The sequence below is a fragment of the Polypterus senegalus genome, chromosome 12 (assembly GCF_016835505.1).
Source record: "Polypterus senegalus isolate Bchr_013 chromosome 12, ASM1683550v1, whole genome shotgun sequence".
NCBI lineage: Eukaryota > Metazoa > Chordata > Cladistia > Polypteriformes > Polypteridae > Polypterus > Polypterus senegalus.
This window is the reverse complement of record NC_053165.1, coordinates 100,723,959-100,796,047: the sequence shown is the minus strand read 5'-3', so window position 1 is coordinate 100,796,047 and position 72,089 is coordinate 100,723,959.

Here is a 72,089-nt window from a genome sequence, read left to right as displayed (position 1 = left end):
GCGTCATTCCCTCCAACAATTAACATCTCTGTTTTATCTGTATTTAAAGACAAGTAGTTCTCATTCATCCATTCCTTTAATTCACTAACACAACTAATTAAAGACAACATCGGAGAAACTTCATTTGATTTAAATGAAAGGTATAACTGGGTGTCATCTGCATACGAGTGAAAATTAACATTATGTTTCCTAATGAGAGATCCCAGTGGAAGCATGTAAAGTGAAAACAGTAAAGGTCCCAGTACTGAGCCCTGCGGAACACCATATTGAACTTCTGTGTATAATGATGGAGTACTGTCAGCACATTTCTGTACATACTGGAATCGATTTGATAAATAAGAACTGAACCAAGCGAGCACGGGCCTGTAAGCCCAACATCGTTTTCTAGCCTGTGCAGTAAAATAGAATGGTCAATGGTGTCAAATGCTGCACTTAAGTCCAACAACATAATTACAGTGGAATTTCCTTCATCAGAGGATATCAGAATGTCATTTACAACCCGTGTTAGTGCCGTTTCTGTACTATGACCAGTGCGAAAGCCAGACTGGAATTTCTCAAATAAATTGTAATGCGTAAGGTGTGACTGAAGCTGACTGGCGACTACTTTTCTAGTATTTTAGAGAGAAATGGTAAATTTGAAATAGGCCTATAGTTATTTAGTATGTGTGGGTCTAGGTCTGACTTTTTAAGTAAAGGTTTAATGACTGACACTTTTAGTGCATCAGGTACTGTGCCATGCAATAATGAACTATTGATAATGTTTAGAATGGTGCTACAAGAACATCCATTGCACTTTTACTAGTTTTGTTGGCACTGGATCTAGGGAACAAGTAGTGGGCTTCATTTTAAATTAAAGTTAAGACTTCCTGCTCAGTTACAGGATTAAAATTATTAAAGTGCTGAATGCAATGTGGCAGGGTCTGCTAAGCTAGTATTTGGTTTGTACTGTGATGCTGAGATCTGGGATCTTATATTTTTAATTTTCTCATTGAAGAAGTTCATAAAGTCTGTACTGCTAATATCTGTTGGTATTTTGCACTGTTGATCTGAATTCCCATTTGTTAATTTAGCCACTGCTCTAAAAAGTACCCTAGGATTTTTATTATTGCTATCTATTAATGTAGAATAGTATTCTGAGCGAGCTTTAAAGAGGGCCTTTTATATTTATTAACACTCTCTGTCCATGCAATTTGAAAGACATGTAGCTTTGTTGTTCTCCATCTGCTCCAGTTTTCGACACTCTAATTTAAGAGCTCGAGTGTTTTCATTAAACCAGGGAGAGTTTCTATGTGCTTTGATCACTTTTGTTTGAGGGGAGCCACTGTGTCCAGAGCATCTCTCAAGGTCACATTATAATGTGATATTAGCTGATCTAAATTGTTTTCCACGTTTACATTTGATGTTAACTGATCTAAATGGTTTTCCACAATTACACTCGACTTACTCAAGGTATCTATAAATTTTGAAGCAGAATTACAATCTAGATGTCGCACTGTCTTTGTTTTAATCTGAGTGCTGGCATGGGCAGAACTAAATCAAACGTAATTAAGAAGTGATCGGAAATAACTACATTTAATGGAGTAATATTTAAATTTTGAATTTCAACTTTGTAAGTTATAATTAAATCTAATGTATGGTTATGATTATGAGTTGGACCTTTGACAATCTGACAAAATCCTACTGAATTTAACAAATAAGTAAAACATTTGCTAAAAGTGTCAGTTTCCACATCAATGTGTACATTAAAATCCCCCATCAGAACTACGTGATCATAATTTATAGCCAAATCAGACAGAAGGTTGCTAAATTCAGTCATGAACAATGAATATGGCCCTGGTGGTCTGTAGACTAGCACTATAATTGTGTTGGAATCTGTTTTAATATTTAAAATGAATGCCTCAAAGGATGTAAAGTTGCCTAAATTTTTAGGAGTGATTTGCATTTTGTTACAATGAATTATTCCAAGGCCTCCTCCTCGACCAGAATCTCTAGACTTATGAAGGAACGAGTATCCATCTGGTGACGCCTCAGCTAGGGAACAGTGTCACATTTACTAAGCCAGGTTTCAGTAAGAAGACACAGATCAGATTTTGTACTTAATATTATATCATTTACCAAAACAGCTTTAGTGCCAAGAGAGCGAATGTTCAATAAACAGCATTTAAAACTGCATGGGTCTTTCTGTACTGCTGATATATTTTTTTGTTTTAATTTGAATTAAATTTCTATTACAGATGCCCCTGGTGGAGTGTCTGGTTTTATCCCTTGGTCTAATTATACACCTTATTTTTTGGTTATCAATTAATTTATGGTTTGTTTCAAGACTAAATTTACTGGATGCCCCACAACAGGGATTATGGGTAACAGCTTCAGGAAAATAACAGGTGGGATAAACAACAGCCTGTGATTTAAGATCACATGACTGCGGCCTGGATGGTGCTCTAATCAGTCAACCAGGCAGTTTTGCTGCCATATTTTGGGATAATACATAAGATCCCCTCCAGTTAGGATGAAGACCATCTCTTCTGAAAAATCCAGGCCTTTCCCAAAAATCATCCCAATTCTACTATACTAATATACTATATGATAGATAGATAGATAGATAGATAGATAGATAGATAGATAGATAGATAGATAGATAGATAGATAGATAGAATATACTATATGATAGATAGATAGATAGATAGATAGATAGATAGATAGATAGATAGATAGATAGATAGATAGATAGATAGATAGATAGATAGATACTTTATTAATCCCAAGGGGAAATTCCCATGATGTGAAATGCAGGATTAAAGTGGCTTAAAAAGATTTCAATGCAGCAGAAATGATCAAATCATTGAAGACATAAATAACAATTAAAAAAATTTGATTTTTAAAAACAAGTTTAAGTAAATGTAATGTTTTCTAATAACATTGTTATTACAATCTTACATATAAATGTCTACGCATAGAAGTTTGTGCGTCTGTTTGTCCGGCCTGGAAGTGCAAGGCTACAGTGTGAAGTGCAAAGAAAGCGACTCTGTCGCCTAAGTAAAACTTCCACTGCTGATACATAAGCGAGGCAAGCACATTGGCAAGATGAAACCTCTGAGTAGGGAAAATCTCGCTTAGCCGCTGATAGACAATGGAGGCGAGCATGTCTGCAAAACAAAACCGACGAGGAGCTGCAAATACACAACCGATGTGATCGATTGATTGAAGTGCCAGAATTCATGGTTTCTAGGAGTCCGGACTTTTTACAGCACGGGCTTATACAGCTAGTGTTAAATAAAGATGGGAGTCGGCAATTTCTTCATTCTGTACATAAATCACTCTCTGATTCGACATCTTAGGCATCTTCCAATCAAGAAATCTTATAAATCTATTGCACTCTCTGCAGAGCACACCTTGAAGAAGTGTTTTACAAAGTAAACAACTGTGATCCAACAACAATACACAATTTTATACTGTATAGTAAGTGTGCCAAATTCAGTTCCAAGTGGTATCATGTTTTATGTTCTTCATTCCTTTCACATTCAGAATCTGTCTGTTCAGGCTATTAAAGCATGTCATACTCTCCTTTAAAATGGCTTCACTTTTTCATTTTATGTAATCAAATGTCGACTCAGGTGCCGCCGCGAGTGGCAGCCTTTCCAGCAGCTCCGTGTACGGCTTTATTTTTCTACCTTTTTCTCTATTTTACTGATCACTCCTATCACTTTCTTTTAGGTGCACTCATTCCCTGGACACTTTTTACTACTTGTGAATTTCCCCTTGGGATTAATAAAGTATCTATCTATCTATCTATCTATCTATCTATCTATCTATCTATCTATCTATCTATCTATCTATCTATCTATCTATCTATCTATCTATCTATGTATTCAAATTTACTTTTCGTCTTCTTCAAACAAGAGACCGAAACTATTCAATTAAATATATCTATCTATTTTCAGACCTGCTTAATCCTGTCAAAGGTTACTGGGGATCACTTTCTTCTGGGGAAGTGGCAGGTACAAAGTGGTAGCCCTGATGTCTCATAGTAAGGAGTCTTGGGTTTGCATCCCGGGTGCTCCCTGCATGGAGTATACATATGGATCCACGTGGGTTTTGTTCTGCTTTCTCTTCTACAGTCGAAAAAATGGATTAGGTGAATTGTGCCTGCTGCTGCCCCAAAATAAAGTGGTGCCCAGTAATCCTGAACTGGATTAAGCAGGATTGAAAATAGATGAATGAATTTAATTAAATAATCTTAGTCCTTGTATGATGAAGATGAAGGGTATATTTGAATGCCTTGATTACAAAAAAGGAAAATTTGTAAAGTCCAAATTTAGATGCAAGTGCTCTTAAAATGTTTGCTGTAAATAAAAGTAATCTAGGAATTACGACTTTTAGAAATAACATTCAAAACTCTGGAAAGATTGCCTTCCGTTATAAGATACTGTATGTCTTATTAATCTAAGCATTTAAATTGAAAGAAAGCACACAAAATGAGGTACTCCAAAAGGCCATAAATCTATTACACTTTTTCCTCCAGCATTTCTATCTGTTATAGTTCTTCTCTCCACTCTTACCAAGCGGCCTTATCTTATCACACTTTACATTACCTTACTTTCACATTGGCAACAGTATAGTGCATGATAGTTTCTGTTTAACTAATTACAGTGTTCTGTGTGTAAATTTGTGGATGGAATTGAGCCTACATTCTGAATTGCAGATAGATAGGACTTTATTTGTCCTCATGGGAAAATTTGGCTTTTTACAAAAGCTCTTTAAGTAAATTAATAAATAAACACACAGAATTTGGTCTGAACATCCACCAGAATGACTATAAAGCAAGAAACTTAAAAAGAAAGAAAAGAAGACATCTTACTTGACAGTCACAGTCCCAGTGAGGCATTATGCAGTCATATTGCTGTTGGTGTAAAGGAACCCCAGTAGTGTTTCTTGACACACTTTTGCTCAATAATTCCTAGGCTGAAACTACTCAGTATTAGTGTGTTAGAGAGAAGATGTGCAGCATTGTTCATAATGGCACTCAGTTTGGTTTTACTTCTCTCCTTTACTCTGTAAAAGAAGTAGTCTCAATGAAAAAAGGTTTGGGGCAGCCACCAGTATATTGTCCCTGGCTGCAAAAGGGTATTAAAAACAGGAATGATCTGGATGGTTTGACTGAACTGATGAAGTTTTTGAAAATGGCAGCTTAATATGCCATGAACCGGAAGTGACGTCAGTCTGGGCGCCACGGCCGGAAATGACGTCAGTCTGGTTGCCTGAACCGGAAGTGACATCAGTCTGGGTGCTGGAAGTGGAAGTGATGTCAAATCAGGCAGGTTTTCCCGTATTTGGCCTGTAGAGATAACAGAGGTAGGTTTAGTGCACCCCACCACCCCCTGGCCTAGTGGGCAATTATCTCCACTTGGTCTACTCAACTCCTTCCTAGTTGCATGTGCATGACAGCTACTAACTCCAGGAGGTCCAGAATGCACCCTGTAACTGTGTTTGTTGATTTGGTGGGCAATCTCTTGAAGTGATGTTACCAGTCCAGCAAAACACAGCGCAGAAAATCACACTGACCATCACAGAGTTGTAGAACATGTAAAGGATGTCACTTCCCACACACTCTACTAAGGAAAAAGTCTGCTCTCCCCTTTCTTATACAGTTCCTCTGTGTTCCGAGACCAGTTCAACCTGTCATTAATGTGGACTCCCCAAGTACTTGTAGAAGTCGACCACCCCTACATCCACTACTTGAATAGTCATCAGATGTAGATGCTCTTTAGTGTGGCAAAAGTCTGTAATCGGTTGCTTGGTTTTGCTGACTTTAGGGTGCAGACAATTCCCTATGCACCAAGAAGCAAAGTTCTTCAGTTGACTCCTATACTCTGTCTCATCCCCCTTATCAAAGTACCCCATAAATGCAGAACCATCTGAGAATTTCTACAAGTGACATGATATACATTTAAAGACTGTAACAACGACAGCTTTATGTCTTCTTCTCCTGTTAACAGCGTTGCCTCATGTTCCCTTTGCTGTGGCACACTGTGCTCCTGTTACGCCAAACAGTTTCATTTAATTTTAGCTGTGTTTTGCAACATACTGTGACCTTAGTGCAGCCTCAATATCTGAGGGTTGTAGAAAAGGAAAGCGGTGAGGTTTATGATTTACCTGATGCTCTTTTGAAACTGGTGGGCTTATCACTTTTTCCTATGCTTTCCTAAGCTGTTCTATGCGGCTCCTGCCAAGAATATCATTACTTTTTCCTTTTGTGTAACTATATGTATGCATATCATATGCTACACCTGAACACAAACACAAGCAGCAGGTGAATCACCCACAGCTGTCAGATTTGTATACCTTCATCTTAATCGTGTACATCTGAAGTTCTGGCACTCCTCTCTTTTTCCACAGCTTTGTATGCTGTACCTGGATCACTGCCCTCTTTGAGCTGTACAGACTGTACTTCATTCTCTTTTAGGTTAGCACTTTACAATGAGAGGCACTTCTTTAGAAATTCCAGTTTCTCCACTATTTTATACGCTATTGTAACATATCGTTCTCATCAAACTTTTCATCTTTTCCTTTTTTTACCATTCACAAGATATGCTCCGTGCTTTCAGCATAGTTTCACTTGTGCTACACACTTGCTTTCCACTCTGCACTACTCATTTAAAATATTTTGTACCTTAGATGTTTTCTGTATTTGTCCTTCTTTTCATATTTCAAATGTCTATTACATTAATAAACTGACCACTTGCTTGCTTTATTCAAGCTATTCTGGATTTGTAGCATTCTTTTATTTGTTCCAATAGAGGCGTTCAGTTTAGGCAAGTGCTAAATTTATATATCTCCATCTTATGAAGTTCTTGCTGAAAGGATAGAGGTGTTTGAAGAATCTGTACTCTGATTTTATTTTACTCCTTTGATGACTAGATTCAAGTTTTAATGACTTTCATTAGAAGTCTCTATTTTACGGAAAGCCGAGATCAGAAACAGCCTCTTGTATCCTACCGAAATGAAAGTGGGCATTCAAGGCAAGCACTACATCTTTATCTCTACGGAGGAAGCAGAAAAAGAGCTAAGAAAACTGATCCCGACACTTTTTTGAAAATAGGATCGAGAGTCGCATCCTGCCATGGCATGGCAAAGAAGATCTTACCGGCTGTTTGATCCATTTGCAATGATACTGGTACCATAATTATACATCCTTTTCTCTTCTCTGACACTTTTTCCTTATGCTTTAATTACACTTATATGCATATATGTATAAAAAAAGAAATCTCTATTTTAGCTAATAGTGTATAGTGATTTCTTTTTACACCACATAAAAAATTAGGCTTGGGGTTAGTTAAAACTGTTTCTGCAAGTGTGATGAGGTGCTAACATTGGTAAAAAACAAATGCTGCAGTCAACTGCTTTATCTAGTTTCCCATTTCTAGAGTTAAACTTAAATGTTGAAAAATTTTTGTCACTTTCAGATTTAAATGACACAACCAATTTTCAAAGTCTTTTATTACTCAGACTTTCTCAACTGACCTTGCTTTTTATTAAGATAAATGTTTGGCTCCTAACTATATTTGCAAGAGTCTTCTGTCTGCTTGTTTCTGTTGTTTCATTTGTCAAAAAAATGGCTGAAACTTTCAAGATGATATTCTCACAACTTCAATGGAAATGATAAAATAGAAGCTTTCTTTGCATCCAGAATATATTCAATCAGCTGGCATCATCTAAGTACTTTTATATTTCGCTTATTCTTTTCAAAAACATGTGATACATAGAAGGAGGAACCATTCCCTCAGGTTTTGAACTGTTCAATCCAAGACATGGATCTGGGAGACTGAAACTAACCTTGGCTTTATCCAGGAACTAACCCTAGATGAGAGGTTGTCCATCCCCTGGGCTCTCCCATACACAGTCACTTATAACCAGACAAGTCACACTCACCAGCTCACATATTTTCGGTTGTAAGAGAAAACCAAACTAAATGGAAGAAATGCCCGTGCATACTGTGGGAAAGCTGGCATTTGAACCCTGGACTGTAAAGCTATGAGACAGTAGAACTGATGTCTGATCCGCAATGAAGAAGTGGCCTCACATGTAAAATATATTTCTTTAATTTAAAAGCTTGAAATTCATACAAGAACAATTCCCATTTGCTAGATGTAGCTATGACCTGATGCTAGAAACCTGTCCTCTCAAAATTATTAACCAAATTGAGTTGAAATAAGCTCTTTATAATGGTGGAAGGAAATTTCTCTTTCATACTTTTGTAGCTTTTGATAGATGCCAAGTCTTCTCTTTTGAAACGTATTACATTTTTATATGTTAAATTAAAAGCCTCTTTATTGTAGTACTCACATAAAGTCATCAACCTTATAGATTGTGTGTTGCAAAATTAAGCATATTTAAATTTGAAGCATATTTACATCAAATTTAAACATATTTAAAGAGATTTTCTTCTGCTCCAGTACAAGGAAGTCTCTATAAAGTGTGAAGGTTAGAGGGCACCAAAGAGCTACAAACATGAATACACAAAGACAATAAAGGTTGTTTTATTAGACAATACCTCAGTACAAAGCACAAAACAAGTTGTTGTCTCTTCTCCAATTCATCTCTCCTTTCTTCTCCAGTCGAGTGTTGCCTTCCTTCTTGTCAGATCTGATGTGCTTGGACAAGGGAGTGCAGTCCCTTTTATTGAGGACCCGTGAGTACTTGCGGTGCCAGGGTTGTTGCCCACTGGAAGCACTTCTGGGTCACGCAAAATTCCCATATAGCAGGGAGTATTTCTCTTTGCAGCTTCCTCTTGCGGCACCCACGGACCCCAGCAGGGTTGCACTGCCAGACTACTGGTTTGCGAATGGGCACTGGCATCATGTGCCAGTGCCCTCTAATGAATGGTGGAAATAATAACCCCCAGAAACAGTTCTTCCCTGTCTCTTCCCTTTTGTCCTGGCCAGGGAAGGTTCTAGAAATATGAACGGTAAGGACACCTGTGCATCTGCCTGGGGTTTCCAACCTATGTTAGAAATCCTTTTTCCTGATCAGGATATCCAGCCATCCTCCTGAGAAGACCTTTTCGGGTCTGGCACGTTTCTCTCATTTGATGTCTGTTTGTACTCTAGGAGCCTCCCATCCAGGTAAGGAACCATCCCCTCTCCTGGTCAGGATGCCCATCCATTCTGTGTGGTACTTACAAATGTTAACTTGCAAACTTACAAATTATTTACAAATTACAATGAATTAAAGATTTTAGATGTTTCAAGAATTATATTAAAAATAAAATCTGACAATTTTTCAACTGACAAATATTAACTCAATGGACGAGGAATTACATTTTCTTGAGAGATTACACCTATGTTCTGTTCAAGTCCACCTGTGTTCAAATGTATTATTGCATAATAAACATGACAGTTATTAAAAGGAATAAAAAGTTTTCTAGGAGCACCATGTCCATTGTACCAAAACAGAAAAACACACTATCCAGACATTACCAAGATCAGGCTGTCCTACCAAATTGAGCAAAGAGGTAAGAATGGAAATTTCCACAGAAGTGACCTAGAGGCCAGCTACAGCCCTAACAGAGTTGCAGAGCTCTCTGGTTAGGAAAGTAGAAACTGTCCAGACATCAACAGTCTCTTTAGCACTAACTTCACCTCTTTGGGAGTGTGACTTAAAGAACATTCAGAAAAATCTGAAGAAACAGACCATTCAGCCCAACAAAGCTTTCCAATCCTATCCATTTAATGCCTCCAAAATTACATAAAGCCCAGCTTTACAAGTCCCTAAAGGCTGTCTCCACACGTAAAAGCATATCCAAGTTTATCCCACATCTGTTCAAAATTGCCCTACCAAAGTTAAACTTGACAGTTTTAGTTTTTACATCCGAGCTCTGTCAAAATACTCAGAATTGTACAATATTATAGTCACTTGACTCTAGTGGTTCAATCACTTCTACACTCTGAATTCTATATCGGTCATTACAAAATACTAAATCTAGACAGGTTTTCTCCTGCATTGGTGCTTTAACATATTGTGTTAAAAGACATTCATTGATTACATCTAAAAACTGCTGTGCTCCTCTATTTGTAATTTCTAGTTAAATCCAGACATCCTCACTAAGATGTAGTTTATTGTCCAATTGGAGAAGACACATATTTAAAATTCTGTTTCACTCAAATGGCAACAATCTCTCTTTTTCTGTACTGTCTATACTTCCTAAAACGTGTTGTGCTCATCCCCATCTTTTCTACATACAACTCTAACTCACTAGATTTATTTTTAAAACTCCTAGCATTCAAGCATACAGTTTTTAATGTGTTACTTATTTTACTTTGGCACTTTAACTTTGTGCTAGATATAAAATGATCATACATACCTGTTATTCCACTGCTGTTCATCCCCTCATGTACAGTTCTAAACCTACTTTAGATTGTCCTAAACTCCCTAGCCCCCCAATTTCCTAGTTTAAACAAAGCTTGACTAAACTACTCATATGCCTCCCCAATACATAGCTGCCTTTTCTATTCAAATGTAACCCATCATAGTAGAACAGGTCTCATCTGTCCTAAAAGGAGTCCCAACGCCTCATAAACCCCTCTATACTACACCAAGAACTCAGCCACTTATTAAGCCTTCCAATCTCCTTAATCTTACCTGGACTGGCTTGTGGCACCGGCAGAACTTCAGAGAAGACTGCTTTGTTAGTTCTGCTTCTCGGCTTGGCACATAATGCTTTAAATTTGGATTTTATATCTGATAGCCTGTTGTTATGTATGTCATATGTTCCATTGACTACAGCATACACCCTTCCTTCAGCCAATAGCTAATCCACACTTCTTGGAAGGTCTCTTAGCTGTGCACCCTGTGTCTCTGGAACAAACCTGTGTTGCAATCACCCTAATGACTAAGTCGTCTACTATCCCAAGGGCCTTGCTCTAGGCCCCAATGGAGTAGTATCCCTTCTGGCAGTAATGGGATTTGAACTGGTAACCTTCCAGATACCTATAAACTAAACTCAGATGACTAGTGCAGAGAGAAAAGCAAAAACTCCAGTCAATGAGATGCTGAAGAATATAAACATCAGTACCATGTTATTTAAACATACATTATAAAATACAAAATCCAGATTTACAATAAATATAACAAATACTAAGTTCCAACTGAGAAATGCAAAACAATTATGTTAAGTCTTTGTTGAGTGGGAAAGCAGTAGCCAACTAATTACGAGGATAAAGAGAAAACAATATCCCAAATGTGAAAAATCAGAACATTTGTGCCATTTCCTCAAAAGCAGTGGATAAATGAAGTAACTCTGAGAAACCCATCTACTTGCTCTCTCTCTTTGTTATTAAATCAAATGTTATTATGATTTGCCAGTTTCAGAAAGCACCAAAGTGTACCTCTTCACCTCACCAATATGATCTTCCTAGGACAAAATGTCTGAGTTCTCTTTGCCATTAAAGTTCTCTTTCCCATCCTCATTTTCCACTTTCACTCTTCTTCCTTTGTTATGCCTTGGCTTTGAAAAGACATTATACAAATGTCAATAATATACTGTGTAGCTTCAAAACACTCTGCATTTACTTATGGTAATTTTTTATCGTTCCAAACACCTAACTTTTATTAACTTATATTATTATATTCCTCCCTCTGCAAATGGCAAGTCAGCAATGGAAGTGATTCATTCGGTCAGCAACACTTTAATGCTGACTCACTCCGACCCTGCAGTTATAATATGTGGTGAATTCAACCATGTGACTTTGGAAGGAACTATGACAAATTTCTATCAGTTTGTGTCTTGTTGTACTCAAGGAAATAACAAGTTGGACCTGTTGTATTCAAATGTTAAAGATGCCTTTAAATTTAAATGACTGGCTCCTTTGGGCAGATCTGACCACAACCTGATTCATCTTATTCCCAGTTATAAGCCTATTATTAGAAAGCAACCCTTTACCACAAGAATAATGAGGAAGTGGAGCCTGGAGGCTGAAATACTGTAGCTCTGAATGACTGCTTCCAAATAATAGACTGAGAAATGATGTGCAAGTCACATGGGAATGATATTGAGAAACTCAGTCACTGCATCACAAACTATATTAACTTTTGTGGTACCCTCAAAGACAGTATGTTGTTTTCCAAACAACAAGCCCTAGAATACTAAAGAGTTCAAAGGTCTCCTGAATAAGGAAAAGTAATCATTCAAATCCCGTGACAAAAATGCTCTGAAGGACGCATAGCGAGTGCTAAAGAAAAAGAAGAGTGAAGGAAAGGAAGATTACAAAGCTAAAATAGAAAGCAAACTCACTTAGAATGACATTAAAGATGTTTAGAATAGACTGGGCATAATTACTGGTTCTGAGCAATCCAGGGCTCAGGTGATAGAAGGGAATGTGGATAAAGCTAATGCCCTCAACCATCCAACCATTATCCAATCCGCTATATCCTAACTACAGGGTCACCGGGGTCTGCTGGAGCCAATCCCAGCCATCATAGGGCAGGTGGCAGGAAACAAACCCTGGGCAGGGTGCCAGCCCTCCGCAGGGCACAAACACACCCACACACTAGGGATAATGTAGAATCGCCAATGCACCTAACCTGCATGTCTTTGGGAGGAAACCCACGCAAACATGGGGAGAATATGCAAACTCCACGCAGGGAGGACCCGGGAAGCAAACCCAGGTCTCCTAACTGCGAGGCAGCAGCGCTACCATGCCACCCTGCCTTGAACCAATTTTTGAATATTGCCACATAATTCTAATGACCAGTTCCCGTACAAAATCTCTAAAACATCAACATCCACATAAACTGGAATGGCCACTGACAAGGCCAACTCTGACCGTCAGTGTGGACTATCCATAACACAGGACCAAGTGAGCTGCACACAAGAAAAGCTGTGGGAACAGATGGAGTCAGTCATTGAGTTCTTAAGGCCTCTGCTAACCAGCTTTGTGGTATCTTCTATCCTGATCAGTCTGTCCATATGGCTTCAGAAAGTGTTGCTGCTGTGGAAAACATCCTGCATTGTTCCTGTTCGCCTAATGATTACAGACCAGTGGCACTTATGTCTCACATGTCGAGACTGGTTCTGGACTATAAGAGTTCTCTCATGGTGGACCAACAAGACCCACTGTAGTTTGCCTATTGGACAAAGATTGGAATAGGAATGCAGTTGTCTATCTGCTCCACAAGGCTTATTCTCACTTTGACCAAGCTGGCATCACTGTAAGGATTGTGTTTTTTGATTTCTTCAGTGTTTTCTGTACCATCCAACCATCCCTGTACCAAAAGAAATACTCCTACATAATGTTCCACTTTGTACTTATCTTACTTTTGGAGGTATTTTTGGTTAATAAACCATCCTTTTATTTGAAACCAGGACTGCATTTGTGACTTCTTGTTTGGGGCTCGCTGATGCCCCAGTTCCATCACTATATGTATATATATATATATTTTCCAATTCTATCTACCGTACATGCTCAAGTATAAGTCAGGTCTTAAAACACAAAAAATTGATCACAGAATCATACCCCAACTTATATGCCCGTTCAAAAATGCAACACTTAATTTTCTTTTTTTACATCTTCTTGCCTCCTCCAATCTCGCATCAGTTTCTCAGACACATTGAATTTTGTTGCAGCAGCGCAGTTACTAATTTCATTCGCTACTTCAACAATGTTTAATTTAAAACCAGCTTCATATTTTCTTCTGATCTAACTCTCCATCGTAGATAAAGGATCCATCCATCCATTATCCAACCCGCTATATCCTAACTACAGGGTCACGGGGGTCTGCTGGAGTCAATCCCAGCCAACACAGGGTACAAGGCAGGAAACAAACCCCGGGCAAGGCGCCAGCCCACCGCAGTAGATAAAGGATGCTCTTACTATAAAGGTGTATGAGGGTGTGAGATACGAAAAACAGAAATCAGTGCAAACGTTGCTTCGAAATAGTACGGGTGTTACCGTGTGGTCACGTAGGCACAACAGAGAGTGAGACAGCGAGCAAGAGAGAGAGAGAGAGCAGTTAAAAGCACGCGCTGATACAGCACATTGCCGGCAGTGTGCTCTGTGGTTACTCTGTCAGGTGTCCGTTAGCATATCAAAATCCCTTCTACCAATAGTGTGAGTTTTCTGCATTCAACTTATGCGACCGACATTATAAAATACCAGAAATTATACTGCAAAATCAAGTCCAGACTTATCCGCGGGACAACTTATCCATGAGTATCTATCTATCTATCTATCTATCTATCTATCTATCTATCTATCTATCTATCTATCTATCTATCTATCTATCTATCAAGTGCCTTATCTTTTCCCTACATTGCTTCATTTAAGAAAAAACATCTAAATGTGAGTTTGTTACAGCTGTTTTTTTCTAAAATATTTTGTGCTGCTGCAACATCGATTGTTACAACCTACCATGGCCTCTTTAAGTAATTGAAGTACATTATGGGTTGGGTTTCATTTGAAAGGCAATGGTTAACGCAAGCAAAATATTTTCCAGTGATATCTTCATTTTTCTTAAACAGCTCATCTTTCTTTAGACTTTTCCTTTCCCACTTGACTAGTATGAGCAAGTGACAACATTTATCCTCTGCGCAAGGTGGGAATAATGTTTTTCTCACATTCGAAGATGATGTAGTTCAGCTATGACAGGTAGTTCCTTTGAATTTAAAATTCTGCTGTGAACTGAGGGCCCTAGTTTTTCCTAAGGATATCATCCTTGTGTGCTTTCTCTCAGTTTTGTGACGAATGTGTTATTCTCAGTCTATGTTAGCGTTTATTTCAGCTTATTATCATTCACTGACAGGCTGTCCTGTACTGTGTGGCATGGCTTAACTGAGCCTGTTGTCTTGACACAATAATTACTTGCTAGACTGTACAGGATGTCTGCTGCATAGATGTTCCTGCCCCAGAAATGGATGATCATGAAGTTCAATTCTTTTTGTACTCCTGAAAAGAAAGATCATTTTCTATCATTTAGGTGAGTACTAGAGGTTGTTTGCTTATGAATGATTCCAAGCATTGGTTCTTGATCTTCACATCAATGTTATACCAGATGAAAATGTTTTAATGTGAACAAAATAGCATTTAGATCGTTCTTAGTAAGAGGGTGCCTTTTTCAGTATTTCAGAGGCATTTGGATGTTTAGTGTCACACATGTGCGAATGGAAGACAGTTTACTGGCTCAAATAATTGTATTTGCTCGCCAGACTGGGTGTTGGCATTGTACTTTAAGGCCCACTTCTTTTTCCCAGCAAAACAACTGAAGAATCACCCCAAAAATAATCACTTCTCGCTTATGATGTCACTTCCAGTTCCACCCCTCAAAGTCCCACCTCCAGATGATGTCACTTTCTGGTTCCCAGAATGCCACCAGCTTATTACATCACTTCCTGCTGCTTCACTATATAAATGTCCACCATTCCTATTTTGAACAGTTCTGTTTTGGACTCAAGTCTGTAAAGACTAAACTACAATCACTCAACCTTTACTAAATGGGGACGGTCCCCAACACTTTGACTTTGTTCTTGTGTATTTTGTTACACTAGTCAATTGGTTTTTAATTATTGAGAAATAACTGTTATCTCAGCTGAACAGAATTAAATGTCTAGTAGATGCCACATTGACCGTAATAAGGCTATGCAGACATTGATAGGTTTTGTATTTTACTTGTGATGAGAGAAACAGGTTTTGATTTGCATACAGATGTGCAAAACTGACACTGAAATTCATTTTGCATGTGATATTATAACTGCAAAATTTGAACCTCAGTAAAAAGAATTTTGGGGGCTTTGAAGGTTTTTAGAGGTGGAATAGGGAGTCTTGCTCCCTAAAGCCACATTCACACTTGCATATTTACCTGTGTTATTTTCTTCAGCTGTGTAACGCGTGCAATCGATCGCACACCAGTAAAATCAATTCTATTTATGCCTTTCGTTCACATCACATTGAGGAGCGCAGTGCATTTTTTAAAAAAGAGAAATGCTGCACATGGGTATAGTTTGACATTTAGGTTTTGGAGGCCTGGCTAACCATAAAAGATAATTGCATTTAGTTAGTCACCACTGTGTCACCATGCCACATATTTGTTAACATTATTTACATTATTTATAACCTTACAAAATTTGAGAAAAAAAAACACCCTTTATTTGAGATTTACAGTAGTTTAGTAACCATACTGCATCCATTGGTATGGGCCGACACTCCACACCACCCAACTGTGCTCATGATGCTACATAACTTCTACAGCACCAACATTCACCATTTTGTAAATCAGTGTGTTTTCTCAGCAGCAAAACTTAACATGGAAACCAGTCTTCAAGTTACAGTAGTTGAAAATATACACACTGTATGCATTGTTGAGCTTCAAGAGTCTTTCCTGTTTCCAATGCATCTATAGGATTGTGATTGCCAAGAATATCATCATAATTGGCAAAGTGAGCATCAAAGTACTCTACATACTGCCAGAGAAACCACAACTACCGGCTAACATCTCAAAAATATGTCTTCTGGAGATAATCTGATGATTTATAAGATACATGGGGAACTAATGTATGAAAACACTTGAGGAGTTAAATGTCTTTCTTCTCACGTAAACGGCACTCGCTTTGCTGGAAGTAAAACAGCATTTGTTTCACATTTTTTTTATAAAGTAAGACACGAGTTCACTGCTTATTTAATTTAATTTTTATACACTGTTTTAACTGTTCCAGATTCTCATTTTTTTCTTGTATGTGTAATGACAAAATTGTCTCATAACTGCTAAATTAGTCATGATATGCTAAGCTCACAAATGAGAGGGCTGACTAAGGGGGTGCTTAACTGCTTTTTGGTGTGTTTAGGCTGTAAAGTCTCCTTCTTGAGTTTGGGGCCTGGCTCATCTTGTTTCTATACATCATAGAAGTCTTGAGGCCAAGTTTTAGACATTAAAACTCAGTTTTAGGATTTGTGAGCTGAGCATATCATAACTAATTCATTTCTGTCTATCTCCTGATACTGTTCACTACTCCTTCCTATCTATTCCATCTAGACATTAAAACACTGTATTATTTATTGCAACAGAAATTTCATGAAAGTTACCTGATGTCATAAGGCTTCCACTACAAAACAGAGGCTAAAAGATACTTCTAAAACAAACATTTTTAGTATAGGATTTTTCCTTTTGAATTTCGTTGCTTTTCTAGTTTGTATTTTGTGTTTTGCTTTGGTTTTTGTTTTTCTATTTTCTTATTGTGATTCAACTTAAGCCTGCTGAATGACTCCCCTTGTGAATGTTCGTTCTAAAATATCATCATTTCCTGGTCATACATTACTGACCAGGAAATTAATTCCAAATTAATTTGACACAATTAATAATGATCTGACAACATCTTTTTTATTTTGGGCACTGTGCAACTTTGTGAACTTGAACTTTCGAGTTTCTTTGACACTCTGTCACTTGATCAACTTCCTTTTGTTGTTTATACCACTGTTTAAACCAAAAAATAGTATGTTTTTCCTTGCCTCCACTTAGTGAATTCTATCTATCTATCAATCTATCTATCTATCTATCTATCTATCTATCTATCTATCTATCTATCTATCTATCTATCTATCTATCTATCTATTCCTGAAATTCTTCTATTTTCCCTTGTGCTTTTGGCATTATCTTTTCACAGAACGCTGAGCTTAAGGGCTATTTATATTGATTTGCATATTTAAAGAGGAGTAATTCAAGGAGGAGCTGGGGTAGGGCAGCAGGCACCTGCACAAGTGTTACTTTTCATGCTTACCGGGATTTATGGAGTGGAAATGTGGAAGTTGGCGTACACACAGATTTGTGCATATGGATTTTTTTGTGCGTACACACATTTCTGCTTTTGTCCGTACACCATGTGTTAGTGTGAATTCTACGCACAGTGTTTGTTATACATGAGGCTTGAGGACTATGGACTTTGCTCTTGCTTTTTAGATTTTGACTTTTATGGTGTGAACTTTTTAAAACTTTTTTTTGCTTTTTGGAAAGCTATTTTTGCCTTCTATTCTTTGATTTTCTTTATGTTATTCAGATATTTAAATATTAAAAGAATCTTGTTTTGACATTAGGGCAAGGGTTTTTTTATGGTTCCTCTTTCAGTTTTGCCTCCTTAATGTGTTGCGTCACAAACATGGTGAGAAGGGGAAGTGCGGTCCCCAAAAGACCCACAAAGTCTGGTCCAGAAGAGGCTCACCACAAGCCCGTCAGTCCCCAACTGCTTCCTGCAAAATTTGGCTTACACAGGTCTGTAACAGGAGAGCAGACTTTAAAAAAAAAAAATGTAATAAAGATGTAATATAACAAAGAGAAAAAATAAAGACCTTAATCTTGTAGCCAAAAGGGAAGTTATAATCTTTATTAAAGAAGATACAGTGGAAACTCAGTTCACGAACGTCTCGGAACACGTACAAATCGGTTTACGACCAAAAAGTTCACCAAACTTTTGAATCTGTTCATGACCACACATTCGGTATACAAACAAGCCAGTTTCCTTTTCAGTTTGTGTGCGCCAATGATTTCTGCACATGTTCAGTCTCTCCCTGTGCATTCCCTGTGCAGCGAGCGAGAGAGAGACACACACACAGACACACACATGCGAGAGAGAGATACACACACGGAGAGAGAGAGCGAGAGAGAGGGCTGGACGCATAAGGCCGAGAAGGCAGTTAAAGAAGGCACCAGGCTTGTTTTTAAAGCGACAGATCCGAGCATTGTTTTAACCTTGTTGTATTTAATGAAAACTTTTTTTCTATTGGATTTTAACTTCCACTTCACTTCTGTTTACAGTGATCGGTTCGTAGTGTCCATTGTTGCAATGTTACTTTTCTTAGTGGTTTCTTAAATTACAGATTTTTCAAATGTTCATTTTTTCCTGTGCTTAAAACTCATTAAAAAAAGTGTTTTTAGCGAGTGGTTCGTAGCACAAACTCTTGCAGTGATAGTTTTCTCTGTTGTTCAAGGTTTTCTCAGTGTTATTCAATGTTTTTACATTTAGTTTACTATTACACTGTGCATTCTGTGGTATAATTAAGTATATTTGTTCCTAAAAACTTAAAAAATATATATTTACATACAGTTTGTACGGTCTGGAACAGATTAATTGCATTTACATACAATCCTATGGGGAAATTACTTCGGTTCACTTCACCAAATCGGGTTACGACTAGAGTTTGGAATGAATTATGGTCGTGAACCGGGGTTCCACTGTATTCATTAAAAGAAGGTTAAAAAAAATAGAAAAATGTAACAAAATTTCTCAAAACAGCAGAAAGGGGTTTTCTAAAAGACAATCCAAACCTAAAAAGTCCCAATACACTTAATCAAAGGCAAAGAACCAGAGGCAGAAGCAGATTAATTCAGAAAAACAGAAATTTAAATTAAAAACAATACTTACAATTATCTTCTCTGAAACCTTCTCTTTGGCACAAAGCCAGCAGGAAGATCTAGCAGCAGGGTGGCCCTGCCTCCTGGGGCTCCACCTACAAAGTGCAAAATATCGAAGCATATTTAAAGAGCCAACAAGGGAATTTGGATTAAAACAAGAGAAAAAGAGATCTGTCAGATGAAATACATCTGGGCCTTAGTTAATACTTTCTCCAGACTTTTGAAAAAATATCCATCCACAGATGTGACCAAAAGGCCACACTTAAAAGAACTGACTTAATAAATTCAAGAAGGAAAGGTGCATGCTTTGTGGGAAACATATAAATGAATGTACTGGAAGACTATGAATTCAATTGATACCTGGGTTCCATAATGTTTTATAGATGTTAAAACACAGGAAGAACACCACCATTAACAAACAAAGAGTTAACTTTTACTGAGATTGCTTTCATATTTATATACAGGCAGGAGTGTTGCTAGTCATTGAGCAATATGTAGCATCCACATCTAGATCTTATATAAAATTTACATGTATTATGCCACCTTTTATTATTTGTTCCAGGGACAGCTTAAACATTCAGACCAACTGTTGTCAACATAAATCCACCTACCCTATAAAAGTAAAAAAATTGTCACCAGAAAATTAGATAAATGATTGTGAATACATATTACAAGAAATAACCATAAACTAAGTTAAAAGAAATACAACCAATATAAGAAAATTACATAAACAATAAACTCCATTCAAGGCAGCACTCCATGTTACAGATTGTAGAAAACCCCCATAATAACATTAAGAATTTAGCAGTCAATATATGATTAGTGAAGACTAAGCTAACAAAAAAGAAAAAAGTAAAAGTTACTGTGAAGGGAGAGAGCACTGCTCCATTATATAAGACAAATCCCTACTGGTCCACTGGATTAAATAACAACAAATAGAGATTTGAGTACCCCTAAAAAATCCCAATTTCTTTGATTAAGTCCTGGTATATTGTAACCCTCAGAGAGAGAGATAATGTCTTAAAAATGCTATTACAACATACCCCTCTGTCAGGACCATTTTGAACAACTTGGGCCTGTCTTCTCTCATTACCTGATGCTTATCCGTCCTCCTCAGACTCAAAATGGAAAGCTTTAAAGAGACCCTCAACCAAAACATGGTGTCCTCAAAAAAACAACGATGTCCAACTTACTGTGTTAATACTTTTCATTTGGATCAGTAGTGTTTCATTATATTACTTATAAATCTAGAATGTATACAAAGTGTAATCAGAGACAGATTGCAGTGATGGAATCAGAAATGTAATGCCAATTTAGGCCCTTCTTGTTTTATTGAGCACTGCAGAAACTAGAAAAGGTGTTGGTAAAGGAAAGCAGTAAAAAATGGTCCATAAACCAGCTGAAGATCAGATGCACAAGAGGTCAACATGGAAACAACAGAACTAATTCTAAGCCAGATGTTTTTGGTGAATTGATTGTTTTTCTTCATTGTGAATCGTAAACATTTTTGGTCAAACTATCTGAAAGTATTTATGAGTGGACTTCTGCCTTTTATTAAGAGCACTGTAATGACATCCTGCACATTTTATCAAAAATTCAACAGTATGATTAGAAATGGGCATAACTGCCTCCACCAACACCCATGAAACCCCACACAAAATGGTGTTAACACAGAATCAACTGCAGGCAAAATGGTGTTGCAGTGGCATCATAAAAATAATGATAACATATATACAGAAATGAAAATAGATATAAATAACGTGTAGCTGCGTTTAACCAAAATTAACAAAGTGCAGCAGCTCCAGGTTGTAAATGGGATTCCCATGCATTGAAATGATTCCACGGACAAAATATATTTTTTAAAAATACAAGGTAAAACAGTTCACACAAAAAAGAGAAAATTGAAATAGCAAAAATTGGAAAAAGTCTTGCTTAAGAGACGTTCTGTTCAACGCTTGTAAATCTTGTTTCATTTTTAATCGTTACAAAATCACTTCTAAACATTTCTGAATCATTTCAAAATAATGATATTTTGTCTGGGAAATCATTTTGATGTGCCAGGCTTTTACTGAATCCCATTTACAACCTGGAGCTGCTGACCTTTGGTAATTTTGGGTAAACACAGCTACACTTTTTCATCAGAAAACTGTATGCCTATCCCATTTCTATGCTGAAAATGGTTTTTTTAAGTCCCTGTGCAATGGGACCTATTCTAAACAACAACTGACTCAATTAACACACTGTATCTTAGCTATAGAAAGAAAGTTCTACCTCTTATTAACTTACAGTTGGTATAAGGCTTTACCATTGTCTATGGCTATGTCTAAGCAGACACTAATATAAGTTTAGCTCAAAGCTTTCACTTTCTAAGATTGGCTCTTAGAACATGCAAAAATAAAACAGTTAAAAATGTGTTCCTAACACAGATGAAATTAAGTGATTATTTTACACAATAATGCTACAAGTAGATCTTAGGAATGACAAATACATTTTAGGAATCTACAGTACCTAACCAAAGCTTATAATGGAAGGGGAGTCTCTTTGCAAAATCCACATAACAAGGCCTATGCCTGTTTTAGTAAGCAACAGCAATTTAGGACACAAGAGGGCAAAATAAAGCAAGCTTGCATCAGGAGTAATTTGCTATAATTTGCAGAAGACACAAAAAGTTCTAAGTTCTCAGATGGCGTTCCATTTTCTTATATTTTCATGGTTGGGAGAGACCAGCTTATCTAATCGATGGACTTTGATATTCACCACAATCACGTACATAACAACTGATAGAAGAATAATCCATGACTCTGTTTGTGGGTACTGTTGAGTCCTTTAATAACATTCGAGAACGCAGAATGAATGTAATATTATATAATATATTATACCAACAAGGTGTTTCAAAGAAGTATCAGGCGTGCTAATTGATAATGTTCTGGACATAGTAAATTCGTCACTAGATACTGGGGTCTTCCCAGACTGTCTTAAGACTGCTGTAGTTAAACCCCTTCTTAAGAAACATAATCTTGACCCCTCGGCTCTTGAAAATTTTAGACCCATCTCTAACCTGCCTTTCTTAAGTAAATTTCTGGAGAAGGCAGTCATTATGCAGTTAAATGACCACCTAAATAAACATGCTATTCTTGATAAATTTCAGTCGGGTTTTAGAACAAATCACAGCACAGAAACTGCACTCGTTAAAGTAGTAAATGATTTGTGGGTGAATGCAGACAGAGGCCATTTATCTGTTCTCATACTCTTAGATCTGAGTGCTGCATTTGACACCATTGATCATAATATTCTTAGAAATCACCTTAGTCAATGGGTGGGCCTCTCTGGCAGTGTCTTAAATTGGTTTGAATCCTACCTGACAGGGAGAAAATATTTTGTTAGTTGTGGTAATTACAACTGGAAGACACATGATATCCAATATGGTGTTCCACAAGGCTCTATCCTGGGTCCGCTGCTCTTCTCAATCTACATGCTTCCATTAGGTCAGATTATCTCAGGGCAAAACGTGAGCTACCACAGCTATGCTGATGACACACAGCTGTACTTATCAATAGCACCTGATGACTCCGACTCTCTTGATTCACTAACACAATGTCTGACTTGTATCTCAGAATTGATGAATAGTAACTTTCTCTAGTTAAATAAAGAGAAAACTGAAATCTTAGTGATTAGCAATAATGGATACAATGAGGCTATTAGAAATAAACTGGATACATTAGGATTAAAAGTCAAGATGGAGGTAAAAAGCTTAGGGGTAATTGTTGACTGTAATCTGAATTTTAAATTGCATATTAATCAGATCACTAGGACAGCATTTTTGCACTTAAGAAACATAGCAAAAGTTAGACCTCTTATATCATTGAAAGATGCTGAGAAATTAGTTCACGCTTTTGTTTTCAGTAGACTAGATTACTGTAACGCACTCCTCTCAGGACTACCCAAGAAAGACATAAATCGTTTGCAACGAGTGCAGAATGCAGCTGCTAGAATCCTAACTAGGAAAAGAAAATCTGAACACATTACTCCAGTTTTGATGTCACTACACTGGTTACCCATGTCATTCAGGATTGACTTTAAAATTCTGCTTATGGTTTATAAAGCCTTAAATAATCTCGGTCCATCTTGTATATCGGAATATCTGACACCTTATATTCCAAATCGTAACCTCAGATCCTCAAATGAAGGTCTCCTTAGAATTCCAAGAACAAAACTTAAAAGAAGTGGTGAGGCGGCCTTCTGCTGTTATGCACCTAAAATCTGGAATAGCCTGCCAATAGGAAGTCGCCAGGCTAATACAGTGGAGCACTTTAAAACACTGCTGAAAACACATTACTTTAACATGGCTTTTTTATAACTTCACTTTAACTTAATCCTGATACTCTGTATGTTTAATTTCCTCATAATAATTACTCATGGTGGCTCTAAAATCCGTACTGACCCCTACTCTCTTTTTCTGTTTCTTTTTCCGGTTTCTTTGTGGTGGTGGCCTGCGCCACCTCCACCTACTCAAAGCTTCATGATGCTCCAACAATGATGGACGGATTAAAAGGAAGAAGTCTACGTGACCATCATCATCATCAAGCCCTTCCGTGAGAACCCTAAATCCAAAGAGGACTGTTTCATTTATGTTAGGTAGAATGCCCAGAGGGGACTGGGCGGTCTCATGGTCTGGAATCACTACAGATTTTATTTTTTTTCTCCAGCCGTCTGGAGTTTTTTTTTGTTTTTTCTGTCCCCCCTGGCCATTGGACCTTACTCTTATTTGATGTTAATTATTGTTGATTTATTTTGTTTTTCTTATTGTGTCTTTTATTTTTCTATTCTTTATTATGTAAAGCACTTTGAGCTACTGTGTGTATGAAAATGTGCTATATAAATAAATGTTGTTGTTGTTGTTAATATTTATTACATGGTATCACTTCGATAATTCTAAGAAATCTGACCTGGACACTTATTTGCAGTATTGTACCTAATACATGAAAAGGCGAAGAAAAGACTATGTAGATTATCGATGAAATTTTTAATGATAAGAACTTAAGACAAATGTAACTGAAGAATAAACTTTTCATAAAGGAGGAAGGATATATAGTCAAAGGCCAGGAGCACACTAACACAGATACATTTGTAAATGCATCTACTTTTTGTTTTGTGACAGATAGGGGGCGCTATCGCTCCCTTGAACCCTCTGATCAAACGTCAGACACCAAATAAAAGTCCAATAATTGACTTTATTGTCACAGTACAGTGCACAAAGCACCCTCTCCTCCACTATATTCATAAACCAAACAATAATCACTACAATAACAATCCTCCTACTCCCAGATGCGTTGCCACCCTTCCACCCAGCTCAGCTCCCCGTCTGGGAGCTCCAACAGTCCTTTTATCCTCCCTGACCCGGAAATATTCCCAATCCCCAGTCCATGTGATCTTGTATCACTTCCAGGTCAGGTAAAAAGTCCTTTTCTTCACCCCGGAAGCACGTCGCTCTTCCTTTGACGTACTTCCGGGTTATAGGGCACAAATGAATCTTCAGTCCTCCCTGCAGCTCCCTCTTACGGCCCCTGTGGTATCCAACAGGGTCGTGTATAACAACTACATAGTCCATGAATCCCTGCTGGTCTTCAGGGCACCTCCATACTGCAGGGAGGGCTCCATCTGGCGGCCTGGGGGTATTGGCCGGGATGACAAGCCGGTCAAAGACCACAGTTCGTTTTGTCTTTCCAAACACACTGAAATGGTGCCTTTGACTACAAAAAACAAATGTTTTCGAAAATGGTCTCAAAAGTATATAACTGTGAAACTACAGGATCTCACGGTGCAGTGTGCATGGAGAAAATCAAGTTTTTGAAATCACTGATGTATAAATATCATGTGATCAAGTACTGACTTCAGTTTCATTGTATTATCTTTAAGATCTCATCGTTACTGTATATCAAAACACTTAAATGTTTTGGCATATTTATTTAGGCAGGATTGCTAGTCTAAATTTTCAATAACTGTTTTTTGTAACCCTGTCCATCTGTACAAAGAAGTCCAGTTTGAACCCAATAGGTTTGCACTATGAAGACATGCTGCTCAATACACACCCATCCTGAAGAGAAGTCGAGTGACTGAGTGAAGGGGTGCGGGCGGTACGCACCCAGAAGTTGCAAATGGAGGTTAAATGTTGCAATGGCTGTCCGGCACCCACCTCATCGATCTGACGCAGGGCCATTCTGGCTTGTTCGAAGCTCCATTTTTACAGAGGAGCACATTGCACATTGTTTCATTCAGATTTCTTAGTCCTAGCAAGAGTTATTAGAGAATATTTGGGGCCTCTTTCGAGTGAATCTCACTGTACAAGCATAATATGCAATATACGAGGAAATTACAGTTTTTAATCTTGATGGCCCAGTATGTTAACTCAGTGTCCCTACCTCTGAACTACCATGCTCCGGTTAGCATATCTGTGAAATCATTAAGCATTGGTAAGGATTAATGAGGGAATGTGGTAGCTTTGTTCAGGTCTCTCTGTCCAGTTCAGACATACATTGACGTTTACCTGTGCAGGTTTTCCAACACATAAAACCATAAGAAGTTTAACAAATGTAATATTTTCATCCAAATCTTCAGATCTGTAACCTATGCAATGATGCCCAACTGTTCTTAGCAGTTATTATTCAATAAGATGGGAGAGGTATTAATCTCTGCACATAAGCTTGAGCTTTCCATTAGGATGAACATGGAAATTACATGCTTGTGAAAATGTTACAAACTCTTAAAAAACAAGCAACATGTCTGTTTCTGTGATCAGCACAGCTAATACCAGCTAATGTCCACGTACTTTCCAATCTAAAAGTGAAGGTACAGGAGTATCTTCACAGTAGGAGTAAATAAATATTTACTGTCTTTGCAGCTGCATTTAATGTTCATGTGCTTTTACTGTAAAATCCTGTTGTGCAGCCTTATAACCAGAAAGTTTGATGTGTTGCAATGACACTGTTCAAACTGCAGTAATTAAGGAAATTACTTTAACTGTTAGTTTGGTTTAGAAGCTGTTACCTCTTCACACGCTGGGACTGGAGGACTGTTGTTGAAAAATAACATAACAGTGGTCTTATCTCTCCCATGCTGTGTTCCTAAATATACAGTAAAAGATCTGCAGTCTATTGAAAAGCTGTTTGTGCTGTTGGGAGGTTGTGTACTGATAGGGAATTATGAGCATTGTGTAACTAACAGGAAAAAGACTGTGGTACCTATTGTTGTGCAAGTGTGTACTCTTTACCACAGTCCCTCTCTCTCTCTTATATAACAGGTTTAACAACATGAAGGAAAAGAAGGCTTTGTATGGCAACTCCCTACACCTTTTCTATAACCCCCACCTATTCTTTATTCTCAACATCATCAACTTTTGCTGTAGCTGGTCATCATATTCAAATATGCAGTGAATTATGTGCAACTTATTATGTTTTGCACAATCAGTCTGAACCAGAAGGCTATAGTGAAAACTCAGTAATGTAAAGACGTTCCCGTTCCTAATAGACTGTGATTCACTTTTAAATATTGCATTGTCACTTTTTGAAAATGCAGTGTCCAGGTTACTCCTTCCCTTCCCTCAGTTTTTTAACAGAATGGGTTACATTTGCACCTTCATGCATCTCCTACAGTTTTATTTATTTATATGTCCCCTTTAGTTAGACCCTTACCTTGAGTCACTCGACCAGATCCCTAGAACTGACATGCTGCTTAATTATATGTTTTCAGTTTGCCTTTTTGATAGCAGCAAAACCTTCTTCTATAATTAATCAAACTTGTTAGACTTTAACTCACAGTGCATGTTTCCTGTTCTGGACTGGAATGGCACTCGTAGTGAGTAATTTTCAACTTTTCTGACCTGATTGGTTCCATTTCTTTCATTTCCAGTACTTTTTGCCTTTTCCTGGACAGCAGTAATATTTATTATGGGCTGTTTACCACAGTGGCCATATCCTCTGAGGCTTTTAGTCTGTTAGCCTTGTTTGTTGACACATGCAGCCTATTTCTTATTTCTTTTTTGACATTGACTGTTTGCATTAACTGCATGTCTCCAAAGAAGACAATAATTATACTATTCTTCTTTTTCTTTATCTATAAATATACCAGAAAACATTAATCTGCCTCAGGCTGATTGTCTTATTACATTCCCCCTGTCTTGTGAGGACTCTGGTTATATCCAGTTTGTTTTCTAAATCTCTTTCTACATAATTTTTATTTTTCAAACTTCACAAGTCTAGTGCAAATAATGAGTTTCTGGATGCCAAAATACTATAAACACAACTATTTATTGAATATTCTAAGGATGCATGCAGGTCACTAACTCTCATAACCATTGTCAGACTTTTGCCATATCAACCTATTTATTGCCTTACAGCTTCAATCAAAATTAAAATCACTTTTTTCTTGATTGTTTTACCTAGCAAATGATTTACTCTCTGTTTCTGTCTTCTGAAAAAAGTCTTTGTACTAAAATCCACTATTAACAAATCTCATTAGATAGCCAAGATAACCATTGATACCCAGATGGATCTTGTTGCTGTGTCTAACAAGCTGTTAGATAGATAGATAGATAGATAGATAGATAGATAGATAGATAGATAGATAGATAGATAGATAGATAGATAGATACTTTATTAATCCCAAATGGAAATTCACATACTCCAGCAGCCGCATACTGATAAAAACATTATTAAATTAAAGAGTGATAAAAATGCAGGTAAAAGAGACAATAGCTTTGTATAATGTTAATGTTTACCCCCTGGGTGGAATTGAAGAGTCACATAGTGTGGGGAGGAACAATCTCCTCAGTATGTCAATGGAGCAGGACGGTGACAGCAGTCTGTCGCTGAAGCTGCTCCTCTGTCTGGAGATGATCCTGTTCAGTGTATGCAGTGGATTCTCCATGATTGACAGGAGCCTGCTCAGCGCCCGTCGCTCTGCCACCGATGTCAAACTATCCAGTTCCATGCCTACATTAGAGCTTGCCTTCCTCACCAGTTTGTCCAGGCATGAGGCGTCCTTCTTCTTTATGCTGCCTTCCAGGCACACCACCGCGTAGAAGAGGGCGCTCGCCACAATCGTCTGATAGAACATCTGCAGCATCTTATCTTCTAAGGAAGTATAGTCTGCTCAGAGCATCAGTATTGGTAGTCCAGTCCAATTTATCATCCAGCTGCACTCCCAGGTATTTATAGGCCTGCACCCTCTGCACACAGTCACCTCTGATGATTACAGGGTCCAGGAGGGGCCTGAGTCTCCTAAAATCCACCACCAGTTCCTTGGTCTTGCTGGTGTTCAGGTGTAGGTGGTTTGAGTCACACCATTTAACAAAGTCCTTGATTAGGTTCCTATACTCCTCCTCCTGTCCACTCCTCATGCAGCCCACGATAACAGTGTCGTCAGCGAACTTTTGCACGTGGCAGGACTCCGAGTTGTATTGGAAGTCCGATGTATATAGATTGAACAGGACCGGAGAAAGCACAGTCCCCTGCGGCGCTCCTGTGTTGCTGACCACAATGTCAGACCTGCAGTTCCTGAGATGTACATACTGAGGTCTGTCTGTAAGATAGTCCATGATCCATGCGACCAGGTGTGAATCTACTCCCATCTCTGTTAGCTTGTCCCTAAGGAGCAGAGGTTGGATGGTGTTGAAGGTGCTAGAGAAGTCCAGAAACTTAATTCTTACAGCACCACTGCCTCTGTCCTTAGTCTGTCATTAGTCTCCTGATTAAAACCATAAAAAAAGAAAGCTTTTGTACATATTGCTTATTATCTTTATAAAATTTGATCTACTTGAAGAACACCGTGCCACTAGTATTATCAGTGTGACCAGAAGGACTGAAGAGAAAATTTTCTTCAGTAGATGCACGCCATACATCACAATGGGCCAATTCTTTCACCAGTAATGTACAGGTCAAAATAAGGCAGACCACATTTGAAACAAGTCGATGGGTATACATATACACATTATAACACGGTTGTGGTGACAGTGGCATTACTTTAAGTATGACAGAAAACAAACAGGCTAAAATAGGTTGTTTTTACTTTACTTTCTGGTGCTTTTGGAACTATACATTTTTACACTTTTTGCATCTGCCGTCCATCCTGTGATCATGCCTAAAGAGCTGTGTAATTTTTGTAAACTGAGCTGTTGTATAGATTATATACAGTACTTCACTTATTGCTAGGAGTCTATAGGCAGGTTACCTATTGACTGTGAGCTGCTTGAAATCATAACTTTCCTTACCAGGTGAGCTCAGGATATGCTTTAATATTCACTGACTATTTAATCACCATGTGATCTTTGTCACCTTTGTGCTTTAAGAATTTGATTTTTTTTCTTTTTAGTTTTTTCAATTCCCATCTCACATCTTTTAGTATTGTTGATATTAACACATAACTATCTCTGCTGTCTTGACAGTGAGTAAATTAAAGAGGCAAAAGCTACATGGCACAGAGCTGACCAACTTAATCTAATCTGCTGTGGAGAAAGCCCATTAATCTCCCGGAAAAGGCAACTAATACAAGTTGAATTGTTACGCTTTTTCCATGAGGATGGAAAGTCCTAATTGAATGTGTTATTTCTTTGAATAACACATTCAACACCTGACCACAGAATGATTTTTAAGGATTATTTTTTTTCTTCTTTTTAGGTACTCAGATATATACCCCCCTAATACTAGCTGTGTTTGGTCTTCAGGACAGAAAAACAACCCAAAGACTCCCCAGAAGTTTTACCACATTCGTGAACTTGAAGAGGCATCAGCTTACCCAGTGCTTGCTGCCCCACTGGCTTTCGTAAGAAGATGTCGGTGATACCTTATCGTATCTTTGCCATACGAGTCCTATTAATCTTTGTCTGGAAAAAAATATCTCCAGATAGACAATGTTTTAAGTGAAAACTTCAAGCCTTGACCTCTGTTGTTGAGGTGTTTCACTTGCACATCGTTGAGCTGCGGCTTTTGCTTCGTTTTGCCATTGTGACTCTTCATCTGTGTCTTTAGCACGACATTGTTGTTGCGCGGTGGCGTTTGCTGCTCGCGGGTCTTTCGTGGTGAGAAGTGAGGTGCATGCAAGCAGCCAAAAAAATGTATAAGTGCATGCATGCGCCATCTAGTGGCTGTGGTTTGACATGAGCAGAGTGGACTGCTCCACACACATGGTCTTTTGTTTAAATATATCTAATGTATGTTGCATGTATATAAATCACTTTAATAAGGGCATTTGCCAAATAATAATGATAATAATAACATGAGTTTGCTCACCTTGATATCTCCTGCCCAACAGTGTATGCTAATACGTCTATTGCAATGCTAAGTTGAATTCAACGTTTTACAGTATATTGTCACTTTCAAAAGAGACAGCAAAACTATTTCATCATGGAGTCAGATCTGAAAATATGCGGTTAGTTTCCATCTACCATTTTTATTTTAATGTTCGATGAATGATGTAGTGGTTTATTCTAAAAAAAGTGTACATGCTGATAGAGAGGTATTTTTAAGTATTCTTGGAAAAAAAACCCTCATGAATTCATTGAGGATGTGCAAATAAGGCACAGGCTGTTGTCAAGCCAGGGACTGATGCTACTTCTATGGATTTGTGTGTTAGGCACTCTAATCACTGTGTCACATGGCTGTCTTAACAAATGGGCTAATCCCATGCTAATCTCTGTATGTTGTGACTTGCTGAGTGGTTGTGTCGGTAGGAGCCCCAGTGCACTGCTTTGGCCGGGGGGCTATAATGCTGTTAAGATGGCCCTGCTGTGTCACCATACTGTCCTAAAGTTTTTGGCTTAACTAAATTAAGAAATACCATGCTCTGTCAATATTGGAAACAAACTCTCTTTACTGTGGTGGGTTGGCACCCTGCCTGGGATTGGTTCCTGCCTTGTGCCCTGTGTTGGCTGGGATTGGCTCCAGCAGACCCCTGTGACCCTGTGTTCGGATTCAGTGGGTTGGAAAATGGATGGATGAAACTCTCTTTAAGAGGATCTATGCAATTTACTGTTTTATCATTCATAAAGAACTGTTTTAGGTGGGGCTCTCTATTCAGATTGCTTTCTGCAAGAGGGCCAAACGCTGTTTTTTTTTTTTTAACTGAATTTGAAGCATTATGTTGTATTGGCTATTATAGTTTTATTTGCTGGACTGATTGTATTTTGTTGTAGTATTTTCTTTTTAATAAAGGTGAATCCAAAAAGTGGGTGCAACCTGAATCTTAATATCAAAATAGATGTAAACAGATTTTATGTAATATGGCATACTTTACTAGGTGAAAAGCAAAGTAGAGAAAATAAGCCTTCATCAATCACAAATACAATGGAACAACATGTAAGTCAACCCACGAATTCATAAACGTATGTAAAGCAAACAGTAGCATACTGTAAGTAGGTAAAATATTTTCAGGCTCCTGTTGCCGGCAAGCATGTTGGAAAGGGTTACTGTGGAGCTTTCTCCTGTCACATGATGAAGATAAGCTGCAAGCCGAGCATGGCTCTTTCAGGGCTGAATAAATTAATCATGCAGTACGGCATCCAACACATTACTAATAACACTACTGTTGACACAATGCATGCAAATAAGAGCAAACACCGAAGGAGAGGTTACCACATATTCAGAGTATCCATAAGAATTGAATCATGAAGAAAGATAAAGACTCTGTAAGAATACTAAAGATCAGAGAAAACAAATAATGATATGAATAAATAAATACATACATGTCAATCACCTGCAGTTAAACTGTAGTCTAACCGCATGACAGTAAAGCTCTAAGAATGCCTGTGGTGTTTTACTATAATTGCAACGCTGATAAATCTCTGTTTAGCAACAGCATGCCACAGTTAGTTATGCATGCCATTGTTGTTTTGCATGCTGTGTTTAAAGGTTATTAATGGGAACTGCTTGTACTCTCAGAGGTGGGAGATTTTAAAACAGCAGCAGGGAAAATGGAACCTGCCACATGCTCTTTCAAAGATACGGTGGGGGCAGACAACAGAGACAGCATTGTTCATGCCTCACAGTGAAGCGACATAGCTGCATACCAATTTCCCACGATCCCCTAAAATAAAAAAGAAATGGACTCTTCCGATTTATTCTGGGAAGAAAGGGACGTTGCCAATTACTATCAAAAATGTGGCCTCCTTCTTCTCTGATTGACCACTTACACTTGTGTGTTTCATGCACTGGTGTGTGTGTGTGTGTGTGTGTCGACATTTATGTGTGTGATGGGAGGAGAGGGAATGAGAAAAACAGGGGACAAAACCGAAAAAGAGGCATCTGTACTAGTGGAAATAAGGAAATCACACATTGGCCATTTTGCACAATGGCCATAAGGACATTTACCACAAAGAGTGTAAGGAGCTTTGCTGCTATACAAGAAGTGGCAAAGCATGCCAACTAGTCCCCATATTCACCTAACTGTGACAAACTAAAGCCATTAGATACAGTAGTATTGCCATCAGAGCCCATTACCCATCATAAAGGACAACCTTTATAGCATTTATAGTATTCTCAAAAGAAGATTGGCAACAAGAGCCAAATAAAAGAAAAAAAAACTAAAAAAAATTCATCAATTTTATAAACTAGTTATCCACTTCGGAGTCACGGGAGATGGTACCTGCCCCAGCAGCACTGAACGGTCCAGCAAAATGGCACACTCCATATTCATACTGGACCGATTTACCATAGAGTTGTCCGATAACCTAAGATACTTCTTTGTGTTGTGTTAGAGGAAAACTGGCATACCCAGAAGAAAATTCCAAACAGAACTGGGGCTCATGTGCAGACTTCACACAGACCAGAACAGAAACCAGGCCTCTAAAGCTACAAGGCTGACATGCTAATCACCGAGCCATTTCATCACCTCAAGATCAAACTCTTACAGTAAACAGCAATACAAAAAGAAAGAAATACCTTCCAACGTATAAATGATTATATTACCAGGAGAATTTCCAACAGAAATCAATGAAAAAGTGGCTGTATGAAAAGATGTAGTAATTGAAGTAAATTATTTCAAATGGGTTTAAATTCAGATTTTATAACTGCATTAACAGAAGAATGTACAGGAATCTCTTCCTTTACTCTTATCCCTATTAACTGGGTTAATTTCCATGGTCAGGAGCCTTCATATGTGACTGCCCCAGTGAGGAGAAGGGATCCTTTGTAAAAAAAAAAAAAAACATCCATCCATTTTCTAACCCGCTGAATCCAAATACAGGGTCACGGGGGTCTGCTGGAGCCAATCTCAGCCAACACAGGGCAGCAACCAATCCTGGGCAGGGTGCCAACCCACCGCAGGACACACACAAACACACCCAGGACACACTAGGGCCAATTTAGAATCGCCAATCCACCTAACCTGCATGTCTTTGGATTGTGGGAGGAAACCGGAGCGCCCGGAGGAAACCCACGCAGACACGGGAGAACATGCAAACTCCACGCAGGGAGGACCCGGGAAGCGAACCCAGGTTTCCTAACTGCGAGGCAGCAGCGCTACCACTGCACCACCGTGCAGCCCTCATTTTCATATTATGTTTTTTTTTTTTTTTTTTGTCTGAACGAAAATTGGCAAGATAAACCAGTCTTCGAATGTTGCACTTGTTCGACTGCTATTTTTTTCCAGACTAATGCATATTTTGCACAATGTACTGGAATCACAGATTTATTCAAAACAAAGCATCAACTATGGAGAAGGAACTGAAAAGCAGTGGAGCAATTTGCAAAATAGGTAAGTATTCTAAAACATTTTGCTGCAGCTTCTTTTGTTAGTACTGTAGCACTGAGCACGGCAGACTTTGCGTTTCACTGCTACCAGAGCACATTGCTGCCATCTTGGGTGAAAATATGCTTTGTTGTGAAGTAAAGTTTTCAAGTGGCATTCATTGCAAAATTAACTTGCACACTACTTTTTGAAATGTCTGAACTTAGTGTCAGACCTATAGGTTTCACTGCGGAAGTCTCTAGAGGTTAATTCACTCACAATAATTTCAAGATATCTTTCTTTTTATACTGTACATGTTACTTGACATTCATGTCTCTGGTGACTCTTCCTATGAAGTCAGTAGATGGACTGCGAGAACATGGGGGTTATGAGGTCGCTGGAAAGGAGTGTGTGGCACTCCCGATATCTCTGCAAAAGGACGAAGGTCCAAGTCTTTAGAGTCCTGGTGCTTCCTGTCTTGCTATAGGGTTGTGAGACATGGATGCTATACAGTGACCTGAGATGAAGACTGGACTCCTTTAGTACTCTGTCTCTCCAGAGAATCCTTGGGTACCGCTGGTTTAACTTTGTGTCAAATGAGCGGTTGCTCACGGAGTCCTGAATGAGGCACATTACCTGCATTGTGAGGGAGCGTCAGTTACGGCACTACGGCCATGTGGCACGTTTCCCTGAGGGTGATCCGGCTCATCAGATTTGCATTGTTGAGGACCCAAGTGGCTGGACCAGGCCAAGGGGTCACCCATGTAACACCTGGCTGCGGCAGATAGAAGGTTATTTCTGGAGGGTGGGACTGGAGCCCGTGTCTGCCTGGGGGTTGCCAACCGGGATCCCCGAGCTGTTTCATCGTGTACTTACTGCACATAAGGCAGATATGATATTTTACAATACTTGACTCTGCTGCATCTTTACAACGCTCATCATGCATAAGCCAAGATAATAGATTCCTGGCATTCATAAGTGGTGTTGAACTGAGAAAGTCCCAAACTTTCTGGACTATGAATTGCAACATATTTTCACACCTGGCTTTAAACCTGCAATTTACTGGTAAATTACTGGTAGAGTCTGAATGAGTAAAAACAACTGTTCAGAACTTGTAAATGTAAAAGTACCATTGAGAATATGCCATTTGGTCCAGCCAAGCTACTCCATTTATATTTTCTTAATTCCTAAAAGATGTCAAGACTTGAATGTCCTCAGAGTTCTGTTGTCTACTACACTGCTTGATCTACAAAATCTGTGTAAAAAATACATTTTAACACTGGCGAGAGATTTGCCCTTAACTAGCTTCCTTCTGTGGCACCTGTGCTCTCTTGTACAATGACACCTTTCAAAGTAACACCCATACTTCTATTATGTGTTAATCCTGCATTTCTCATATTAAAAAGATTGAACTCCTTTAATATTTCTTCATAGCTCATACTATGCAGTTGTGGAGTCTTGTCACTCTTTTCTGGACTTTTTAACACCACAATATCACAATTTAATCTCTATAAAGTATATATAAAATCAAACATCTGTCTGTCGGTCTGTCCACTTTTCATGAGAGATTTAGATCAGGTTTTTTTCTATTATTTGCTTGAACATTCTGGTTGATTTTGCAACTTCTGTCATCGCACTAAGTATCATAGTTCGGTTTCGGCACCAATTTATTTGCGCAAATCCAAGAGACAGACTGTGGGCCAAGGAGAGAGTGAGGTGGGACCTCAGGAATATTGAGCCAGGTGGGGCCATCCTCACGCACAGCCTCCGTTTCAGTTGCTCTACCTATCGCCACGTGTTTGAGCATACCTTGCCTCCACTTAGCTAGCGATACCTATTTGTTCAGCAGACATTATCATCTAGAGATTGTTAAAGAGTAACGTTTGACATTTTTGAGAGAGAAATCACTGCTATGTGTGTTTTAGAGGATACCTGATCATTGGCAGAGATATCACGGCCATGTGCTCTTCTCTCCACGTGGGGGACTCTCTCCTGTCAGAGCTGAACAACATCAGATACAATGGCAACATTTCACCTACCTTCCACTTGGCCAGAGATATCTTGCCAACCTTTTACATTTTTGGAAAAGAGATCACAGTTACATTCTCGCAAAACCAAAAATATTGGATATCAAGAGGCCTCCCGATTCAAACGCTATCAATTTAAATTCTTAAACACATAATTTTTAACTCTATTTGTCTCATGGACAATTTTCTAGGTAAGCAGCCCTCCTAAAGCTTAAATTCCTTGCTGAGCCCTTCTCCTGCCCTGGACCACACTCTTTCTGTCTGACATCTGTTTATTAACATTTATGCAAATGTCTCTTGAATCTCTTAATTCCAACACACCATATTCCCTGGTATTGTTTTCACATACTATTGACATCCATCCATTTTCTAACCCGCTGAATCCGAATACAGGGTCACGGGGGTCTGCTGGAGCCAATCCCAGCCAACACAGGGCACAAGGCAGGAACCAATCCCAGGCAGGGTGCCAACCCACCACAGGACACACACAAACACACACTAGGGCCAATTTAGAATCGCCAATCCACCTAACCTGCATGTCTTTGGATTGTGGGAGGAAACCAGAGCACCCGGAGGAAACCCACGCAGACACAGGGAGAACATGCAAACTCCACGCAGTTAAGGACCTGGAAGCGAACCTGGGTCTCCTGAACCCGGTCTCCTAACTTCCAGACAGCACCATACCACTGGCCATCGTTTTCACTACTATTGACATCTGAAATCCAATTTCTTACAATTCCAAAGACTTATTTTAAAATATATTATAAACATTAATTTATATTTTTGGCCTCGTTTTAGTTTGCCATTCTTTCCCTATCTACTGGACAAATTGTATTGTTCTTTCAATTCATTCATTTACTGTTACCTCATTTTTAATTTTGGACACTGTTCATGTTTTGGTCTGTGTAATTCCTCAAATACTTGCTTACCTTGTACTGTACTTTGATCATTAAATTTTACACTTGTTTGAGTTGTAACCCATCTTGTGATAATGTGCTTTGTGAAAGGTACTTTATAAAGTAAATAATGATCAATTGATTGTTTTCTCTTACAAAAACTATTAAACTACAAATCTTTGTAGTTTAATGGTCGGATTGGCTAAACATAATTAAATAAAACACATTTAACATCAGTCTTCAAAGAATCTAGCTCATCCTTATAACTGAAGCTAATTATTAAAGTTGCCTCTGTTTCAGTTGAATCAGCTATCTCTGTTCACTTCACCGCATTGTAATTTGTATGACTTTAGGGGTCTGTGATGTCTCATGCTGTCTAATCATTAATGGAGGTTGGAGAGAATTGGTGACTTGGCATTTTAATGCTGTAATCATTAAATAAATGCAAAAACATATATCACTACTGAAAAATATTCAGTTCACCATATATTCTTTTTAAAGAAGTACATAAATAATCCATTGCATTCACTCATTTTCTAAATCCACTTTTTTCCGTACATGGTTGTAGAGCACCGTACGCTATTCAGGCAGTATTATATTCCACCCAGACATCCTCCCTGAAGAAGCCACTAGTCCATCACTGATCATACTCAGTACCACTCATTGCCAGCTTAGAATACTCATATAAGTTAACACACTGCTCTTGAGAAAATCTACAGCGACACAGGAAGAATGTACAGACTTCATATAAACAGAAGCTGAATCTAGATTCGAATTTGGGCCTCTGGAGATGTACTACTTCCCCATAATGGTACCTCCCTGTAATATGTTAAACTCGATTAAATGCAGCTCTGAAGTAATGCTCATATCTCTAACATCAGAAAAATATCTTCTTCTTTTGGCTGATCCCGTTAGGGGTTGCCACAGCAGATCATCTTGTCCTCTGCATCTTGCTCTTTTACAACCATCACCTGCATGTCCTCAGTCACCAATGCAAATCTTAGCACCTTTAACTCTGCCACCTCCAGCTCTGTCTCCTGCTTTCTGGTCAGTGCCGCTGTCTCCAACCCATATAATAAAGCTGGTCTCACTAACATCCTGTAGACCTTCTCTTTTACCCTTGCTGGTACCCGTCTGTCACAAATTACTCCTTCCACTCTTCTTCACCCATTTCACCCTGTCTGCACTCTCTTTTTCACCTCTCTTCCATACTCCCCGTTACTGTGTACTGTTGATTCCAAGTATTTAAACTCATCCACCTTCGCTAACTCTACTCCCTGCATCCTCACCATTCCACTGACCTCCCTCTCATTCACACACATGTATTCTGTCTTCTCATATGCTTCCTCCAAGTCCACAAAGATGCAATGCAAGTCCTTCTGGCCTTCTCAATACTTCTTCATTGACTCCCTCAAAGCAAACATCACATCTGTGGTGCTCTTTCCTGGCATGAAACCATACTGCTGCTCACTAATTATCACCTTATTTCTTAACCTAGCTTCCAATACTCTATCCCATAATTTCATGTTGTGACTCATCAATATTATCCTCCTGTAGTTACTACAGCTTTGCACATTCCCCTTATTCTTAAAAGTAGGTACCAGTACACTACTTCTCCACTCCTCAAACATCGTCTCACTTTCTAAGATTTCCATTTAACAATCTGGTTAAAACCTCCACTGCCATCTCTCCTAAACACCTCCATGCTTCCACAGGTATGTCATCTGGACCAACAGCCTTTCCATTTTTAATCCTCTTTATAGCTGTCCTTACTTCCTCCTTGCTGATCCATTGCACTTACTGATTCACTATCTCCACATCATCCAACCTCCTCTCTCTCATTCTCTTCATTCATCAGCCTCTCAAAGTACTCTTTCCATCTGCTCAACACACTCTCCTTGCTTGTACTTTTCCATCTTTATCCTTTATCACCCTAACCTGCTTCACATCTTCCTCAGCTCAGTCCCTCTGTCTAGCCAATTGGTACAGGTCCTGTTCTCCCTCCTTAATATCCAAACTCTCATACAACTCATCATATGCCTTTTCTTTAGCCTTCACCACCTCTTTCTTCACCTTTCGCCTTATCTCCATGTACTCTTGTCTACTTTCTGCATCTCTCTAACTATCCCACTTCTTCTTCACCACCCTCTTCCTTTGTATACTCTCCTGTACTTCCCCATTCCTCCACCAGGTTTCCTATTCCTCCTTAATCTGTCCAGATGGCACACCAAGCACCCTTCTTGGTGTCTGCTGTAGTTGTCTTGCAATCTGGCAACTCTTCACTGCCACCCAGTGCCTGTCTTACCTCATCCCTGAACTCAACTTCCACTATTTGATCCTTGACTCTGCTCTCAATCTCCTCCTGTTCTTGATCTCCAACATCATCCTACAGACCACCATCCTATTCTGCTTGACTGCACTTTTCCCTGCAACCACTTTGCAGTCTTTAAACTCCTTCAGATTGACTCTTCTGAATAGGATGTAATCTACCTGTGTTCATCTTCCTCCACTCTTGTACGTCACCCTATGTTCCTTCATCTTTTTAAAATATGTATTCACAACAGCCATGTCCATCCTTTTTGCAAAATCCACTATTATCTGACCTCCTTCATTCCTCAACTTGACACCATACTTGCCCATCACCTCCTCATCTCTACTGTTCCTTTCGTCAACATGTCCATTGAAATCCACTCCTTTCACCACTAACTGTCCCTTGGGTACACTGTCCATCACTTCATCCAACTCACTCCAGAAATCTTCTTTCTCATCTATTGCACACCCATCTTGCGGAGCATATGCCCTAACAACATTCATCATCACACCTTCAACATTTTCATAATCATTACTCTGTCTGACACTCTTTTCACCTCCAAAACACTCTTGACATACTGTTCCTTCAGAATAACCCCTAACACATTTCTCCTCCCATCCACACCATGATAGAACAATTTGAATCCACCTCCGATCCACCCGGCCTTACTCCCCTTCCATTTAGTCTCTTGCACACACAATACATCAACCTTTATTCTCTCCATCACATCAGCTAACTCTCTCCCCTTACCAGTCATACTGCAAACATTCAAAGTTCCTACCCTCAGTTCTGCTCTCTTTACTTTCGGCCGACAGTAGCCCAATTTCTGCCAGCACCCTGTTGGCTAACAGTACTTGTGGCGGTCGTTGTTAACACGGTGCTCAACCAATCCGGTATGGAAATCTTTATTGTTGTCCGCATATTGATCTGGAAAACGTTTACACCAGATGTCCTTCCTGACGTAACCCTCTCCATTTAACCAGGCTTGGGACTAGCATGAAGAAACACACTAGTCTGTGCATCCCCTATGGCTGGGTTAACATAAGAAAAAATTAAAAATACTAAACTCTGCAACACATACTGTGTAAAGATACTTGGATTTTTAACCTTTACAAGGCAGAGATGCAATTGCATATAATATATATTTATATATAATACTCTTGGTATTACTTTGCTTGGCAATTAGATATCTGTTTTTAAACATAGAAAGTATCTTCAATAATTATTTAATCCAGTAATAGCCATACCTTGTAATAGGAATATGAGTGAAGATTTGATAAATGAGAAATGATCATTTCATGGTGTTACACCATTATATTACTTAAGGAGACTGTGGACAACTGGAATGAAAAACACAATTAGAAATCAAGTGACATATTAAATTAATAAGTCATTTTCATGAGATGGTTAATTAAGACACACAGTTATTTGTCACATCAAGATGTACTTTTGTTATTATTGTGAAATATTACTTAGTTGATTACTTTGAAACAAGTATAGCTAGTTAGAGAAGCATTGTGTTTGTATATGCTTTATCACATTTCATACTTAGTCAACTTATTTTCATTAACCACTTGGCATAGTCTAATTAAATTAGGTATAGAAATAGATAATGTATCTCAAAGTAATGAAAATCATGGTCACTGGATACCAGGTTCCAGCTTAATGTGACAGTGAGACCCTGTGCTTTGCTTACTAGTAAAAAAACATAAAAGCTAAGTATTGTTTCCCTTTTCATTGACACTGAGAGAACTGCATGTAAACCATAGTCTTTGAAACAGCACCACTTTCTCTCTGGTGATTCCCATATCTGACTGCATGACCCAGTTCTCTTCTTTAGCCTTGCAGTACAAGACGAATGAAGCAGGCTTCGGAAACTGTCCATCTATTACAGAAGAGAATCAGTTTAGCTTTTCACATTTCACCTTATCAGTGGAGGCATCCATCCATTATCCAACCCGCTATATCCTAACTACAGGGTCACGGGGGTCTGCTGGAGTCAATCCCAGCCAACACAGGGCGCAAGGCAGGAAACAAACCCTGGGCAGGGCGCCAGCCCACCGCAGATCAGTGGAGGCATATCAGTAACATATACTGTATATGCTACATCAACATTAAAAAATGGATTACAGAACTTTGCAAAAAAGTGTCTTTGAAATAAAAGTCCTTCTCATGGTTTATTCTTAGTGGCCCCTTTAAAATCTGCCTAGAGACCTATGAAATGGGACACACATTACACTGGCTAGCAAGATTAAGAAAAAAAAAATGTTTGAACAAAGTGTACTGGAGGAATCATGCTTATACTCGTCTTCCTGTGCTAATGGCAAAAAAGTTCAGCTTAATGCCATCCCAGTCCTCGGGCAGTTAAAATGCTGAGTACTTCACACTTTAAAATTTTAGTGCTTGAAACCCATTTGTCTTCATAATTTGTCCTGTTAAGAAGAGCATACAAATATCAAGAGGTGCAAAATGGAAAACAATAATGAACAAGATACTAGGATTTGCATAAACTCATCTATACTTGGTATGAGCTAGGCAGCACCAGTCAACCCGATTTCAGTCCTTTTAACTGTGAGAAAAAAACATGGAGATCCAGAGGAAATCCACATGAATGGGAACAAAGCATGCAAACTTTACAGTGTGGAATTCAACTACTGGAAAAGTATGGGGAGGTGACAACAATATTATGTGCTCGGTGCCAGCATACTGCTCACCCTTAAGCAGGATTAAGTATTCTCTAGTTAATTAAATAAATACTTGCTACAGGAAGCAATATGTGTCTTTTTTGCTTAAACTTGATTTCTTCAATCTTGCATTGATTCACACCATGATACAAAGATCATCTACACCTTTTTATGACTGTCCAGTTGCACTATACCTTTAATTAGCTTAGCTCGTGGCCAATTGTCTAATTGCTGGTATGCTAGCAGCCAGACTACATGCACTTCAGAGCAGGTAATCCACACTCCCAGATGGGCTTACAGTGGAGAGGGACAAATTACATTAATTATAATTGCTTTTACCACACTACTAGCACACAGACTTATCTTGCTTAACAGGAAGAATCCCAGCCCACCTTTTACAAGTCAGTGAGTAACTGCTGTTCTATACTACTTGTAATTGTAAAAAAATATATATATGGTAAGACTTAAATTAATAAAAGTTTAGAATAAGCATTCATATCAGGGTTAAAGGACATTATACATTTTCTTTTCTTTTTCTTTTGTTTTTCCTAACTATTTTTGCCCAAGCTCTTGGCTCTCGTCTCTTTCTCTTGAGAGGGGGTGAATGCTGTTTGTTAAATTTTGTCTTTTTTTTTTTTTTTTTTTGTTTCTGGTTTCATTTTTAACTTTCTGGTGTTTTTTTTTTTTTTTTATTTTTCAAGTTTGATTATAAATTCATTTGTTGTATGGTCCGAATACTTTATGGTATTTGAAACTTAATTTCAGGAAATATCATTCAAAAAAGAAAAAGAGACACTTATTTGATTTTTAACTTAAAAGGGAAAAATGAAAAACGCAAAACAATTGCTTTTTATGTTTTGTTCTTTCGCACATCAGGAAAGAAAAATGCAAGAAACGAGAATGAGAAAACGGGGTTTATTTATTTTGTCTGAACCGGATGTTTTTGTAGGTCAACAACCTGGTCAGGTAATTCACCACTTGCAGCAAACACTGGTCACTGGTGTGTAGACTGGACCATCATCATGACATTGGAACAGTACCCAGACGTGATTTTAAAGATGGCAGAACAAGGCCTGTCATCGAAAATTAGATCTGAGGGTCTGTCATATGAACACAGAGAAGTGAGAGGGCTTTCTGCAAGAAATGTTAGAAAGGTTTGTACTGAGCAAATCTCGGGCTGTCGACTCTCTGACACACATCTGGAGACAGAGGTGACAAAAGGGTCCGTGTACTTTTTTGGTATTTAAAATTTCATTTTAGATGCAAAAATGAAAAAATGAAAATGAAAGGAATTTTCAAATTTTGATTTTTGATTAAAGAATAAAATGAGGGAAAATAAGGTATTTTTTAATTCTATGGTAACACATCTGCAGTGGGTTGGCACCCTGCCCAGGATTGGTTCCTGCCTTGTGCCCTGTGTTGGCTGGGATTGGCTCCGGCAGACCCCCGTGACCCTATTCGGATTCAGCGGGTTAGAAAATGGATGGATGGATGGATGGTAACACATAGCAGTCATAAACTTAACATTACACATACTTTTCTGGATTTGTTTGTGATTCAAATAATGAAAGTGTAATCGCTCAAAAACAACAAAACAGACGCATTTTCGTTGCCTGAAACCAGAGGTACTTCTTCTGCGTTTTGACGACACGTGCGAACAGTCCTACTTGCAACACATCGATTGACGGCCTTGAAGTTACACTGGCATCAGCAGAGGGTGGACCATTACGTTGTTTTACGGAACAGTAAAAGAGTGACACTCCGGGACGAGGACATCACTGCAGAAAAACTGAGTCGCATCTGTCAGGTAAAAATACAAACTTTGCTTCGTTGATGTAGCAGTTCTTTTATGAATGTTATTGTTGTTACTTACTGTCAAACAGCTAACATTTGGTGATTTCATGTACTAACACTAAGTTTTGCCATTTTTATAGTGCTAGCGTTTTGAATGTGTGTAAATGTGTGAATGGATGCTCATTGTTGCACAAGTATAACACATGTTAAGAGAGCAATGTGATTTACAGAAAGTTAATTGTTTTCTTAACATGTGTTACACTTGTGTGCACCATTTATACTCGAAACATTTACTAATTAGCCGACAAGTAGCCGGTAAAAATCAATGAGCACTCATTCACACATTTACACACATTCAAAATGCTAGCACTATAAAAATTGCAAGACTTAGTGATTGGAAATGAAATCACCAAATGTTAGCTGTTTGACCGTAAGTAACAGCAATAACATTCATAAAAGAACAGCTACATCAATAAAACAAAGTTTGCAAAGCTTGTATTTTTACCTGACAGATGCGACTCAGTTTTTCTGCAGTGATGTCCTCGTACCAGAGTGTCACTCTTTTACTGTTCCGTAAAACAACGTAATGGTCCATCCTCTGCTGGTGCCATGCAGTGTAACTTCAAGGCCGTAGATCGATGTAAATGTGTCTGTTTTGTTGTTTTTGACCTATTACACTTTCATTATTTGAATCACAAACAAATCCAGAAAAGCATGTCTAATGTTAAGTTTATGACTGCTATTTGTTACCATAGAATTAAAAGTACCTTATTTTCCCTCATTTTATTCTTTAATCAAAAATCAAAATCTGAAAATTCCTTTCATTTTTGTTTTTGCTTCTAAAATGAAATTTCAAATACCAAAAAGTACACGGACCTTTCTTCAAATAAAATAAATATACATTTAAAAAAGAACAGGTATTCCATCTGAAACTAAGCATTTTCAGGCTCGGCCAGAGAGACCATCTAGAAAAAGTTTGGGTTGCTGTTGGAAGTGGTGCTGGGGACACCAGCAGGGAGCGATTGCCTTGTGGTTTGTGAGTGGACCCCAATGCCACATATTGATGGGGAAACTGTGCTGTAAAAATGTCTGCTATTAATCGGATAAGAAGTGAAACCATGGTCCCAACTCTCTGTGGTCATAAAAGATCCCTAGGCAACCTTCGAAAAGAATAGGCTGTATCCCAATGTCCAGGCTAAATTTCCCACCTCAGTCTAGTCATTCTGGTTCCCTAATCATCCCCTGTCCCTAATGGTCTCTTTCTCTCACACACCCTTTCACCACCTAATAGCTTTGTGGTGGCGCAAAATGGCTGCTGTCGCATCATCCAGGAGGAGGCTGCATGTTGGTGGTAGCTGAAGTGGATCCCCGCTCTCTATGTAAAGTGTTTTGAGTATTGAGAAAAGCTCTATATACATGTAAAGAATTACTATTATAATTAGAAGAAAGAATTTAATGATAATCTTTTAGTACTCCCAGTCAAAAGGGGAAAAACACTTTTTATGCAATGCTGCCCACTTTTACATCAATATGGTACATCAATATGGAAATTATGCACAGCTAAAATATTTAAAAGGAACAAAGGCCTATAAACTCTCTGTTACCTGATGACCATTTTTTTGTTCCAGTGAATTTCAGATTTGCATTACACAACTCAACATAGGTCAGTAGTATATAAAATTAATTTTTGCAGTTTAACTCAATGAATGCAAGAAGCATCACAATAAATTCAACGGGATGAGAAGATCAGTTTTGCCAATAGAGTTTCTTGGCAAGATACACTGAGGAGAGGAGAGAAACAAGCCAAGATAGCACTGCCAGTGATGTGTGTTAAAGACTTAAGGTGAGCTTTTCCTTTCCATTTTATTAATTTCTATTGTTAATTTTATTTTAATCATATACTACAGTGGTAATAAAGAAATCTGCATAAGGCAAACACAAGTGTTTTGCTAGGGTCAAAGATACAAAAAAATTGGCAAAATATAATTATATGGATTTATCATCATTTCATTTATCAAGTTTTTAGTTAGTTAGACATTTTAGTATTTAAATTTTAAAAGTACTGATTGAGCTGTAACTTAAAGGACTCATAAAAAGCTATAACATATTAAGTATTATCAGAGCTGTCTATTTAAGTCATCTGTCCTAAAAAAGTGAACATTTAATATTGATTAACCAGTAATTGATTTCACTCGTTTTTTAAGAATGAATTACTTTCAAATTATTCACCTTTGTTTCTTAAAGTGTGCAGATAAAAATATAGAAGAAAGTCGTATGGGCAATGAAGCAATTAGCCAACCGAAAAACCCCAGGAATCAACGGCATACTAGCTGAATTGCTCAAGCCCATACCATCGGCAGCATTAACAGCATTATATCAACGCATATGGAGCATGTGAGAGTGGCCAAAAGAATGGAAAAGATCAGTATTTATTCCCAGTTCTGAAGAAGGAAGATACTAAGGATTGTTTAATTACCACAGTTTAATTTAGCCCTGATACCACACGCTAAAAAACTCCTTCTGAAGATCATCCAGCAATGCTAGTGTACAACCATCAATAGGGAAATACCAGATGTGCAAGCTTGCCATCCTTCAATTTATTATGGAAAAAATCAGGGAGTATCAGAAAGACCTCTACATGTGTTTCATTGATTATTCAGAGGCATTAGATATTCATGAGAATAACAGTCTCTGGACCTGCCTGAAGGAAATTGGCACACCACCACACCTGACCAAGTTCATAAGATTGCTCTATGAAGATCAAGAAGCTATAGTCTGAACACCATATGGACACACAGATTGGTTCAAGATTGAAAAGTGCACATGCCAATGATGCATTCTGCCGCAAGCAGTTTTCAACATGTACGCAGAAGTTGTCATGTGGCAAGCAGGCTTGGATGAGTCGAAGATAGGTGTGAAAATAGACAGCAGGAACATCAACAACCTCCGATACGCTGATGATACTACCCTGCTAGCTGAAAACAAGAAGGATCTCAAACATTTGATAGTGAAAGTCAAAGAAGAAAGTGAGAAGTTTGGCCTGTGCCTGAATATCAAGAAAAGAAAGATCATAACAACAGCAGAAAATGTGAGCGTCAATATCAACATCAACATCAACAATGAAGACATTCAAGATGTTTGAAGATTTCATCTTTCTTGTCTCTAAAATTGATTGTGATGGCACCTGCACCCCTGAGATTCTGCTACTCATTCCATGGACAACTAGAATAAGGAACCAAGCAGTTTTGAAATGGATCAAACCGATATTCTCACTGGAGGCCAAGATAATTAAGGAAAAGCTCTCCTGCTTTGGTCACATCATGCAGAGCAGGTCATTTGAGGAGGATGTCTTGCTTGGAATGGTCAGTGGCAAATGAGGAAGAAGCTGCTCAAGAACTCTCTGGCTAGATAACATTAAGTAAGATACTCGACTGAACATAGCAGATTTGAAAGAAGCATTGAGAGATTGGAAGACCTGGAGAGCATTGATCCATATAGTGAGTGAGAGTCAGACTCAACTGAATGGTGTCAAACACGCAGTTTTGTGTTTTTGAAGTATTACAAGGTTAGTGCAATCTTGACACATGATGATGTGCTGTCTGACAGTGCTGTAGTATGTACAAAGACTTTCCAGGTTTTTTAGATTAAGCTGCAATCTTTGTATCATGGATCAAAAAATCCAAAACTTCAAACAGAAGAGTCTCTCTATTGTTCATGTGATCCAAGACATCTGCCTTCATTTTTTTCTCTGGACAAAGTTGTATTCATTGCATTTCTGTGTGAGCAGCCATTGGCTATCAGCTCTCACACACATAAGACCCCGCCCCTATGACAAAATCAGATGAGTCACAGACTAGGCTGACTGAGTCAAGTCACTGGGGATGTCAAGCTGCACAGCTACACTTCAAGTTGGCTCATGCTAAATGGAGTCTGGAAAAAAAGGCTAGAAATGTAATGTAGTGTGACAGGGGCTTAAAATGTTTATAGTTACTGTAGATATTCCATGTTCTACATACTCTGTTACTTTATTCAAAATAATCAACTGCTGGCTTCCGCTCTGTAATGTTGAGTGTATCTTAGAAGCATGATTTTAAGCCTTTGTTCAATGCCATGGTCACAGAATACAAAAATGTTCATACTGATCATCCATGAATTTTTTTTTATTGCAGAAATGCCAGGTGAAGAAACCAACTCATCTCTGGGCAAATAAATTCCCACATGAAGCCTGGAGACAATCAATATCAAAATAATGGATTTGACATGGTGCAGAAAACTGAGATTTTTGGAGCAAACTGAGTAGAACACATGAAACTGTGCAAACTTTAAAGAGTCAGTAACCTGGCAAGGAACTGAACTATACAGCCCCATACAGTGCTATAAGTCAGCACCAAAAATAAGAGTTTAAGATCATTTTTCAAAGTAAGTGCAAAAAAAGCACAGTCCAGACACTAAAGGCTGTTAACATAAACAAGGAAATGTTATGGCAAGTGTGTTTTATTCAAAGTGTGATGGATGATTGTAGAAATTACTATAGAACTGCTGGGCTGGAAATTGCATGATTTCATTCTTTCCATGTTCTATTCACATCTAGTTGAGTACTTAAGTTCAACATTATCACAATGTAAATGATGTGCTGTAACTTCAGTTTTAACCCTATTCTGGCAAGAACAGAAAAAAAAAAATATATATATATATATATATATATATATATATATATATATATATATATATATATATATATATATATATATATATATACACACGTTTTACCAAACACATTGACGAAGAAGAACAACAAATATTGAACCCCAGTGTTCTTTTCATTCCTGTGTGCTGCATTGAATAGAGAAACTCATTTCTGTAAATGCGGTTCCAAAATCCAAGACAACCTCTTTGCTCTTCACCTGATTGCTTGTATCTATGGCTCTGCTTTTTATATAAAATTGCTTCTACATCATCACTCCTCTCATATACAATTGTTCACCCTCATCATCATTTTTTTTATCAGTAAAATGTTCTTATGTTTGTACAAAATAAAACAGTCTAAATAATGTGAGAGCCTTTTGTCTTGGGGCCAGACTTGCTGTATTAATTAAGAGCTTCTGTCTATGAAGTGCAGGCTGGAGAAAATAACACTTGTGTTTTACTGGTTTTTTTTACTGCATACAATGAGGGACATCCACATCCTTATTGTAGTGGAGCACTCTGTGTGTCTATTGCTGAGACTACCACTTTAGTTTATTTACAAGACAAATATTTAGGGTGGCTCCATGGGCTCTTATTGTGAGAATCGTTCAGGGCTTTTTTATTAGCAGAAAAGATGTGTCCTACTAATTGCAGTCTGACTGTGCATTAGATGTTAGAGGTGATTTTGCCCACAATGAATGTGGTGGTGGAGGGGGACCATGGGGAAATGCAACATTTTCCCATTTTTACATTTTTGTCAATAATTGTGGCCTTAGGTTTTAAACACTAGCTTTGTTCATTACCCAGATGCTGTTTTCTTTAAGCTTTCACTTAATAGCATACAGATCACATTAATGAAATTCTGTATTAGGACTTTATTTATGAATTATTTTATAGCCATATAAAAAACTGAAGGAAAATAAGGAAAAAGAGGTGATTCTGCAAAATAAAGTGAACAGTGAGTCTTCTTGAAATGTATCACAGCCTCATATTCATAATTCACTAGAAAGCAGCCATTCACAAATTTTTTGTGTCAAAAATATATCAAGGTGGCAACAAGCAATGACGTGGACTGAACTAACTATCTGTTGGGCTTTGAAGGAGCAAATATGGCAACAGTTTGGTACAGCTTAAGGGTTTTGCCAGGCAATGAGAAAGCCCCCCCATAGGAGAAAGGAACTATCAGGGGTGGTAGCCTTTCTATATGTAATGTGTGCTGCAGAAATAATATGCCTAAGAACAAAAGAGCAAGAGGCATTGAAAGAGGCAGAGAGGCCATGTGACTCCCTTATGAGTGAGATATGATATGATATGATCTATCTATTATATAGTACATTTCATGTCTATCTATCTATCTATCTATCTATCTATCTATCTATCTATCTATCTATCTATCTATCTATCTATCTATCTATCTATCTATCTATCTATCTATCTATCTATCTATCTAACAGCTTGTTAGACACAGCAACAAGATCCATCTGGGTATCAATGGTTTATTTTTTTTTCTTGCCAGTTTATTTAAGTTTCAAGAGTCCCTGCTATTCATCAAGACAGATACGACCACACTGTATACTATTTTATCTTGGTAACCTATTTTTGAAAGCTGTACCCATAATTTATCAGTTTATCCCTTATGGGTTCTTTGTATATCACTAATATAACATGCCCTTATTTCTACTTTCATACTGATGTTTTTGTTGCCTCAAACAGCTCATTTGAAACTTGCTTTTAAAAACCTCTCAGATGTGATTCCCAGCACCTCCTGCTATCTTCAAGAGCTGCTGCTAGGCTTCATCTTCCTCTACATGAAAATGTTCTCCTGCACTGCCTATCTCCAATGGGGACAGTAAATATAGAAGGGCCAGTATGGTTGTTTCTTGCTCTAATATTGTGCTTCCAGATGTGTGAATTACCTTGGAGAATGCCCCCTTGATTCATAAAATGTGAGTATTTTTCGAATCCTTTTTTTTTTTTTTACATTACCCTGTTTTTTTCACAATGTCTGTTAGATCACAAACTTTAATAAAAAAAAATTCTTCCATTTGGTTCTTGCAATCCACTGTAGCTCTCCACTATAGCCAGGCTCATGAAGCTGCCCAGCATGATAGGATGTTACTTAGCTCTCCATCTTTGGTTTGTCTAACTCAGAAGCTTCCATTGGAGGGTCATGTTGAGCATATTCACTGCCTCTAAAGGTGTGGACATGTCACAAGCTGTTCCTATGCATTTGCTTCATTTTATCTCTCAGTTAGTACACTATATTTTATATTGTACTGTAATCTTATTTGAGCAGTAAAATGCCTTATGAGGTTAAAAACTGTCAATGGCATTATCTCTGAAGTCAAATTTAGATAAATGTTTGTTTATTTTGCTGATTATTATTTAATCATTTACATATCCATATTTAATTAATTGAAAAATCATGAGAAAAAATGTACAAACACATTCATGTGTAGTACGTTGGAATAATAGGGTAAAAGAGGAATTTGACTAAATTCCTCATAAGTAAAACTACAAAGCTGTGTATGGCACAGACAGTCATGTATTTAAAAAGAGAGTCTTGTGCCAATAGGCATTGTTTAAAGAACCAACAGAAATTTCTCAAATTTGCTCATGAACGGGTTTAGTTTTAAGATTACTGTAGCTTACAAGAAGAGATAGACCTCAGCCATTTTTTTTTTTTCAAAGGAGCGAGGACAACAGCAGAAAGATGTCACATGTTGTTTTCTGGGTTAAGCGAATGGTAACAGTTAGTTAGACAAAGAAGCGCTTTGGGAAAACAACAGGATCCATGTTGCAATTAACATTTTGTTGTATAAAAAGGCACTGCGGAGGCCTGGCATTGAGGGGAGTTTGGGAAAGCATTATTCTGGAAAAAGAAAAAAATGCAGCCAGCATAGGCGTAAGTTGAGAACAAAAGAAAGCAAAAAGAAAATAGAAAGATGAAACAAAAGCTCTCGAATATGTGCTGGTTTCTTGTTGGCTTCTAATTATACCCTCTCAGTTGCACGTGCTCGGCTAGTTGAGTCAGACCTACCGCCTACGCTATTCTGTTTTGCAGTTTCATGCAGAGTACTTTGGCTGCCCATTAATTGTTTTTGTGGAGTGGAAAGGCTAGAGCTAGTTTCAAACCGGTTTCCCACGAACTGTGAGACAGAAGGAGGGTGCTGATTTAGGGCAAGACTGAGGCTCTAGGTTGTAAAGGAGACACACCACAGTCTGTGCTCTGAACCACGTGGCAGGCAGAATTGTTTAATTGCGCTGTGCTGCTTTGAGACAGCCTTGTGTTCCCATGGAAATACGCATCTCCGCCACTGCTACTGAGTCCTCCCCCGCCTACGTGTTACCTGTAATGGACAGGAACAGAACCATTGTTCCCCTTCTTATTTATTTGGCTTAAGCTACAATTGCATATTCTGAATAAGGTAGCAGCATTAGATGCTACTGGCACAGATGACCAAGGGATGTTTGAGGGAACCAATAGATGTATTACAGACACACCAATAATCCCATGAAATAAAGGGTTAGAAAACAAAGAAAACTATTCTGATGAACAAGCTTCTTGTTTAACTTAAAAAAGAATTTGGAAAATATAATAAACACTGATTCTACAACAAAGCCACCATCTGGACCTGGGCTTAATCCTGCAAGCTATTCCCTCATAGGTTGAAATCTCTTTTAATTTTATAACATAAATCATCCTATCCTATCTGAAAACAAATGAAAAATATAAACCAGCACTCACCAAAAATATATTATTCAAATGATGCCATGCAATACAATTTTGAATAATAAAATAGTGGACACACCACAAGATGGTGCCACTGCTGTGTATTTTGTTGAGTTAAGCCAACTCCTGGCAGTCACAGAGAGACTGGAGGGCCGTGAGGAATTCAGTCAAATAATGAAGCAGCATTTAGCATTTTATTGGCACAAGTTTAATAGCAATGCCATTGCTGATTATCTGATTACGTATGATGTGCACCTGGACACAAAGGAACCTAACACACCATAAAATCTCATTTTACTTGTCTTTTGCATTACCTGCAGAGCTGAACGGATCATTCCTTCTGCATTGGTGTAACAAATTCAACTGCTTACAATAGAGCTACTGTGAATCTTTTACTCTTAAGCTTTTAATTTTATTCTTAAGTTTCTATAAAAGTAATAGCCTGATAAGAAATTCAAACCTGTGCCTGTATTCTTTTTGTTTTGTTGGTTGTTCATTTTTCTTTCACAAATTACTGCTGAGAGAAAAACCACTCACTTTTGTCCCTGGCAGTGTTTGACATCGGTATAGTTTATCCAAAAAGATGATGGCAAGTACAACTGGCAAATGCAGTTCAGGAACAATCACAGATTATATAGATGCGCCTCTATCCATTTTAGCATTTTTTAAATTTGACCAATTGAGTTTGTAATAACCCAGAATATGTGTGCTGTTAGGCTACATTCTGAGATAAAGTAATGCTTGCTAGACATCTGAATGATGTTCAGGTTTATGAACACCCGTCAAGCTGGCAAAATACTGTACTCCAAGCTAAAACTAAGAGATATAGGCATATTAGAAACTGATATTTAGTAGTTTATCAATAATTGAGGAAGGACATGGAAAACAAACAGTCAAAACTGGTTTTAAACTTCAAACTAATGTCGGCAACTTAAAACATTTGTGTTGAGTAGACCACAGCTCTTCTTCATGTTGGATTTCTTGAGACTTTTTCAGCTTATCAATATTTTAGGTTTACTCAGTGAACAGATGCTTTCATACATGTTACTTTAAGTATTTACTTTCACAGCAATAGTTTTAATAAAAAGTATAAATATATCAATATCCTTTTGAGAACAAGATCGCCATAAAGGGTATGGATATTTATTTGTAATAAACTCTTGGATGTAACCTACAATCCATTTCATTACCTTTGCATTTCAGTTCGTACAACAGAATGTACGCCAACAACAGAAATTGTTGGATGCCAGATTATTGCATTTTATACATAAACAACTTTACATAGTTTGTTCACTCCTCCAAAGGTCTTTAGACTGGGGAAACTTAGTTAACGGAAGTAATCTATAATTTTATAAATATGGCTCAGTATAATTGTGGCTTATTTATGGTTCAGTTGTTATCCTGACTCAAATTTCCAGCCCTGTTCCTATCTACTTTGAATTTGTATATTTTTCCTGTGTCTTTTAACTTCTAGGGATTGTGTTTTTTCTTTGCACTGTTCTGATTTGTCCCCATTTACAGTACATGAGCTTAGCTGTGTGTGTTTGGTAGAATCCAAATCTGTCTGTCACAGGACACAAAGGTCTAGTGATGCCAGAATATCCTTTAGCTTCATGCTATTATGAATTTGATTATACATATCATGGAGAGTGCCCTGTGGTGGGTTGGCACCCTGCCCGGGATTTGTTCCTGCCTTGCACCCTGTGTTGGCTGGGATTGGCTCTGGCAGACCCCAGTGACCCTGTGTTAGGATATAGCGGGTTGGATAATGACTGGCTGACATATCAAGTCAATACTTAACAAAACAAATTCAAATTGACCCCCACCCACGAAGAAAGAGAGGAAGGCCAACAGCCAGAGTAAAACAATTGAGAGTAGTAAAGAGAGAGGGGTATCTTTCCCCCCAGTATAAATTCTTATTCTAAAATATTGTTGATTAGGTCCTGCCAGGTTTTTTTCTGTGAGTGAGAATTAGATTTTTTTCCAATTTCTACTAGTATATAACATCGTTAACCTGCTGACTTAAAAGAGGTTGGTTAGGATTCTTCCAGTTGAGCAAGATAAGTACTGTATATGTGCCAATAGTGAAGTAAAGGCAATTACAGTTTGATTGTCCTTCTCCACTTTAACTTAAATAAACCATTGATGAGATGGATCATGTTGCTGATAGATAGATAGATAGATAGATAGATAGATAGATAGATAGATAGATAGATAGATAGATAGATAGATAGATAGATAGATAGATAGATAGATAGATAGATAGATAGATAGATAGATAGATAGATAGATAGATAGATAGATAGATAGATAGATAGATAGATAGATAGATAGATACTTTATTAATCCCAAGGGGAAATTCACATACTCCTGCAGCAGCATACTGATAAAAACAATATTAAATTAAAGAGTGATAAAAATGCAGGTATAACAGACAATAACTTTGTATAAAAATCCATGCCCAAGTTATAAAATGTAGTAAAAAGTGTCCAGGGAATGTGTCCACATTAAAGAAAGTGGTAGGAGTGATCAGTGAAATAGAGAAAAATAGAGAAAAGGGTAGAAAGATAAAGTGATACACGGAGCTGCTGGAAAGGCTGCCACTCACGACGGCGCCTGAGTTATTCTTTAGTGGGTTAGGAGGGATTGTGACACCAAGGCATGTAAAGATTTTTGTCCAGAAAGATGTTAATTTGCTGCAGGCCCAAAACATGTGGCCTAGTGAAGCTGGAGCTCAATTGCAACATTCGCAGGTTGAATCTTCACCTGGAAACATTTTGGACAATTTTAAGTGAGACAGAAGTGCTTGATAAAAGATTTTGAGGTGAATAATTGAATGCTTTGTGCAAATGGAGCTACAGTGAATTCTGTGCATGGCTCTCTTGCGCTTCATTTCTGACATGAGTAAGGTAAATTTTCCTGTTCTTTTATCACGTTTTTAAAAACTCTTTTTTTTTTTTATTATTTTCTTCATAGATCTTTTGTTGCAGCTCAGACTGCATTTAGGCTTTACAGAGTTTGCTCTGTATCTTCTATTTTGTTTTGGATTATTTTATCTTTGATTTTTAGTTTTCTGTCCTTTTGTTTTCCTGCTCTTGAATATTTGTGCTTCATGATTATTATGCTTAATTATAATGTAGTGTTCTGTAGTATTTTTTTCTTGTTTTCCCTTTTATTACTTTTTAAAAATTCTCTGGTATTTTTTTCTGGATTTATTTATTCATGTATTTCTCAGTTTCTTGCTCTCTTTTTCTAGTTTTTTGTATGAATCCTTATTTAGGTTCACATTCAAGTAAGATCATTTAGAGGATATAAGGTTGGTTAGAGTTTGGGTCTTCATATTTGGAAAAAGAGTACAATCTTGGTATCATAGGCCAGCCTGGTTTCATCTATAGCGAGAAATGTTTTTCATAATTTAGGGTTTGATGACCAAAGGATCTGCACATGGAGATAATGCAGACAATGACATAATCCAAATAAGATTATCAAACAGCAGAATGTTAGGACAACAAGTGTTGTGGTGTGGAATTTCCATTCCCTATGATAGGTAATTATTGTTATTTTTGCTTGTTAAGGACAGATCAGCTGCTTGGCGTTGTGTTGAGGGACCCTTAATGGCAAACTAAAACAGAAATGGCTAACACCACATGGTGACTAACTCGATATAACTTTCCTTTCTTGGTTTCCAGCAATGTCCTGGAACCAGTCTAACATTCTGGAAGCAACTAAATTCTACTCTTCACACTACTCTTCATAGACCATGGGCATCCTGTTTGGAAGTGCCAGGTTAACCTATCCAGTGACTGCGTGATCTTGTGCCATAATGCATAGCTACATGAATTACACAGTACAGTATTTTACTGTTATGGTGCAGGTCAGCTTCATTGGGTCCTCTTGAACATGCAACTGTCAGTAATGTAACCAAGGAAGGAGCCAAAAAAAAATGAGGACACAACACACAGTAAGGGGTAGGTGCAAAAAGTTCAGAAGTGCTTTTATTAAAATAATTCAGATATCAAAGAGTGTCCCAAAGTGCAGTGCTTCATAAACTCCAATAAATAAATAATCTATTAAAACAGTGAATTTCTGTGTGATTAAAATCCAGAATTTAAAACAAGAAAAAATCCATCACAGTCCTTGGGTCCTTATTCTGTCCGACGAGCCCAGCTCAACACCCTCTTTGTTGCCCCAGCTCACCCATTGCTCACTCAGCTGGAAGACACACTAGTAGCCATGGGTCCCTTCCACCTGGCCCCCATCTTGGCTGCCTCAAGTGGCACTAGCCAGACTGCCTGGGGTCAGTTGTCCTCTCGTTTTCTTTCTCACTTGCTCTGGCTTACCTCAGATCCCTAGAGAGGACTCCATCAGGATGCCACCCACTCCATGACACTAAATCAATGGGGATGATTCACCCCTAGAGTGCAGATCCTTTGCTCTGTCCCGGGGACATCCACTGCACTGCCTTTCCCCACTAGCTGGCTGGCTTGTCCTACCACTCCACCCAATGCTGTTCTCATGGCTCTTGTCTTTTTTTCTGTTCCCCCTTTTGTCCAGTGCAGACTCCTTTTATGCTACTACTTCTTTCGGGCACAGGTGTGAACACACCACACCCTTTTGAGGAATCGGTGAGGCACCTTACACATGCACTGAGCTTGAAAAAAAGTGCGCTTGCGCACCCATCCGTGCCTGATTAGAGCCAGCAATTTATTGGGTTCGATTATTTATTTAAAGATTTTTGAGCAGACAATTCCGATCAGATTTTATAGTTTTATATATTGCAATAGTAAGAAAATCAAAGGGAAATCATGAAGGGTTTGAGACAAGACATTCCCCTGTTTAAGGAAGTAATTTATAAGAAAATCTACTACTTCTTCTTCTTTTTTCTTTTTCTTCTTCCTCATCTTTTCCCAATTCTATGTGAGGCTGATGTGCTTGATAAACCTTCTCCATTCTCCATACAGCTCAGTTCTGTACCTCCTCCCCAGTCAGACCCTTTTTCTTCGAATCTCCTTTTACTTTATCCATCCACCTCTGCTTTGGCCTCCCTTGCTTTCTCTTCCCCTGTTCTTAAATTTCCATCAGTCTTTTGCCCAAGTATTCATTGTCTGTCCTCATCACATTTCCATACCACTTCAATCTACTTTGCTATACTTTCCTACATATTCCTCTCACTTTTGTGGTAAATGGGATTGTCTCATTTCTTATTCTGTCCTTTTTTGTAACTCCACACATCTATCTCAACATGTTCATTTCTGCCACATCTAACGTTTTCTCCTCTGCTCCTTTTACTGGCCATGTCTCAGCTCTATACAACGTCGCAGTTCTTTCCACTGTCTTAAAACCCTTACCTTTAACCGTTGCCTTAATTCTTTGATCATACAATACTCCTGATACCTTTTTTCCCAATTGTTTCATTCACATTGCACTCTGTGGGTTATCTCCTTGTCTAATTTTCCATTTTGGGCTACCACTGATTCTAGATATTTAAGTGTATCCACCATTTTTTAAAGCTCTCTGTGAAGGCTAAATTCTGCATCCTGATTATCCCTAAACCTCAAATATTTCTTCTTTCTGATGCTACACAACAAAATGTCATCAGCAAAAAGCACGCACCCAGGAGAAGTGGTCTTTCATCCCATGACTCAACACTAACCAGATCAAAAAGGTAAGGCCTTAAAAAAGATGCAGACCTACTCTAACCCAATAATGTATATGAAAGTAAAAAATTCAAATAATGAAAAAAGAAATTGTAGACGTTTCTCATCCATTGCTGCTTCTCTTCCTAGGCTTTTCTTTCTGGATCTCTTGGAGCTCCATACTCTTTTCAGTGAGGTTTATGAATGATCCCCAACCTCTGACACTTCTGCTCTTTAAATAGTCCTCAAAGCAGAATGGGCAGTAGTTCCTGGGTCTAAATGGAAGTGATGACAGTGGACTTCATTGTCTGGACTGTGGGTGAAAAAGAAGAGGCTGTTAGTGACCACATTTCCCGAGGCACTGATGTGTAAGTCCTTACCTCAGAATTGTCACATTGATTCTCCTGATTTACAAGCATGGGGCAATATATTGTCAGATTTCACATCCTATGTTCTCCTGTTTGGTACTATGCATTCGACCATGAAAGACTGCATTCTCTACTAAAGCTAGAAGAACAGAAATCATGGGAAGGCCCAGATTTAAGGACGTGGAAACAGTTCCCCTTTCATAAATATTAAAAACTAGCAAAATACCCGCGCTTCGCAGCAGAGAAGTAGTGTGTTAAAGAAGTAATGAAAAAGAAAAGGAAACATTTTAATAATAACATAACATGATTGACATTGTCATTGTCATGAGTGTTGCTGTCATATATATATATATATATATATATATACACCATCACATAAACATATATATATACATATACACACATATATACAGTACATATACATATACATCCACATATATATACGTATATATATATATATATATATATATATATATATATATATATATATATATATATATATATATATATATGTGCACAAAACCACGCTTTTATCAAGGCTTCCATCGGGTAGTCTTTTGAAATGAAATTTTCCTCCAATCAGTCGTAGCAGCGCGCTCTCTTCCGACTGTTACATTTTTGTAGCTCTGATGTGTGCATCAATGTAATCGGTGTAGCAGGAAATCATGCATTGACAAAAGTTACTCTTTGCTTGGAATGCAAAGTGTGATTAAATGCGTTATTTTTTAACACGTTATGGAGCACATGCAACGAAACTTCTCAGCTGTGCTTGTGCTAAGAAAAGGAAACATTTTAAAAATAATGTAACAAGATTGTCAATGTAACCTTTTGTAAGTAGTGCCTGGAGGATTCAGAGTGTGGAGAAACTCAAGAGACAGCATGTGTATTAACTTGTGGATTTTTCTGTGAGTATTTGGTGGCAGTGTGATGAAGTTGCTTCGGAAGACGGTGTTAGCCGCAGAGCTCAGCTCAGAGCGAAATGAGGTGAATGGGAGGGGAGATGATGACGTGACTCCCCCACCCGCCTTAACTGTCAATCCCCCACAAACACAGTCTCTCGGAATTTGCTTAAGCACAGCCCTTCACCATCAATTTTAACTTAGTTACAAAGTGATCAAAACTCTCGTTTATATCCTGCGTCCTCTCATTAAACTTGTATCCCGCATTAGCCGTGGGCATGACAAACGCCAGCGGCAGCCTGTCTATGAACTTAATTTAAACTTTAGGTTTACACCGTGCTTTGTTTCCGAAGTAGCTGCACTCATGAATATGGTTGTATGTGTCAGTCGCTCGCTTCTTATTGTTTCGCTGCCTTCTCAATTGTATAATGCATGTTTTCTTCAGCGCTTTTTGGAGCTCTTCCTTGTTTTCTACGTACTGCGTTGACAGTCAGTTCACGTGATTACGTGGGAGGCATGATGATGTCACACGAAACTCCGCCCCCCACGGCCATCGAGCTCAACTCCATTACAGTATATGGAGAAAAATAGCTTTCAGTTATGACCATTACGCGTAGAATTTCGAAATGAAACCTGCCCAACTTTTGTAAGTAAGCTGTAAGGAATGAGCCTGCCAAATTTCAGCCTTCTACCTACACAGGAAGTTGGAGAATTAGTGATGAGTCAGTCAGTCAGTCAGTCAGTGAGTCAGTGAGTCAGTGAGGGCTTTGACTTTTATTAGTATAGATAATGAATGAAATAATTTGAGAAGATAACCAGTGTAGAAAGGAAAAGGTGACTGAATTATATCAAAAATGTAATTACCGTATATACTCGTGTTTAAGTTCTCCCGGGGCTTGATTTTACCATATAATTTCCGGTATTTTATAATGTAATGCTCATGCTATTGGTCCAAGAGATTATGATATGCTAACGTCTACCTGAGAGAGTAACCACAGAGCAGACTACTTTTTTATTCTATGTATTGCGCCTACGTGACCACACGGCAAAACCTGAACTATTCCAAAGTGACGTTTGCAATGATTTGTGTTTTTTGTATCTCACACCCTCATACACCTTTATCATAAGATCATCCCTTTTCTACAATGGAGCGTTCGATCAGAAGAAAATATGAAGCTGGTTTTCAATTAAAAGTCATTGAAGTGCAGAAGAAAAATTGGTAACTGCACTGCTGCAACAAAATTTGATGTGTCTGAGAAACTGGTGTGAGACTGAAGGAGGCAAGAAAATGTAAAAAAAAAATTGCTGCATTTTTGAACAGGCGTATAAGTCGGGGTCTGATTTTATGATCGGTTGTTCAGGTTTCAAGACCCGACTTATACACAAGTATATAAGGTAAAAAATACAAAAGAATTGTAAACTGTCATATTTGGCAGTTTTTTTAATTTGTATTTGTTATCTGTGACCTTTTTCTGCAACGTTTATATCCATTTTGGGGTTTTCTGCAAAGGCAAATTCAGTTTTAAAATCATTTAATATTTGTCTTTCTCCACTTAAAAGTTGGTTTTGTTTCCCATTATTAAAACACCATTTTTCTTTAGTTGTGTGTGCCCCTTTCTTTCAGCTTCCTCATGTTGCATTGGTACAGCAACATTTCCCCGATCCCCCAAGAGAAAACGGCCTCTGACATCATCAGCATGGCAGTATTTAAATCATCATGTAAAGACCCAATCTATCTGAGACTGAATTAAAAGAAGCTTTCATATGATTCATTTTGTTTTGGTGTTTTTATTTATTTATTTTTGGTTATTTACGCTCACTGTCTTCTTTTCAGACTTTGATTTTTTGAATAGCATTAGGAACTCAGATTTTTGCTAACAAGCTTGACCTGAACTTTTGACGACATCTCTTTCTCTTGGTCCTTATCTTGATTTTTCATCTTTACTTCACAAAACACATGTAGACTCGAATGCTAAATTACCATGATAACCTTAAATGTTTGGACAAGGGCAAAGTTTTTATCATTTTACTATTGGCCAGAATGACATTTTCAATTATTGGGCCTAGGGAGACTGAAAAGGGTCTCCTGTACTGTTTATTATTTTCATAGACCGGATATCAAAGCATGGCCAAGTATTGTGTAGTATTTGAGCATTGCAAATGACAATGTCCTCTTGATCTCTGTCATCCACTAGAATGGCTTGCAGAGTGATGCAGTCTGGATGACAATTAGCACCTTAAAATCCGAGGATGTGGTCCTCTTCTGGAAAAGAGTGACCTGGTTCAAGCACCTCGGGGTCTTGTTTATGAGCATGTAGAAGGCACTATTGAGTCTAGCCAACTAATTGGAGCAGCAGCAGTTTTGCTGATTATGTACGGGGCCATGGTGGTGAAGCTTGATCTGAGTCCTGAGCTGAGGTTTTTGAAGTACTGGTCAGCATATTTCTCCATTCCCATTCTTGCCTATGATAATAAGCTTTAGATTTCAGCTAAAAGAATGGAATAGTGAATACAAAGTAGCATCTGCGTGATAAGGTGAGAAGCTCAGCTATATGAGAGGACCATGGAGCTCGACGGGTAGTCGTTTAGTTAGAAGGCTTCCTTGGCACTTCGCACAGGGGACATGAAGGTGTGGCCTGCTGGGAGGAGATCTGATAGGCATACTGGACAGATTGTTACGCCTAGCTTTGAATTGTATAGGAATTCCCCAGGAGAAGTTTAAAGAAGTTGCTTAGGAAATTTTGACCTAATCAGCCCAGTTTATGTCACTACCATGACCCTCATCTGGAACAACAGATGATGATGATGATGAAATGATGATAATAATGTATAGATGCAGCTGAGTAGCTGATTGTCATACTGTTGACAAATAGTATATTAATGGTACACTGGCACAAAAGAAAAAAATATAATATATTATATGGGATATCTGATGCCTACTCCATAATTACTTAAGAGATATAAAGATTTGTTTTCTGTATTTTTTTACAAGGACTTTTCTGACCATAATTCATCTCTCATACTGTAGATTAAATCTATTTTTTATTTTGTGTCTTTTTTTCTGTTAACTATGTTTCTGTTTTCGGTAATTTCATTTTAGAACAATTTTAGAATTAATTGTACTGGAAGATTACTGTGTATACCAAGACCCTTACATTATTTTACAAGAACACACTCACATGGGCAATTCAACAGAATATTAAACACATTTTGTTAGTTAAAACATCCTATCAGACAAGATCAGAACATTCAAAAATTGCAATAGAAAAATATGATGTAGCTTATAAGATGTAGCCAAAGTTATTTAAATAAAAACAAACCAAATACTGTACATATTTCATTACAAAGAATATTAAGTTGAGCCCAGATACAGTACTTATGTCAGGCATTTATGGAATTTTTCCATTAAAGCAGATGGAGTGATCCGTTGTTTTTGATGAAGCAATCAGGCTGCTGATGAAACAGTGCGTCTCCAATAGACCTGCCGTTCAGGACACATAGAGAGTCTGCCCGCACTTCACTACACTTGAAATTCTGTCTCTACTACTTCGCTTGATTATTATTTTTTTCAACCTTTTTTTTTATAGTCAACAACATATATTTGCATATGCATTTCCTAATAGAAATCGTATTACATTGAAATATGCATTGGCTGTCTCTAGATTTAACGGACAAAAAAGCCATTGAATTTATTTAATTAAACACTTTTACTGTTGTGCATTAATGAAAAGAAACTGCGCAAACCGTCATCTTGAGAAAAGTACATCTTCACAAAATGTGTGCAAAATATCTTTTCTACTACAAATTGAATACATTTTGTAGTAGCGAAATGAGGCTCTCAAGGAATACAGGCAGTTGCTCCACAGAAAGTTCAAATCACATGCACAGGAAATCAGACATGCTGATAAACAAACTAATCTCAGTTTCCAGAAACATCCCTGGGAATCTTCATTAAATTAATCTGCTAGCTTGGAGAGCCTGGGGAGCATGATCAGGCTCTTACCACTAACAGAAAGATACTGTTTCCAACCTGCTAACTGAGGCCCTTATTTGTTTCTTTTGATGCTTGCTAATAGAATAAGGGATACTTTGTAAAAACAGTCTAATAATAAAGTGCCTTGCATATTTTTAGAAAGTAAAAAAGTAGCACAAGCCAGCAAGATAACAAAACACAGCATTCTTCAGAGTTTATCTGAGAATCATCAAGGGCAATGAAGAACCATCCATGTATGACACACCAGCCCATCACAGGGTCTGCTCATAAACAATCCCACATTGGGCCAGTTTACATTCGCCATTTAATTTAAGACACGTTTGTGGGAGAAAACCAGCGTAGCTAGTGGAAATCAAAGAAAATGATTGCATAAGTAGAACATGCAGAACACAGACAGTCCAGAATGAACCATTGTGCCACTTTATTTTGTATTAAGCAAATTACTACGTTCAAATAGAAGTAAACCTTGCATCACCGCAAAAGTGCTTTATTATGAATGTTTGTGAGTTTGTGAATTTTATTTTTGAGTACATTCTTAACTTGGCCAAGACCAGAGGCCCTGCATCCAGCTAGAGGACCATAAGCTCGCTAAAAAGTCTCTTTACTCTACTTGATTCATTCTGCTTCAGTCTCCTAGCTCAAAAATCATCATGCGATTGTAAATATGGATCTGATGAGAAGTTTTAAGCAATATTACCCACAACTTTGTCAGGAAAGTTAAAATGTACCAAAAATCTTTAAAAATTGTCAAAGCCTGGTGCGTTGAAATTCAATACATTTGTCAGCAAGATTTTGGACTTGGGCGGCACGGTGGCGCAGTGGTAGGGCTGCTGCCTCGCAGTTAGGAGACCTGGGTTCGCTTCCCGGGTCCTCCCTGCGTGGAGTTTGCATGTTCTCCACCATGTCTGCGTGGGTTTCCTCCGGGCGCTCTGGTTTCCTCCCACAATCCAAAGACATGCAGGTTAAGTGGATTGGCGATTCTAACTTGGCCCTAGTGTGTGTTTGTGTGTGTCCTGCGGTGGGTTGGCACCCTTCCCAGGATTGGTTCCTGCCCTGTGTTGGCTGGGATTGGCTCCAGCAGACCCCCGTGACCCTGTATTCGGATTCAGCGGGTTAGGAAATGGATGGATGGATGGATTTTGGACTCATTAATATTTGACTACTGTTGGTACTGTTATTACTTTCTTTAATATGAGTATGTATTACTCACAAGCTTTTTATTCCACTGATTAAATGAGACCTTTTGGGTTATCTGGATAATTTTAAAATTAAGTAATAAAGTTTTTATACATATTGTACAATAAGTTAAAATAGAAGGTAGTAGTTGATGTCATTATTAGTATACATTTGGCTTACCCTTATATCCAAAGCAGCTTACATTTATAAACTACTTTCTAAGTGTTTCCAGATAACTATTGCATTTGTAACACAGAGAGGTTGGGTGACTTATTTAAGGTCACACAGTAAATTGTGGGCAGGAATTGAACCAGCAACTTTAAGGTTTACAGGGAAATATGCCTTAGCCAACACATCACATTGCTGACCAACATTAAAGCAGCTGGAAATATGCTGTTTACTGTGTTATGTGGCAGCCGACCCGGACACAGACAGGCGGACATCTTGAAGTCACCCAACACGTGTTTACTATACATACTATTATTTACAAATGTGACATACAACTCCAAAGTCCCCACAAGTCCAGGCCAACAATCCAAAATGCCTTTCCTTCTTCAGGCCGCCTCCTTGCCTCCTCCAAGACCTCGTCTCTCGACCTCCCGACTCCAGCCCACGAACCAGAGGGAGGCGGCCCCTTTAATAGTCACCCGGATGTGTTCCAGTTGCCTCCCGATAATCTTACTGCCAGCACTCGTCAGTGTGGCGGAAGTGCCGGCTCGGCAACCGGAAGCAATCCGGGTGTCCCCAATCGTCTTCCCCCCAGCACTTCCGGGTGTGGTGGAAGTGCTGAGGTCCAAGGCTCCAAAGGCATTGGGGCGGTCACCATGGGCCCCTACAGGGCTGAGCTTCAAAGCTCTGTACCTGTGGTCCCCAATGCCACCAGGGCGGTCACCCCCTTGTGATCTGGAGGAGGCGCAAGCCCTCCTCTGGTCCTCCTGGGCGTCCTGGCTGGGTAGCAGCCACAGCTATAAAAGTGCATTCACGTTTTGCTGAAATTAGTCTTAAATGTGATGTTATGGGTAAAAAGAAACATTGCAAAATTAGATTATTAAATAAACACATTACCTGGAAATTGTTTGATTTAGGTTAGAATTTTCTTGAATCTATAAAAATAGTCTAATTTAGAAATATATACTTAATGTAAGGGTTGGTAACACATAAAGATCTTTTTTATTTCCATTTTCATTTCTGTGACCCATTCATCAGTTCCATTGATAGTCGCTTAGTTGTTACCCCTGGTGAAGAAGTGTTAGAGGACACCATTATCCATTATTATAGCCTAGAACAGTCATAGTAATCTAACATCACATTTAAAAAATATTTTTCACCTACTCAATTGCCATGTAAATTGCTGTCACTTCTGTGAGGTGGCTCACATAGTTACCCAAGGTAAAGTATGGTGTAAAGTTCCTCTTTATCTTCTGTCCTTATGTCTCTCTCTGTCTCACTCTTATTCATTTTCCCGTCACAATCTTTCCACACACAGCCAGGTGAAGCTTTCCAATCAAATCTCCTTTCTAGGAAAACATCCCTTTCCACTCTATGTATATGGATATGGGATGCCTGGAAGATGGAAGGACCAGGAGAGGAACAATATCACCCCCAGGACACGAGAGGGCAGCCACCCTGGTTTGCATCGGGGCCATGGGATCGGAGCTTGGAAGCTCAGCCTTGTTGGAGCCCATGGCCACTGCCAGGGGGCACCCGGATGGTTATGGAGCCATGGACTGCAGCACTTCCGCCACACCAGGAAGTGCTGCAGGAAGGTCATCAGGGAGCACACGGAGCATGCCCGGGTGAAGTATTAAAGGGGCTGCCTCACTCTATTCAGGGAGCCAGAGTCGGGAGGCAGAGGATGGAGCTTGCGGAAGAGGAGTGGAGGCAGCAGAGAAAAGAAAGAAGAGAAAGAAAGGACTGTGAGCAATACTGTTGGTGATTCTGTGCATTGTGAGAAGAAAATAAATTGTGTGTTCTGGACTTCTGTGTGTCCTGTATCTGTCTGAACCTCCACAATATGTATGTATTTGCTGTGTTACACTGTACCACTCCCAGGTTAAACTAAAAAAGGAGGAACAATGACAGAAACATTATATTTAAACAGAAAACATAATTGACATTAATGTGACCATGTTACAACTGGTTTTCACCATCACTTCATTAGATGTTTCAGAAGGACTATGTAACTAAATACTTTTCTGTATTCAATATTTTCTTGTTTTTTTCTTTTTTTACAGGAGGGCTAGTGGTTAAGAGTTTGAACCTTGGACCTCAAACCCTGAGGTTGTGAGCTCAAATTCTGCTACTGACACAATGACCCTAAGCAAGTCACTTCACCTCTCTGTGGTCCAATATGAAAAACAAAAGAAATGCAACTAATTGTATCTTAGATATTGTAAGTCACTTTAGTGAAGGTATAAGCAAAATAAGAAATAATATTATTAAGTCACGTGGAGCTGTTTACTCTTGAACATGTTTTATACAATTGTCCATCAGTAAAATATTCCTTTCATTAAATCAGTTCCTGGTTTTCCTTTTGACTTGACTTTTGTTGGTAGTACAGGAAAATCTCTTCTTCTTCTTCTTCTTCCTCTTCATCTTTTTCCACTTCTTTGTGGGGTTGATGTGCTTGATCAACTTTCTCCAAACAACTCGGTCCTGCACCTCCTCGCCAGTCAAACGCTTTTCCTTCAAATCTTCTTTTACTTTATCCGTCCACCTCTGCTTTCACCTCCATTGCTTTATCCCCTGGATATCCCTTCCCATCACTCTTTTACTCACATGTTCATTATCTCTCCTCATCACATGTCTATACCACTTCAATTTACTTTGGTGTACTTTCCTATATGTCTCTCTGACTTTTGTTGATCCTCTGATTGTCTCGTTTCTTATTCTGTCCTTTTTTGTAACTCCATCCATCCATCTCAACATTCTCATTTCTGCCACATGTAACTTTTTCTCCTGTGTTCCCTTTACTGCCCATTACTCAGCTCCATGCAGCATTGCTGGTCTTTGTGCTCTCTCATTACCTTACCTTTAACCTTCATCTTAATTCTCCAATCACACGATACTCCTGATACCTTCTTCCAATAGTTCCATCTACACTGCACTCTATGGGTTATCTCTGCATCTAGTTTTCCATTTCAGGTTACCACTGATCCTAGATATTTAAATGTATCCACTCTTTTCAATAGCTCTCCCTGCAGGCGTTTTACTGAATCCTGATCATCACTAAACCTCATATATTCTGTCTTCTTCCTATTAATCTTTAACCCTCTTCCAATGCCATTCTTCCAACATTCTCTCCACTTAATCTTTTCTGGTGCTATACAGTACAATGTCATCAGTAAAAGCTTGCACCAGGGGATGGGTCTTTTATCCAATTACTCAACACCATACCATACCATACCATATTTATTTGTTGAGCGCTTAAAAACACAGCATTACAACTGACCAAAGCGCTGTACAGTTACAACAAGCAGGACTAAAAGCAAAATATTAAAAATAAACATTAAGAGAGAATTAAAACAGAGATACTAAAAACAGGTCAAGGGACCAAATAAAATAGAGAAAATAGCAAAAGGCAAGTGGAAAATGAAACAGGTTAAGAATTAAAAGCCAATGTGAAGAAGTGCGTTTTAGGAGATTTGAATGTGGCGACTGAAGCGGCTTGCCTAACCACTAAGGGCAGGGAGTTCCAGAGCCTGGGTGCACAGACGGAGAAAGCCCTTTCACCACGAGCTTTAAAACGTGCCTTGGGAACGGTTAGGAGCAGCTGATCTGTGGATCTAAGAACACGAGGGGGATTGTGACAATGGAGCAAGACACTCAAATAGGCGGGGGCTAGACCGTTTAATGCCTTATAGGTTAGGAGGAGAATCTTAAAATCGATTCTGAATCTAACCGCAGCCAGTGAAGGGTTTTCAAAATTGGTGAAATGTGTTGGATTCTGCTACTTCCAGTTAGAAGCCTTGCAGCCGCATTTTGAGCCAGTTGGAGTCTAGAAAGTGTGGCTTTACTGATACCAAAAAGGCAGGAATTAGAGTAGTCAAGCCGGGACGTAATGAATGCATGAATTACTGATTCCAGGAGGTGGTTAGAAAGAATAGGCTTGAGTTTGGCGATTCGCCTTAGATGGAAAAAGCAGGATTTTACTGTGCTGTTGACTTGAGCATCCATTTTCAGGAACGTATCCATTTTGATTCCAAGATTGGAGACAGACGAAGTTACTGGAATGGGAAGAGAAACGAGGCCAAGGGGTGGAGCCTGTTTGCAGTCGGGACTAAAAACAATGACCTCGGTTTTGAATCGTTCAGGTGAAGGAAGTTTACAGCCAGCCAGTCCTTAATGTCAGATAGGCAGTCGAGGAGAGGTTTGGTGGAGTCAGTTGGCTTGAGGGAGAAATAAATTTGGCAGTCGTCAGCATATAGGTGATATGAAATTGCATGCTTTCTAAAAATTGCACCTAAAGGCAGGATGTAGATTGAAAAAAGTAGTGGCCCTAAAATGGAACCCTGGGGAACCCCACATGGGAGTGGGACTGATTCAGATGAAAAATCGTCTAGCATGACTCTGAGAGTCCTGTTGCAGAAATATGACCTGAACCAGTCGAGGGCTAAGCCAGATACACCAGCCCAGGATTGAGTCGGAGATCATGATGTCGTGGTCGATTGTGTCGAAAGCAGCAGATAAGTCGAGAAGAACCATAACCACGTGGAATCCTGAGTCCAATGCCAAAAGGACGTCATTTAGGACACGTAAATGCGCGGTTTCTGTGCTGTGTTGGGGCCTAAAGCCTGACTGAAAAAGATCCATTACCTGATGGTCCTGTAGGTGATGAGTTAATTGCTCATAAACTACTTTTTCTAGTATTTTGACAAGAAAGGTAGCTTGGAGATTGGACGAAGATTGGAAAGAATGGCAGGGTCAAGATCAGGTTTTTTCACAATTGGATGTACAACTGCGTGTTTGAAAGCATGAGGAACTATAGCCGAGGATAGACTACTAGTTATGATCTTTAGGACATCATATCGAATCACAGGAAACACATCTTTCAGCAGTCTGGACGGCACCACATCGTCCGGAGAGCCCGAAGGCTTCATTGAGGCAACGATTTTTCCAGATGGGGAGCGAAATAGGTTCAAATCTGGTGAGGGAACCGTGCGCAGGAGCGGCTAAATCAACAGAGCCAGAAGAAGAAATGGAGATCTGGGATCTAATGTTCGTGACCTTATCCAGAAAAAACGTGAGGATCTGATTACAAAGAGCAGTGGAGGCAGCAGAGAAAACAGTTACGGCTGGAGAGAGGACAGCATTTAGTGTTTTGTATAAGACACGTTGATCGCCAGAGTTTTTTGAGATGATGTCAGCGAAAAAACGGTTCCTTGCACCTCTGACATCCACATCCATAACCAGATCAGAGGAGTAAGGACTTTAGGGGTAAGGGGTAAGTCTAACTGGGATTGTGTCTGTTACCCCAACACTGCTTTTAATCTGAGACCTCGCTCCATCCAGTTTTCAAAACAAGAACTAGAACTAAAAATGTTGTTTTTCATTTTACAAGCATGAGAACTGAAATTAAGGCAAACAGAGAAACTAAAACAAAATAAACATAAAAATTAGTGATATGTGATCAAACTAAAATGAGAATGAAAATTGAGTTAAAATGAAAAAAAAAGCAGCTATAGGATTTTCATTCAATCTGGTTCAGTCGTGCAGAGCAGTTATTTGAACACCCTGAACGTTCAGTTACGTCGCGCTGTTTACTATGCGGTGACCCTGTACTGTGGGCCTATTATAGTAACATGGCGCAGCTTCCGTAAAGGACCGTTGTTTGTTTGTTGAACACATTTTGGTTTGTCAGGTTGAAGCAATAAGCATGTGTAGTTGACGATGGTGAGTGTTTAAAATGAAAGCCACTGTGATGCTCATATGTTTAGCAAAAGGTACTTGGGAAATACAGTCTTTAATAAGTACATTAAAACAACTGTGACAGGAGCAAACAGGCCATTCAGACTGAGAAGCACGGCAATCTTATTGTTCTAGATTCTCAAAAATAACATTGAAAGTAGCAAGAAAAATATATGGAGAAAACACTGTCTGAATTGTACTGTAGACTAAGTTGGAAGCTTTTGTATATTAGATATTCTTGTATCTTAGAACAGTACATCTGCAGCATGCTTAAAGACAGCTACTGACCCAGCAGACCTGCTGAAGGCTACAGTCCCTCCAGATCACTGAGAATCACTATTGTAGGTTTGGACTACAGCTGCACCAGCTGCAACGGGCAGTCAGTTTCTTATGACAATAACTCCTCTTAGAGCCAAAAAAATCTCTGTGGATCAGGACACAATTTTCTAAACTCCAGTAATGTATGTTCGTGCTCAATGGGCAATAATTAACTATTGGCTGTAGAATTTCTAATACGTCTGATCGTTTAACTATTTCAATTTTATATTGCATCGCTTCTCTGTGATCATAAATATAAACCTGACCGAATTATGGTTTCTTTGGAATTAAATTTGTAGTAGCTCTGTTATATCACCTATGTCTATATATTCGATCTCTTTTTGCTGTTCCATTATTTCATATTTCATAATAATTTTCGCTTGTTAGCGCTAATGCGATCTTTACTATCAGCTTTTTGAGACTTTCGAATTTTAGTACTTTCATAATCTCTAACCTGCTCTGCATGTGTATTGTGCCAATGTTTTTGAACCTCTTTACGACATTCAACTTTGTCTTCTACTCTTTGTCTTTTCTTCTTCTAATGTTTGTCTTTTATTTCCGCCATCGCTTATACCTGTTAGGTTTTCAGTTCATTTCTTGGCACAAAGTCTCGTCTCGCGGGATGTGAAATTATCTCTCTGAAAATGTTTCGTCTCATCTCTCTGAAAAAGTCTAGTCTTGTCCCAAGATTTTTTGATATAATAGAGAGATGTGTGGGGGAAGAGAGTAAATTATGTCTTAAAGAGTGCAAAGTGTTACTTACTGTGAACTTGAATTCAGTCACCATCTTTAGCTGAGTTAATTCCAACTTGATCAACTCTTGAGCACATATTTTCCTCTTAATTTAAGTGAACAGCTGAGGAGCTCCGTGAAGAATATTTGCCAAAACCCAGCAAGTTGGATAGTGGTAGTTGGCACTTTGCTGAAACTCTGGATGAGGAGGTTGAAAATGACTTTGTGGGATGCTACACAATTTATTTGATGCATTTAGAACTTACTTTTTTAGTATTTACAATTTCTCTACTGTTTGCCTTCTCTCTGCTATACATACCTTCCTGCCGCTCTCATGTTGTGATGCTGGATATTTCTGGAAAAAGAGTTCAAAACTAATCTGAGTTTTGCACTCCTCATCTTGAATTGTAACTGTTCTTTTTCCTAATCCTTATAGACACGGACTTGGTTGTTATCAGTCTTTTGATTTCGAACCTGCCTATTATTCAATTCACTGAGGCAAAAGTCTACCTCAACGAGCATCAGTTGCTGTCTGAAATACAACATCAATTTTTTTTTACCCGAGTTTAATGGGTGGCCATGGGGGGGTTGGCACCCCCAACTAATATACTGTGCTACTGAAATAAGTCTCAAATAAAGTACATTTTAACCTCAGTTAAAATAAATATGTTATTAATCAATGAATTAGGTGCCTAGTGATGCAGCAGTAGTGCCCTGGGCGGTTCCTGTGTGGCATCTGCACATGGGTCCATGTGGATTTGCTCCAGTTTCCTCCCATAGTCCGAAGACATCCAGGATAAGTGGAGTGGCATTGCTCAATCGTC